The sequence below is a fragment of the Hyalella azteca genome, unplaced genomic scaffold (assembly GCF_000764305.2).
Source record: "Hyalella azteca isolate HAZT.00-mixed unplaced genomic scaffold, Hazt_2.0.2 contig15339, whole genome shotgun sequence".
NCBI classification, from domain to species: Eukaryota; Metazoa; Arthropoda; class Malacostraca; order Amphipoda; family Hyalellidae; genus Hyalella; species Hyalella azteca.
In genome coordinates, this window is record NW_025945195.1 from 50,475 (window position 1) to 122,563 (window position 72,089).

The 72,089-nt window shown below is 38.1% G+C and overlaps 5 protein-coding genes and 1 long non-coding RNA gene across 6 annotated transcripts in view; 3 read left to right on the plus strand and 3 right to left on the minus strand.

Annotated features, from left to right (window-relative positions):
* Positions 1-3,521: 3,521 nt before the first annotated feature.
* On the minus strand, positions 3,522-4,076 carry LOC108675878 (putative uncharacterized protein DDB_G0291608). Its single transcript, XM_018163928.1, has one exon. The coding sequence runs from the start codon at positions 4,074-4,076 to the stop codon at positions 3,522-3,524; it is 555 nt and encodes a 184-aa protein (XP_018019417.1).
* Positions 4,077-21,990: 17,914 nt separating this feature from the next.
* LOC108675888 (importin-4-like) lies at positions 21,991-37,228 on the plus strand. The gene is made up of 12 exons (XM_018163938.2): positions 21,991-22,110; positions 23,157-23,332; positions 25,065-25,227; positions 25,517-25,699; positions 26,394-26,510; positions 27,022-27,156; positions 28,453-28,576; positions 28,845-28,984; positions 29,428-29,541; positions 31,474-31,623; positions 32,766-33,032; positions 33,656-37,228. The coding sequence occupies exons 1-12, from the start codon at positions 22,045-22,047 to the stop codon at positions 35,192-35,194; spliced, it is 3,174 nt and encodes a 1,057-aa protein (XP_018019427.1). The 5' UTR covers positions 21,991-22,044; the 3' UTR covers positions 35,195-37,228.
* A 266-nt stretch (positions 37,229-37,494) lies between these two features.
* On the plus strand, positions 37,495-38,937 carry LOC125179138. Its single transcript, XR_007157157.1, has 2 exons — positions 37,495-38,596; positions 38,647-38,937. It is a non-coding gene; the product is annotated as an uncharacterized LOC125179138 (long non-coding RNA).
* Positions 38,938-40,150: 1,213 nt separating this feature from the next.
* Positions 40,151-45,710, minus strand: LOC108675897 (acidic fibroblast growth factor intracellular-binding protein). The gene is given in 6 exon segments (XM_018163951.2): positions 40,151-40,290; positions 41,195-41,334; positions 41,732-41,839; positions 42,114-42,233; positions 42,549-42,768; positions 45,465-45,710. Coding segments are annotated over 6 exon segments (825 nt in total). The 5' UTR covers positions 45,562-45,710.
* Positions 45,711-52,408: 6,698 nt separating this feature from the next.
* On the plus strand, positions 52,409-55,291 carry LOC108675915. Its single transcript, XM_018163972.2, has 5 exons — positions 52,409-52,451; positions 52,922-53,043; positions 53,668-53,765; positions 54,518-54,646; positions 54,862-55,291. The coding sequence occupies exons 2-5, from the start codon at positions 52,965-52,967 to the stop codon at positions 54,901-54,903; spliced, it is 348 nt and encodes a 115-aa protein (XP_018019461.1). The 5' UTR covers positions 52,409-52,451; positions 52,922-52,964; the 3' UTR covers positions 54,904-55,291.
* A 6,085-nt stretch (positions 55,292-61,376) lies between these two features.
* The window catches only part of LOC108675904, a gene marked incomplete at its 5' end in the record, with an annotated part of 22,619 nt that continues 11,906 nt past the window's right edge, over positions 61,377-72,089 (minus strand). The window contains 11 exons of the mRNA XM_047884374.1: positions 61,377-62,975; positions 63,487-63,703; positions 64,601-64,784; positions 66,688-67,258; positions 68,003-68,139; positions 69,018-69,123; positions 69,520-69,646; positions 70,068-70,205; positions 70,373-70,447; positions 71,658-71,802; positions 72,065-72,089. The exon at positions 72,065-72,089 is cut by the window's right edge and continues 56 nt beyond it. Of these exons, the coding sequence (XP_047740330.1) occupies positions 62,889-62,975; positions 63,487-63,703; positions 64,601-64,784; positions 66,688-67,258; positions 68,003-68,139; positions 69,018-69,123; positions 69,520-69,646; positions 70,068-70,205; positions 70,373-70,447; positions 71,658-71,802; positions 72,065-72,089 (1,812 nt within the window). The remainder of the gene's footprint in view (positions 62,976-63,486; positions 63,704-64,600; positions 64,785-66,687; positions 67,259-68,002; positions 68,140-69,017; positions 69,124-69,519; positions 69,647-70,067; positions 70,206-70,372; positions 70,448-71,657; positions 71,803-72,064) is intronic.

Below are 72,089 nucleotides of genomic sequence, written 5' to 3' on the forward strand. Positions count from 1 at the left end.
ATACTGCTCGAGCAAATAACAACTAAGTAATTTGAGATTAGACTAGCACAATAAATTAAATCGATTCATTTTCATTTATGAAAAATGTTAAGAATATTCTCAATGTACTTTACTTTCACCTCAAATGCCCAGTAGTAAAGCAAAAACATGTAAAATATGTGCATGCGCGAAGAAAAGATAATTTTGTATACAATCATTACGACAAATAATCTCGATCTTAATCACATCAAATGAACAATGGAAAAATATTTACATCACAAATGAAAAATAACATTAAAAACAAGGTTTTATACATAATTGATAACAAGATCTCAGACCAGATACGTCAACTGGACTGAATGCTTATAACAACCCATGCGTAGAACAACCCATGCGTAGAACAACCCATGCGTAGAACAACCCATGCGTAGAACAACCCATGCGTAGAACAACCCATGCGTAGAACAACCCATGCGTAGAACAACCCATGCGTAGAACAACCCATGCGTAGAACAACCCATGCGTAGAACAACCCATGCGTAGAACAACCCATGCGTAGAACAACCCATGCGTAGAACAACCCATGCGTAGAACAACCCATGCGTAGAACAACCCATGCGTAGAACAACCCATGCGTAGAACAACCCATGCGTAGAACAACCCATGCGTAGAACAACCCATGCGTAGAACAACCCATGCGTAGAACAACCCATGCGTAGAACAACTCATGCGTAGAACAACTCATGCGTAGAACAACCCATGCGTAGAACAACCCATGCGTAAAACAACGTAACCATGCGTAGAACAACCCATTGCACCGATGACGTCACGCATGCAAATTAGTTGTTCATTACCCGAGAATCAATGAGCGTCGAATGAACAACGAAGCGTTCCCCAAACCGCGATTAGCAATTTTAATAAAAAAAACCTGGACGTCCATCGAAATATAAGGCGTTTTAAGTGATTTTTTATTTTTACTTACACATATAATCACAGTATGTCGTATGTATACAGAATGAATTTTATAATTGTATTAAGAAACTAAGCCTAAATTGATATGCTGTCCAATGAAACGTTTAAATGTGAAGAAGATTGCGACTCCAAAATTAACAATCTCTTTGTGCCGGTGGAGCATTCCGTGAAAATGCAGCATCAATCGTTCCGTAAGTAACTGAGCAGACTAATTGTAACTAATTAATTGCCACTGGGTTGTAAACGGCCAGCCTCGAAAATAATTCGATAGTTTTCAACTTGGATGAAAAGTTTTGTGCTGAGCGGATTTCCGGAAAAAAAATCCCATTAAGAAAGATCGATCGCCCGCGATTAATTCTATTGTAAGGGTAATTAACATTCAGGCTCGACATGATCGAAGATTCGGGGTAATTTATTCATCCGGGGTAACTTCGTCATGATAAGCTGATGAGAAAACCTGAGTTGAAAACCTAGTTTTATTTTAAAGTTTTTAAAACACACCGAGGAATAGAAATGGATTACGATACGTTAAATATGAGGTACTTAATAGTGGACTGATGCTATGGAACTGAATACTGAAATTAATTAAACAAATGGAAACAGTCCCGCAATGAGCAATGAAGATCAGCATGGATAAAAGCAGAGTACCTAGAAGACGAACTAAGTCATAAAAGTCAATGGAACAAGATGATAATGATAATGACCCATAAACATTATGGCCATCATGAAAAAAAACATTTTTCAGATAAAAATGAAAAGGGAAGAAAACCGAAATACAGGAGGACAGTCAAGCGGGAAGACCTGCAGAAGACAACACTCAGGAAGGACGGTAGGAAGAAGCGTAGGAAGACGCGACGTCCTGGCGACGTCCTGTCAACACAGCAACCCGGAGCACGGGTCAGGTTGCGGCTCCCGGTGGCCATCTAGACTCTAGAGCTGCCATCTAGACTCTAGAGCTGCCATCTAGACTCTAGAGCGGCCATCTAGACTCTAGAGCTGCCATCTAGACTCTAGAGCGGCCATCTAGACTCCCGGCCAGCAATTAGGAGCTCTAGGGCGGCCATCTAGACTCTAGAGCGGCCATCTAGACCCCTCTGTAGCTGGGCGCTCTAGAGCGGCCATCTAGACTCCCCTGTAGCTGGGAGCTCTAGAGCGGCCATCTAGACTCCCCTGTAGCTGGGCGCTCTAGAGCGGCCATCTAGACTCCCCTGTAGCTGGGCGCTCTAGGGCGGCCATCTAGACTCCCCTGCAGCTGGGCGCTCTAGGGCGGCCATCTAGACTCCTCTGTAGCTGGGCGCTCTAGAGCGGCCATCTAGACCCCTCTGCAGCTGGGCGCTCTAGAGCAGCCATCTAGACTCCCCTGTAGCTGGGCGCTCTAGAGCGGCCATCTAGACTCCCCTGCAGCTGGGCGCTCTAGAGCAGCCATCTAGACTCCTCTGTAGCTGGGCGCTCTAGGGCGGCCATCTAGACTCCTCTGTAGCTGGGCGCTCTAGGGCGGCCATCTAGATTCCCCAGCATATAGGAGCTTTAGGGCGGCCATCTAGAGCTCGAGGCTCCTTCTGGAAATTGCAAGCGGGGCTTAGGCCGGCGACACAAATTGCCTTTGTGTGAAATTTATCGGTGCATAAATTGATTTTATTTGTGAAAAAACAACGTAGAAGCCATTTACTATTGGCAAAACACTAGATACAGTATATAAATTATTCTACTTTTTAGATATCATTACAATCGAAATACCGTTATGCGAGATTACATCTTTGGTCAAACATTTGACTTGCAAAGATGCCATTTCAAAGGAGTATCAGATCAAACGAAACATTTTATGAAACATTTTATTTTATTTATGTCAGTTTTCATCATACCGTTCGACCAGCAGTCCGCAGACGATGTAACTCAAGTTCAATCTTCCATCGAATCTTCGGCAAGTCTCAGACGACTGCCATCGCTGGCGAGATATTTTAGAGGTATGATAGATAAACTAGAATAATGACTTGGCTGACTAGAAGAATGACTTGGTAGACTAGAAGAATGACTTGGTAGGCTAGAAGAATGACTTGGTAGACTAGAAGAATGACTTGGTAGGCTAGAAGAATGACTTGATAGGTTAGAATAATGAATAAGCAGATTAGATGAATGACTCGACACACTAGAACAATGACTAGGCCGACTATAAGTTCATACACAATTTCAATTTTACAAAACCAAACCATGAATTGTTTGTTGCGAGATGCATTTCTCATGAGTGTGAGAAATGCATTTCATTTCTCTACGGCACGTCAACTGAACAGGTGTAGTATAACTCTGGTGTTCTATGGCACAACTGAACAGGTGTAGTCTAACTCTCGTGTTCAACAGGTGTAGTATAACTCTCGTGTTCTATGGCACAACTGAACAGGTGTAGTATAACTCTCGTGTCCTATGGCACAACTGAACAGGTGTAGTATAACTCTCGTGTTCTATGGCACAACTGAACATGTGTAGTATAACTCTCGTGTTCTATGGCACAACTGAACAGGTGTAGTATAACTCTAGTGTTCTATGGCACAACTGAACCTGTCTCTTATACACATCTAGATGTGTATAAGAGACAGGTGTGGAGGATGTGTAGGGGAGTGTGGAGGATGTGAGGGGAGTGTGGAGGATGTGAGGAGAGTGTGGAGGATGTGAGGGGAGTGTGGAGAATGTGAGGGGAGTGTGGAGGATGTGAGAGGAGTGTGGAGGATGTGAGGGGAGTGTGGAGGATGTGTAGGGGAGTGTGGAGGGTGTGAGGGGAGTGTGGAGTATGTGAGAGGAGTGTGGAGGATGTGAGGGGAGTGTGGAGTATGTGTGGGGAATGCGGAGGATGTGAGAGGAGTGTGGATGATGTGTAGGGGAGTGTGGAGGATGTGTAGGGGAGTGTGGAGGATGTGAGGGGAGTGTGGAGGATGTGAGGGGAGTGTGGAGGATGTGAGGGGAGTGTGGAGGATGTGAGGGGAAATTGAAGGATGTGAAGGAGGTCGTGTGATGGGAGTGTGGGGGATATGAGGCAAGTCGTGCGAGGGGAATGTGAGGGGACTGCGAGGGGACTGCGGGGGAAGAGCGAAATTCAAGCGGATCACCTGGTGGAGATGGACTGGAAAGATCATCTTTAGAGATCGGGTCAGAAAAAATTGAGTATTTCTCTAAATTCCAACAGAAATAACGTCTCGTTTTGGCGAACAGTTTTCTATTTAAAGACATTATACTGAGAACATGGGAGGTATAATGGCGATAGTTTTTATCAATGGGAATTCAATATCCCCGTTGTTGCGACATAAAGGACGGGTTAGCGGCCACGGCGAGTATTGAGCTCGAGCGAAGCTAAGATATAGAGAACAATAATAAAAGACGTTAAGACGGGAAGAATGAGAGTTGGAGACATTAAGACATCACGAATAAGAGAACAATAATAAAAGACGTTAAGACGGGAAGAATGAGAGTTGGAGACATTAAGACATCAAGAATAAGAGAACAATAATAAGAGACGTTAAGACGGGAAGAATGAGAGTTGAAGACATAAAGACATCAAGAATAAGAGAACAATAATAAGAGACGTTAAGACGGGAAGAATGAGAGTTGAAGACATAAAGACATCAAGAATAATAGAACGATAATAAGAGGCGTTAATTAAAACGGTATGAATGAGAGTTGGAGACATAAAGAAATCAAGAATAATAATAGAAATAAAGACGTTTAGAATAGGCGTTTTGCAGCTTATTCGAACTGCCGGCGGTATGCGCTCAATATTGTTGATGCGAATACTACGGGATGATGCGAAATTTAGCGTTTTTAGTATCGTAAAAAAGTTTAATAATAATAGATGACTTGGTGTTCCTTCGGCCGATTTTCGACCGATATAAGTAAAAGTCACTTGATTTTAACATAATATAAATATTCATACTTATATGTTGAAAATTGACATCTGCTATTCAAGTTCCCTTTTTCCCTTCAGGCGAATTACTTCAAGAGCTTGAAGACATTTTCTGCCGCAGTTACGGCGGTTTTTTTAGTCACGTATGGCGGTTATTTTAGTCACGTATGGCGGTAATTTTAGTCACGTATGGCGGTTATTTTAGTCACGTATGGCGGTTATTTTAGTCGCGTATGACGGATATTTTAGTCGCGTATGGCGGTTATTTTAGTCGCGTATGGCGGATATTTTAGTCACGTATGGCGGTAATTTTAGTCGCGTATGGCGGATATTTTAGTCGCGTATGGCGGATATTTTAGTCACGTATGGCGGTTATTTTAGTCACGTATGGCGGTAATTTTAGTCGCGTATGGCGTTTATTTACTAAGCACTAGCGGCGCAAAACAAGACTGTAGGTCAGCACGCAGTTCACGGCTGCGGTGCAATAACGGCGTTGTTTTGCTTCTCAGGGAAATAGCACAAAATAAAAGCAATGGGGCAAAATAAGGGATATGGCACAAAAAACCACTGGCACAAAATTAAAGCAATGGGACAAAATAAAAGCTTTCTCCTATTAAAACGAACTCAACGACACAGCCTCTCTTCGTAGGTCAGTTACTTGCAGCGTCGACCACTTTTGCCTTCAGTGAGCCTTCAGAACCTCATATTAAATACATTATAATATTAAATAAGCACAAGCGATAATTCAAAAAAAATTCACCGATTTTGTACACCTAATTCATTGATGGAATCTAATTTATGTATAACTTTCTGACTTTCGTAAGTACAGCGTGGCCAGACGAAGTGGTAAGTGGTACTTAATAAGTGGTGCTTAATTAATACTCCCACATAAGTGGCACTAATAAGTGTTACTTAATTAATACTCCCTCATAAGTGGCACTAATAAGTGGTACTTAATAATACTTAAAAGTGGTACTTGATAAATGCTCCCACATAAGTGGTACTCAATACTCCCACATAAGTAGTACTTATTAAGTGGTACTCACAAGTGGTACTCAATACTCCCAAATTCGTGGTACTCAATACTCCCACCAGGTGTGATATATGCAGCCACAGATTCGATATGTCATGTTCAGTACTACAGTTACTGAACATTTTCCTACGTAGAAGTAGGCAAGTCCTAGGTGGATAGAGATTAGTCCCAGTTCACGGGTTGCGACTGGTGCGACAGCACGGTGCCCGAACTGTTTTGGTAAATATCTATTGATTTATCTTGGACATTTATTACTATTACTTATTATTGCTATTATTTTAGAATATTTTTGTTGAAATATTGATGGTTTTTTTCAAGATTTTATAGCATTCTATTTTTTGTGTAGTTAACGTTTGTTCATTTGTATGTTAATTTGTTTACAAAAACCGTTTGCGGTATTTTCAATGAATGACAAAATTCGAGAAGTATTTGACATCCTGTGACGTGTTTATTCATCGTTTATGACTGAAATGAATATGAAAGACGGTGAATAAATAACTGATATTGCAGAGATCCTCTTTAAAATATAAAACTATCAATATAAGACTACCACTATAAAACACTATCAGGATAGCCCGACGTTTCCCTCGCTTGATAATTCCTGCAATTTCACAATCATGTTTTTCCTAATCTCGTCATTACTGCAATCCCAAATTCCAATACCAATAAAGAAATTTGTGGATTATAATTAAATAAAGACCTCTTCAGACCTACACCTTAAAAAGAATATATCCACTTCCATTTTATTCTGGTTTCAAAACATGCAAAAAAATGATTTCGCGTCGCACAAACCCAATTTGTGCTTCAAATTGAAAATCTAAATTTCAATTTTTGATCCAACCCTTTCCTCCCCTCCCTCCCTTTCTCGTATTGTTGTAAGAGGAGATAAATAATTTGTTATTAGCACGAGATAAAACTTGCATATACCAAAATCTGAGTAAATTTAAAAAACTTGTTTTTTTTCTAACTGAAAAAAAGATTAAAGTTAAGTAAATTCTGGTATTGAAGACCGCAGACTTTTAACACTCAAGTATAGTGATTGTCAAAATTTATTCCATTTACGTATATACATTAAATTTGAAACCACCAAATTAATCGTGTTATAATTTCTTCCGTCTTACATCCATCTTAATGAACTAATACATACAACAGTTTCATTTCATTATTCATCGATTTATTATTATTAATATTCATCATTTCATTATATTCATCGCAACACTTTCATTTCATTATTGATTTAAATTTAACTAATTTCAGCATTCAATTTAATTTAATTAACATTTCAACTAATTTCAACATTTCAAATAATATCTTTAGAAGATGATAGAGAGAGCAGTGCATCCCGCACCACACGCCATGTTCTATGTTGAACACAACAACTTATAACAGATAACATGAAAATGAGTTATTCCATAGGAATAAACTGTGGTCCAGCACACTCAAAGAAATGAGTGAGAAATTATAAATATCAACGCAGTTTTTGCGTAGCATGGATCATCCTGACCCAGTTTGTCCAGGTAAGAGAACAACGCATCGCAGTTATACGTCCGCGCATTCTACTCAAGTTGTATGTAAAAATGCGTCTCACTCATTAAACCCATTTATTTGAATGAGTATATTAGTTTATTATAAGAATTATTAATTATATATACCCACACCCCAGCCTATCATAAAAATTTACCCGAGCCTCTTCGCTTTCAAGTATAATTATTTGAATTTTTTCAAACAATTAATTACAACGTATATCTGGATTGCATGCCTAAGCAGCCGATTTGTTATGTCATCTAACTTCGACGATTAAAATTACATGCTCGGTGGCAAGGGCTAACGTATTCTGTACCGCTGCTGACGGTGGCAGGGCTAACGTATTCTGTACCGCTGCTGACATTAAATGTAATCGGTGCAATCCACTACTGCAAGAAATACCAGCTGAGGTGTCCACGCAAACCATTAATTAATGTAACACAACTAAATAAACGCAGTCTACAAGTACTAAGAATTTTTCGTCAGATATTTCTGAAACCAAAATCAGATACACAAAATTATACACAAAAAAAAATAAGATAAATATCTCTTCATTGAAAAAGACGGAGCGCGGAACAAACAAGTTGGGCAGCCGCGGCTTCGGCGTTGATGGCTGCCGCGCACGTCACGCATTCGGACGCGGGCGTCGCGTGCACAAATGTCGCCGCAAATGAAAGCTCTCCACGACTAATTTTTGGAGATGTGCTTTTAAAAGCATCTATTGGTTTTTATTTCAAATGCAGTTATTCTAATGTGATATATTATCATACGCAATCCCCTGAATCACATTACGTGCGTAATGTGGCTTCAAACGTAATAATTATATAATAATTACGTGCACTATTACGTACACTATATAATTATGATATTTACGTGCACTTATTTCGTGTGTCTGCGTACCACCAACTGGGCAGCGTGGCAGGCGATACACCCAACATTGATTGCTGCCCTGGCTACACTGTGCAGTGTAGCTAGGGCTGTGTAGCTAGGGCAGTGTAGCTAGGGCAGTGTAGCTAGGGCAGTGTAGCCTTTGTTAATGCTGTGCAGTGTAGCTATTGTTTATGCTGCGCTATACTCTCATTCACCGATGTCATCTTAAATAATCAAACTCCATCGCATTGCTGTTATCCCACAAAAATCCTCCAAACTCCACGTATTTGCTGCAGAATTTCGCCCTGCAAGTTAGCCAAGGCACAAGCTAGCGGCGCGAAGAACACAAAGAAGGAACGGACCTGTTTGCTCGGTAATGGCCGTCCGTTTTCCGCTCATCTCGGCAATTACGGAAACGCCGAGCGCAGAATGACGGTACCGGCATGCGGAGCTGTTAGAAAACCTGCATTTGAGCATGCACGCGGTGAATGTAGGTGGATGAATGTGGTGAATGCATCGGATATGGTGGATGTAGATTGATTTATGCAGCGGATGCATGTAGTGACAGACTAGACGAAGCTATGAAGGAGCATATGTTGTCTTAAAATGCCTAGCAACTTGCGGACCGGACAATAAGTCCAGCAGCTATCTCAATCAATCGTCAGCTATAGAAAGATCGGGTTCCAAAGGCCGGATCCCTTTTGAATCAAGTCACGAAAAGTTCAAGAATCGGCAACAGGCCATGGGCCTATTTCTTCAATGCCTACACTTTTATTCTATTCTATTCTAATGAAGTATGTGGATGCAAGTGGTGGATGTATGTGGTAGACGTAATAACTGTAAATGGAACTCACTTCGTTTGTTGACGCGGTCGGGCCCATATACAATGAAACGATAAAATAACTAAAACCATCAGTGGCCCAAGACATTAACGTGTGAGCGTACTGTCTAAATCTTGGTATCAATAAGGAAGGATGAATAAAGTTGCATAAATTAACAAAAATAATAATTAAAACAAACTAACTAGTGAAGCGCACCACCGAGCTTGAGAGTCTAAACAAACAGGTGCTAATTAATGTAGATTTTTTCGGCAAAAGAAAGAAATAAATTAAATTAAATTCAAGGCCGAAAAGAGAGGGAATGGTTAAATTAATTTTCGGCAGAAGCGAATTATTTATTAAACTAAATTTACGGGAAAATAAAGAGATTTCTTGAAATAATTATTGGGCACAAGAGATATCAGTTTAGAGGTCTATACTAAAGATAACTATTCATACATAGAGGTATATAATAGAGATAACTATTTATTCGGCAGAAGCCAAGCCTGCTAAGCCCATCAATTGAAGGTTTGATGAAAGCAACAAGTCAGGGCAGCGGAAGTGGTTCGGTGGAAGGAATAACTAGCGGCGCTACAGGCCGGTGTGACCTGTGACCTTCACCTGCAGTAAAACCTGTGTTGTTTGACCTTGACTCTGAGTGACCTCGCACTTATAATTTAAATCGCGATACAAGTGAATACTGCCGTATGATGGCCGTATATAGCGGCATACCGCCTGTATGATGGCCGTTATATAGCGGCATATGCTGGACGAATGGGAGCCAGTGGATGCATTGTACCTCGATTTTGCCAAAGCATTTGACAGTTTTCCGCATGAACGGCTGTTGCGTAAAGTGAAGTCTTTGGGAATTGAGGGAAACGTACTCCAATGGATCAGAGATTTTCTAGTAGGTAGACGACAACGTGTCAGTATTAACGGAACCGTGTCAGACTGGGCATCAGTGCGCAGTGGCGTGCCACAAGGAAGCGTCCTGGGGCCTATTTCTGTCTCTTATACACATCTAGNTTGCAGGCGTTCTATGTAAACAATGTTTACAGGCGTTCTTTGTAAACAATGTTTACAGGCATGCTATGTAAACAATGTTTGCGGGCGTTCTATGTAAATAATATTTACAGGCCCTTTATGTAAAAAGTGTTTGCCGGCGTTCTATGTAAACAATGTTTACAGGCATTCTATGTAAACAATGTTTACAAGGGTTCTATGTAAACAATGTTTACAGGTGCTCTATGTAAACAATTTTTACTAGCGTTCTATGTAGACAATACTCACCAGCGCAGCTCATAAACAATTAGCAGACGCTTCACATAAGCTATGTTAGCAGACGCAGTACATAAACTATGTTAGCAGACGCAGTACATAAACTATGTTAGCAGACGCAGTACATAAACAATGTTAGCAGACGCAGTACATAAACTATGTTAGCAGACGCAGTACATAAACAATGTTACCAGACGCTGTACATAAACTATGTTAGCAGACGCAGTACATAAACTATGTTAGCAGCCGCTGTACATAAACTATGTTAGCAGACGCAGTACATAATTTTAAACTATGTTATCAGACGCTGTACATAAACAATGTTACCAGACGCTGTACATAAACTATGTTAGCAGACGCAGTACATAAACTATGTTAGCAGCCGCTGTACATAAACTATGTTAGCAGACGCAGTACATAATTTTAAACTATGTTATCAGACGCTGTACATAAACGATGTTAGCAGACGCTGTACATAAACTATGTTAGCAGACGCAGTACATTATTATAAAGTATGTTAGCAGACGCTGTACATAAACGATGTTAGCAGACGCAGTGCATTATTATAAAGTATGTTAGCAGACGCTGTACATGCACTATGTCATCTGTCTCTTATACACATCTAGATGTGTATAAGAGACAAATAATGATCTTCATATAAGATATTATGATCAATTCAACAGGAAAGAGTTTAACAAAAATTCAATCACACGCTAGCGCTGTTCCGCGAAACTTCAATATTCAACTTTCGACTAAATTGTATATTTTGAACTCTTAGCATTAGAGGGACGCTGCACTGCGAGTTTGTTTAACATTTTTTGAAATTGAAATTGAATGAAAATTGAATTGAATTGAAAATTTGAATGAATGTTGCAGCCACCTTCACCATTTACATAATGCGCAGTCATATACGCAATATTCAGGATACGTAATATACAATCAACCTCGCGAAATACAGCACGCGGAGTATACAAGCACCAGCAGCATGCAGGTACACACGCAGCATGCAGAAACGCTGGCAATATTCATCACACTATACACAGCAGGCAATACACAACACACAATATACAGCAGGCAATATACAACACACAATATACAGCAGGCAATACACAACACACAATACACAGCAGGCAATACACAACACACAATATACAGCAGGCAATATACAACACACAATATACAGCAGGCAATATACAGCACACAATATACAGCAGGCAATATACAACACAATATACAGCAGGCAATACACAACACACAATATACAACAGGCAATATTCAGCACATAATATACAAAAGGCAATACACAGCACACAATATACAGCAGGCAATACACAACACACAATATACAGATAATTCCATACGAGCAGTTCCAGATATCAAGGAATGAGTGACGCGCATTCAGCGGCTTAGGGAGCGCCTGCCTCTTATCTTGCGCCCCTTATCTTGCCTGCCCTCGGGGGGGAGGGGGGATGGCTGTGATATGTATATTATATTATATTATATTATATTATATTATATTATATTATATTATATTATACCATATTATATTATATCTATGGCAATACTAAGAGTAATATGTCAGAAGTTCAGAAATGCAATGAAGACTTGCTTACGAACTCACAAAGCGACGAATTACGAATTATGCGACGAGTGCACGGAGCGATATCAAGTTTAAAGATATATTGGTATAATAAATTAAACTAACACCGGCCGTGACTATTAAATAAATGAGCTTCACTGATGAATCAGGATTATTATACTGCTGAATTAGGATTATACTGCTGAATTAGGATTATTATACTGCTGAATTAGGATTACTATACTGCTGAATTAGGATTATTGTACTGCTGAATTAGGATTATTATACTGCTGAATCAGGATTATTGTACTGCTGAATTAGGATTATACTGCTGAATTAGGATTATACTGCTGAATTAGGATTATACTGCTGGATTAGGATTATTATACTGCTGAATTGGGATTATTATACTGCTGAATTAGGATTATACTACTAGCTGCTGGATTAGGATTCTACTGCTGAATCAGGATTATTATACTACTCAATCAGGATTATTATACTGCTGAATCAGGATTATCATACTGCTAAATTAGGATTATACTGCTGAATTAGGATTATACTGCTGAATTAGGATTATACTGCTGGATTTGGATTATTATACTGCTGAATTAGGATTATACTGCTGAATTAGGATTCTACTGCTGAATCAGGATTATTATACTGCTGAATTAGGATTATTATACTGCTGAATTAGGATTATACTGCTGGATTAGGATTCTACTGCTGAATTAGGATTATACTGCTGGATTAGGATTATTCTGCTGGATTAGGATTACTATACTGCTGAATTAGGATTATTATACTGCTGAATTAGGATTATTATGCTGGATTAGGATTACTATACTGCTGAATTAGGATTATTATACTGCTGGATTAGGATTTGACTAATCCTCAATCAGTCCAGAACTCGTCTTTGCCAATATCTAAATGAAATTACATTATTACTGAATTGAGTAACAAGATAAAAGTTATAAACGGAAAAACGCACGAGTTTAGTCGTGGTTAGGAGGCAAATATTCATGTCTTTCACTCTAAATATTGATTATATTTATGCAGATGTTTATTAATAAGAAATATATAATAATATACCTAATTTTAAATTATTTATGGAACGTTCAACTTCTATTTCCCTTCAAAAATGGTATATACTAAATTCATCCTGGAAACAGAACGCATCGGATATAATGGTTAGCGATAAGGATCAAGAGGACGTTGTATCTGAATCCTATGAGAATATTCATAACTTCATAACATTTCCTCCAGTACTAACAAATTATGTCAACTTGATCAAAATTCACATTCTTACCCACGTCAAGTTCACAGTTTTAGCGCATTTTCTCATTTATGGAAAAAGGCGCTATTGTGCTCGTCATGTCCGCCTGTCCGCCAGTCTGTCCGCCTAGCTGTCTGTCCGTGACTTCACGTACGGGCGGACGAGAAAATGCGCTCTCTGTCACTCACTTCAGTGAGTACTGTTTTTGTTTTATTTTGTACGCTCTAAAAAGTTATATTTTGTACGTTTTGTTATATTTTGTACGCTTTCGAGTTTTTGGCAACGTCTAAAAGACGTTGCCAAAAACTCGAAAAAGAACCCGAAAGCCTTCTTCTTGTATGCTAGTTCGAAGTGTAAGACAAGGGACGGTATTGCTGATTTGAATGTAAATCAACGGAAGATATCTTCTGACGAGGGCAAGGCCAATGTTNAATTGTGACTCTTATTTTTTTATCGAGATATGGTTAATAAGTAATTTTTGTCCTAGCCGTCTTAACTACGATATTATGATAGCATCATCATATGTTATTGCCATCTTAACGAATGAACGATCGTTCGTTGCTTTTTTTCTCTACAAATGCGCCCGGAGAGACACCCTCTTCACACCTGTCGTCCCTCTTCACACCTGTCTCTTATACACATCTAGATGTGTATAAGAGACAGCCGTAAGGCCAGTCTAGTCAAGAAAAGTACAAGAATCGGCGACAGGCCTATCCAGGCCTATTCTTTAATGCCGAAGATACTATACTATATAATATACTATACTAACATTTTGCACACACGAATATAGTACACTTGAACATTTTGTGCACGTTTGCAAATTATATTGCATGAATAACGGTCCAAAATGAACTTGGGATAGGCGGAACAACGATCACATTAATTAGATTGTTTTTACCAAGTACATATAACCATCATTTCAACAGAGACGCAATCCTTAATTGGTGCTGCTAGCGTCAGGCGATTGCCGGCACCAACGCTGGAAGCATACGTGACAATGGAACAATCGTTAGAAATTTTAAGGTTGTTATTATGTATGGATAGTGGGCAAATTTAATTATGGTTATATGGCAGATTTTAATTATGATGAATATTAGTAATTTTTTAGTAATATTAATAATATGAGTAATATTACGAATATTAGTATTAGTATTTTTAGTATTCGTGAGCAAGTAATTAAGTAGGCAAGTCGTCGGTGGAAGAATTGCCGCGCAGAATTGAAACGTTGTTGTTCGAACGAACGTTGGAGTTACTTAAGTGAAGATTTTTTACAAGATCAAGTCCGCGACCTTGCGATGTAAACTCTGAACTTTTTTCTCTGTGGATTTTCGCAAGTTTACTATGCAACATAGCCATTCATCTTACTTAATTTATAGCTTATTTCATATTTTAATATTTTATATTTTATAGTTGTAAAGTAAAAGCATTCAATAACTGACTAGATAAAGCTATGGAGAAATATATATTTAAACTTAAAATTCCTAGCACCATATCGAACCCGATGGAAGTCTAGAAAATATTTCAAACTATCGACAGTTTGGAAAAGATCCGGTAGAAGGACCTGTTTTTACATCTCCTATGGACAAGTCACGAAAAGTAAAAGAATCAGTGGCAGGCCACATCAGACCTATTATTCAGCGTACATTTCATTATGCTATGCTATGCTAAGTGCATTTTAGCCCCGGATAATACTGGCATTGTAGTGCATGCCGGAGCAGTGGCTTCGTGCCAAGCCGTGGCCGCTGCCGACGCCACATAAACGAATTAAAAACTTCCGATCACCGCGCGGCGAGCGCACAACTCCGGACGCTAGCAAAAAAAACGTAAAAAGAACGAATTTAAATCTAAATTTACTTTGTAAGATGATTCTGACTTGGTGAGCAAACACGAGTTTTTCTGATGTGGCTTCATCAGCATTAAATATCTCGTCTAGTTATAATATTTTGTTGATCATTCACACAACCATAAGTTTGCTTACCAAAAAAAAACTGACCAGAATTTGCTTCCCTTGGCTTTAGACGTTTATTCCTGATGTGGAAAGAGTATAATTTTGCGATGGAGTTCACACACAAAGTCGGGGTTAGTCTAATTAGCACATTCGCATGTTTGGGATTGGATAGCTAAATAACATGGCTTAAAATGCATTGTGGAAATGCTTTCACTGCTCATCTACACTCCAGTCTATACGAAATATTTAAATATAAAAAAAAGAGCAATATTTCTATATCTGCCCTCATACCTCTACCCTCTGCTCTCTACCCTCATACCTCAACCCCATACAAGCCCCATCCTCGCCAAAACATTCCATTGCACAACGCAGTCCGGAATTGTAAGGAAGATGGAGGGATGGTTCCATTTCACGGGATAGTTCTATCTCAGGGGATGGTTCTATCTCACAGGATGGTTCTATCTCAAGGGATGGTTCTATCTCACGGGATGGTTCTATCTCACGGGATGGTTCCATGTAGCGGGCTGAAGCGATGGTTCTTTCAAACAGGCTCTAAATGTCAACGCAAAAGACTCGAGTTCTGGGAGGCTTTTTGGTGCCGCTGCGAGCGAGATCCGGGGATTTGGCCCTAACTCGATTCGAAAACAACAAAATTCTTTAGCGTAAATCTGACTTCAGCAACTGACTGAATAGTCAGCAAACGTTGCTCTGAAAGCTCTGATATATAGCGCACTATGCAGTGTAACTGACAGAGGCTGTGTAGTATAACACGTTACTGCCTCAGTGTAAACCTGATTTAAGCGTTTTTAGTTTTGTTATATTACCGCAAATCTGTTGGACTCATCTTGTTCAAACATGTGCCAAATCATGGAAACCACACAGGCGTAACAATGCAATTTAAAAAAATTATAGTTGGTTGTAAAAACTATTCATGTAGAGAAATTTGTTCGTCCGGAGACGCTTATTGCAAAACGTTTCGTTTCCTAGCCGTAAAGGGTAAAAATGTTAGCCGTATGTTGCTCGGATGAGCTATGCCCGAACTGGCATTTCAAATGCATTTTCAGGTCCAGGCGAGCGAGGAAAAATCGACCTCAGGTACATAACGTTTGTACGTAGTTAGCCTGTTATATATAACGTTCGTACGAGGTTAGCCTGTTTTAACATATATGTAATTTACATGGCTGAATTCCAGTCATTGTGCGATTATCGCCATTAAAATTAATTAAAAAATAATTAAAGGCCAGCTCAAGTCTCAGCAGTAATTGCGTTTGGCTAATTTTATTTTTCTAGATTTAAAGAAAATTTATGGGTTAATGAGGCAATAAAGTTGAAAGAAGCTTTGCACTGAACATTAACACTATTATTGATAGCGCGTGGTGTGCATAGAAAACAACTTGCCAATAAATTTAGATTCAGAAATAATTGCAAGTGTAGTCATATTGCACTTGCATTTGCCTCATTATAAATCAAACGTGGGAAATATAAATGTAGCATCCAAAGTAACTTCTTCTGTAAAAGAATTGATAATCTGAATCAAGAACGATGCAGATGCCACATCAATTCCTGGAGTCTCTCAACTCAGATGATTTCTACGAGCCGGAGATACTATGTCATCTCGCATCATTTAGAGATCATTACAACAGATGATATTTACGAGCTCAGATGATATTTACGAGCCGGAGATGCTATCTCGTCGCGCATCATTAGCTCAACCGAAATAAATATCGTTTCATTTAACGCAGAATTCGCTATCGATGCGTCTTCAGTTTCACGTTAACGAAGAGAGACCAACGTTAGCGTTTTTATATCAGTCCAAGTGAGGTAAATGAGGGGCGTAAAAATCATGGCGCTCGAGCAAACATAGATTAAAAGGGCGCTGGAATGGGCGTGGTGAATGGTAAAATGAAACGCAGTTCGATTATAATGGTGAAAAGATAACTAAATTAAACCTTGCTTACTACCATCATTAATACGTTTATTTCTTTTTTCTACGGATAGGATCGCTTTCAATTAAATTTAAATACAACTTCCATGTCAAATATTGTAGGATTTATTTAAGAGTTCCACATGTTTCTGAAGAGTTTGATCGCACGCACAGACAACTGGATGCATGGGAGCAATTAAGGAGGTATAGTCTTCTGTAAGCTCAGGAGTATTGCACTCACAACGCAGGCCCGTTGAATAAATATTCATTGAAGCTAATTATTTCATTTGTGATGAAGACAATCGACGATGAATACTGTTGTTATCGTGAATACATTCAATGATTCTATTGTTATCATAATTGATTCAAATTCGGGCAACAATAACTGCTATTCTCACAGTTTAATTACTAGTATTATATTTTATAAATATATTTCGATACAAGAACCCGGATGATAAATTAATGAAGAATAAATTATTCTCGAGATCACTCATTGCATCAACCATGTCTAAAATTGCATGCATTAAGCCTACGATACAGGATATCTGCATAATAATCATCGAACACACAAGTAAAGATCTTATTAGGCTAAAATTTAAACGATCAACAGCTTGTGCGTACTGACCTTATGTTCCATGAAGGATAGCGGTGATCGTTGTTGATGATCCTCTCCGATGCCCGAAAATTTGAGTCGCAGCTGTCCAGTTCAACGGGCTGGTAGTTGGTCAGGTCCAGATCTGGGATCCAGAACCAGCTGCCCAGTTCAACGAGCTGGTCGTTGGTCAGGTCCAGATCAGGGATCCAGAACCAGCTGTCCAGTTCAACTGGCTGGTCGTTGGTCAGGTTCAGATAAAGTTAGATGAACGCAGTTCGATGGATCGTTGCGGACGTTAACTTAGCAGAAATATATTTTTTCTTGGTTTCACGTCTCATATATGAACAGTATTTTTTCTATAGCGACGAAGGATGATGAGACGGGCACGAGTGATGAGACTAGCGTAAAAATGTCAACGATTTTGTTATACTTAATTTATCTTAATGCAATAATTACTCGATCCCAACACAATTATATCGTATTCAAGAGCCACCTGTCCAAAGAGCCATCTGTTCAAAGAGCCATCTGTTCAAAGAGCAACCTGTTCAAAGAGCCATCTGTTCAAAGAGCAACCTGTTCAAAGAGCCACCTGTTCAAAGAGCCACCTGTTCAAAGAGCATGCCTGTTCAAAGAGCCATCTGTTCAAAGAGCCACCTGTTCAAAGAGCCACCTGTTCAAAGAGTCACCTGTTCAAAGAGCCACCTGTTCAAAGGTTTTTTTACATGTTGCCTTGTACCATGTAAAGTGGCTGGCTATACTGTACCATGTATGCCTTGTATCATGATAGCCATGAAGGAACATGTAAATTGTACACAGAAGAACACCAACAGGATACATTTACATGCTTAAAATATTGATCAAAAGATATATATCGACAACTAAACACTATGATTCCAATCCACCGTGAATACTACAGAACGTCCACAAAGTCCAACAATATATACATTATAATGGCAATAGCAATCGAACAGTCACAAACTACATATTTCGACGATTATTTATATATTGATTTAACAATAGATTATAAGGTACCGGTAATTCTTGATATTTTTGTCGTCATTATTGAATATCACTCGTGTGAAGCATATCACTAGTCCGATATATTTATAATTGATCTATAGCCTATAGTTAAGTAATATTGTGCATTCACTGCATTGCGCATAAAGACCTACTCAATTAACTTTTGATGATTAAATATTACCCTGTTGGTGATTCATTATCGATGATTCTCCTTGCAATTCTAAAGAGATTGTAATTACTTCCTATTTATGCCCTCACCAGAAAGAAAGAATACGATTGAACTTTCTCATAATTAATGATAAATTACTTCATTCAACTCAAACACTCGCATAAAGCGATATTGTTAAAAAAACAGAGAATAACAAGACACGTATATAGATATATCGGTTTCTTCCACCGAAGTTGAAAGTTGATATGCGAAAAATTCCTTACTGCAGTTCGTAAGTGGTTTCTGGAACAAAATCGAAACTAACGAAAGGAACAAAGTTACAAGTATGAAAGTAAGTTTATGAAAATACCTTTTCAAAGTTCAAATAATTTGCGTAAAAATGACAACGTAAACACAAAAGTAAAAGTAAGGCTCTTAACGAATCATAGGGTCAACTAGGTTGCCATCACAAAATAATTAAGTTATGAATTCAAAAATCGACATAGTCACACTACCACGAACGTGGTATGGAACATACTAGACTAGCACTGAGCCACCGCGTCAAGATTGTCAACAACGAGTGTTAAAGGGCAGACCTGTTTGTCATCGCGAGATCTCAGCAGCATGTTTAACAAAAATGAACCAAGAGGACCAAGAAAACCATAATAATTACGTCGAGAAGACGATCGAAAACCATCGCATTAAAAAGAATAAATGATTATATGACAAAAAATGAGATCATGTTATTGCAATATAAGAAACTCAGTAGGAATTATCTCATTGGCAATAAGATTTTGACAGAATCGTCTTCCTCTTCGGTCTTAAACCAAGACATTGGCAAGAGGATTCTTTCAAAAATATCTTCCTCCTCTGCCATAAAACATTCAATTGAATTGAAGATTTCAATGAGATTATTCTTCTCAGTCGCAAAACATTATATTGGCATGAATACTTCCATTGGATTATCCTCCTCCACGGTCTTAACACATTAATTACATTAAAAGAGCTTTTTATAGATATATCCTATTCCTCGATCTTGAAACATTGCGATAGCATAAGCCTATTAAGACAATAATTACTTTTTCTGTTTCAATACATTAAAATCACATTATTATTATTATTTTAATAATATGGTAATAACCTTCGTCACTTGCGAAACAATAAAATTTTATTAACATCTCGTATGTTTATTATCAATTTTGGGTATACCTGGTCAAAAACCCAGATTTTAGATCACCGGGAAACAAATTAAGAACAGTGCATGATTCGGCGATATGCAAAAGTCTGTCTATTTCTCAACGCTGAATCTACTATACTAAACATTCAATACTAAAAAATTCCTATACGAAAACAGCACTTCGACCTCAATATTCGTAAGTTACAATAGCGTAACTGTTATGTAAAGGGTTTGCAATAAAGGATATGGGTTAGTGATGAGCGCCAAGCACTGCGCGCGCGGCGCAGCCTCCTGCGTTAGGCACCCGAAGGTGACGGCAAGGAAGCCAGGGTATGGCAGCGAGTCTTCCTCGTCCGTGTAGACCGAGGAACTGCCGTCGCCGTATGAACTTCCAGAGTCGTCCAGGGAGGTTCGATCGAACGCAGATTGCAAATCAACGCCTCGTCTGACAGCTAAGCTTGTTACTGTAGACGATTCCCCACTTGCTATCACACCACCAACCCCGATACCACCACCACCGGCAACACCACCTACTCCAGCCGCGGAAGCACCTGGCGGGTGGTGGCCCCGCCAGTTTTCCTTTGGCGACACTCCACTCATTGTGGTGGTAGAGAGTTAAGTTATGAGCATAATTACGTAATATATTTTCAATATGATATCACCTGAAAATGGACGTCTCATGGGACTTGGCATAAACTGCCATTGCACGAGTTCTGCATACGAATGCGAGACTCATCGAGTGCTGGCAGCACTGTTTTCATAATCGCGAATGAACTCCAAATAATGCGTTTATTAAAAAATTGTATGCGGTTTATCACTTTGATGAATATGAAAAGCACCGATCACTAAGGCATCAGATATTTCTGTGGAACACTGAAACTTTTACGGAATCAAGAGATCGCACGAAGCCGACAGTAAGTCCGCGGTAACCTGTCAAGCGGTGGCCAGAGGCTAGGTCACCACACCAACCTTCATTGCAATTCAACGCAAACTGACTCGGTCTACGCGCCTGAACCTCTCGATCCCCTCCCTCCACCTACCGCTTCTTCCCTCTCCTAAAGGCAATCACTCGCTCAGTACCCCCTCAATATTCTCTCTAGCACTCGGTCCCTTGAAGCATGGCTCTTCCTGTCAACTCACCTGACCAAGCATCGATTCGATCGCCGTACGTCCAGCCACATTGATATGCGATTGCCAGGTAAAGGATTAGCGCTAAAGGAGGCGATAACTATAAGTCGCTTAAGCCATCCCAATGCGTTGAGGTTAGACTCAATGTGTTACATAATCATTCCAATTTACGACTGTTTCATTGCAAACGACGGTAAAAATTCACTTGCCGAGGGCACGTTTTACCATAAACGATAAAATTTAGTAATCTGGCAAATTTCATGAAAAATTCAATGCAAATTACACTTTAATTCATCGATCATATAAGTTCAACTAGTATGCAAAATGCGATCAGTTTGGTTTGTGAATGGTCATCGTTTTAAACGTTATTGCTTATCCGACACACGAGTCGCAACCAAGCCTCTTGCAATATTTTAGAATTTCTATTCGTTTTTTCATCTGTTGCAATGTCTGTTTCATGCCCTAAAATAATAATTTATTTATTAACCTGATTGATCTCGTCAGGACTGATGGACTTTGTATGTCTATCGCAGAAACTTATTTTCTGCTTCTCTGAAACGGCTCCATATCAAATTCTCATGAGTGATGCACTGATGATATTCAACCCAAATTATTTCAAATAGAAAATGACATATATTGAAAACAACTGTAGCATAAAGACGCCTGGCATCACTTTATAAAAACAGAGTATGACTATTAGTATTTTGTTTCTTTGAGTTCAGCTATGTTCAAACTTCTTTATGGCATATAAATAAAATTCAATTCCTTATGTGAATAATTATTACCCTAAATTTTCCCTGAAGGGAAATACAAGTGCATTGTTTACGTTCGAGCGTTGAACCTCGTGTTTGGCCACACCTGTGGAACGGCTATCAGCGTCCTGGCAAAAATGTCTGAAGCGGTTTGCTCGCTGTTGAAGAAAATCTTGCTACCTGATACTGAAGCTGTGAAGCAAGTGAGTAATTGTAAAATTTATCGACTCCAATTGTTTCTATAAAATATAATAATCACAACCTCTATGAATTTAGCGTTCAAAATCGTGCTGTCAGTTGTCTGCAGCCGTATACGAGATTTTGTTATCAAGTCCAATAGTTTCGGCGGAAAAATTGCTACAGTCTATGACACATTCCTAGTCGCCACTTAGGTCACTCGGCACTCAGTCGGCAGATACTTCACTTGATTCAATACTTGTTAATTAACAGACGCAATGACCATGATTATAGTTTCGTAAATGTAGGCTAATGTGCTATTTTAGAAGTGTTGTCTTTAAAAAGTAATTTTTAAACGTATATTATTTTTTGACGTACCGTCAACCGGGGCTAGCTACTCGGGACGGTTTTGAGCGTATTTTGTTAACAACTTCTTACCATCATACCATGAAACATTTCATAAACAAGTTTAGGCTCATTTTATAGCTCTTTGCGAGGGCTATCGAATGGCATCTTCAAAAAAATTCTACATGCTATTCGTAAGGTGCCAGAAGCAAAAAAAGAGTGTCCCGAGTAGCCCTGTTGAACTTGGCTACTTGGGACACTTGTAACAAATTTACGTAATATCATATCAGTAAAGAAAAAGCAAGTAAAAATCACAGAAATGTCATTTATTCCACATTTGCATGATCTAAAAAGTAAGAGGAAATCAGAATACTGTTAGTAATGGCAGAGTACACTTGCTTCAAACATTTTAAAATTAAGTTTTATTTCTAGTGTCCCTTATTAGGTACCCCATTTCTAGGGGTAATTTGAACCTTTTTCTTTTGCATCTGGCACCTTATGAATAGCATATGAAATTTTATTGCAGACGTCATACAATAGCCCTCACAAAGATCTTTAAAATGAACTCAAACTTGTTTATGAAATGTTTCATGGTAAGAAGTTATAAACAAAAAATGCTCAAAACTGTTCCTTATTCCCCCTTTTGACAGTATGCCTGTTGTCAGAAAATTGGTTTATGAATTTGAATCCATTTTTTTCTGTTATTAGCACATCTTATTTGTTTCAGGGCACAAATGAACTAACAGCTCTTCTTAAACAAGACAATGGGGTGTCAGAACTATGCCAGGTCCTTGGCAACAGCAGCCTGGAGCCAGGACTACGTCAGTGTGCTGCAACCATGTTACGACGTTACCTCATGGTTAACAAAAACTGGAAGAAACTTCTTCCAGAAACTTTGCAAGAGTGAGTGACTGAGAAATTGTATTATTTTTGTTATTATTATTATTGGCAATCATTAACAATTGGTTGTGGGTACTATGGTGAAACCCCCAGGCACTTTTTTAACCCTTTCACATGCAAGCATAGAAATAAGCAGAAATTTGAATTTCTGGAGCCAATACAAGAAAGTATGGACAGTTATAAGATAAATTTACTTGTATTGGTTTTTCTAAATTTTGCTTGATATTTGAGAAAATTACAGCTGAAAATTCTATAAAAAGTAGTCCTTTTGCTAAAAGAAATGGAATTTTTTTTATTTTAAAGAAAATAATGAAAGAGCATCGATTTCATTGTCCATGTCGAAACATTCATTTGAATGCTTATATTTTAATTTTTTCATTCATATTCATAATAATACGGTGGATACTCCATAATTGAAGAAAAACCCCACCAGCGGTTGCGCGAACGCACATGAGGGCATTGGAGAATGTGTAACGTCCTAGGAAAAAAATAATAAGTACATTGGAGAAACAGGCGATAGAAAGGTTTTAGTTATGGTACGCCCTCAGCCAGCCTTGTACAGCTGACTGGAAAGCAGGTAGCGATGTAGCTGCCACAACGTCTGCACTCAGGGAGTTCCATATTCTGATGGCTGACGGAAAGAAGGAGTGAAGGTGGACGTCAGTTCTGCTGCGTGGAACCTGCAATTTGTGGGCAAGGCAGGGAGTGAAGCTATGTATGGATGGATGGGAAGACAATTGGAGATTGGCAGACGCATAATAGCGTAGCTTAAAACATAAACCAGGGGACTAGCAGGGCTTAAAAATTTTAGTGACCATATATGGTAACTTGCCCTCAAAAGGATTAAGCCTAATTTCATTCAAGACATCTCACCATTTATTTTCTGTATATGATCGTCATGAATCAGACCATAAGTGTACCAAGTTTAATCAAAAACAAACGGGCCCAAAAAAAGATAGGGGCGCTAGTCAAATGGGGTAAGACAGGATCGCAGCCTTCATGGGGTAAGAAAGGACCAGCCCATGGCGTGCATTCTAATTGCACTGAATTCAATTTGACAAAAGAATATGTTAGAGCAATCATTGCCTGTCATTTCAGTGTTTGTGGCAACCCTCTTCTGCAAATAATGAATTTCTGGCTAATTTTTAAAGAAAACCTAAGTAAAGAAGGGTCAGAAAATGGTTAACCCTGTTTGGGAAATAAGCTCTATCTAGTGACAAAAAATTTTTTGGCCAGTTTTGTGGATGTAGGCAGGTAACCTCAAGTAATAGGCAACTTTTTAGACATACTAGATAAGAATTGCCAGTTGGTCCTGTCTTACCCCATGCCTGGTCCCATCTTACCCCAGTGGGGTAAGATGGGACCAGCTCGCTTTTTTTAATCTGTACAGAAAACTGTGTTAGATGCAAAACGTCTGAGTTGTAGCTTAGAAGCCCATTGCATAACTACACATAACACTACACATAACTAGTTATTCATGGTATAGATGCTACAGGCTTGTTAGTGATTTTGGTCCTGTCTTACCCCATCTGACTATAATAGGTTTGTTCAATACATTTTAGCCATCAGACTTCTATGTGCTGAACTCTTGTCAGACTGCAGAGGTACAATTATACCTGAAATTGGTATGATGTATGATTAGAATGTAGTTAGGTATGAAGTCCAACAAGGGTCGAGATACTTGAATTACATACAATGTGTTTGTGAAATTTTAATATTATATTTTTACTGACAGATTAAAGAATGGCCTGGTAAACATCCTGGGCTCTGAGACTGATGGTAGTGTACGCACAGCAATTGCCATGCTTATGGGGCTGATCACACGTAATACAGAGTGGCCTGAACTGATGCAGCTCTTTTTCACTCTTGGTGCTTCTGAAGATCTGGCACAGAAACAGGTCAGTTTTGCTTGTCTGAGCTTTGAAGCAAATCGTTCATTATAAACCAATTACCTATGCACATGATTTTTATTTTTAACTTTGGGTGAAGAATGTTGTTGGTACATTTTGATCCTCACAAAACTTTGTTTAACATGTGCTCAGCATTTTCTAACTGTTGCTTAACTCTGTGTAAAATGTACTTGGAACATTCTCTACTTGGCAGTACTAGGTTCCAAAAGTGCTCAGCCTATTCAGTCCCCCTCAAAGCTCAGTGTATAATATACTAATAATGTCATGATGTGGGCAGTTGTGCTTGTATGTGCTGTCAGTGGTGAGTGGTGAGGGCACACTGTCACTGCTAGCCCACTGCTCACCGCTGCTGCAGCTGCTTGACAAATGCCTGCTGGACCCCACCCTGCCGTCCGTGTCGCTCGGTCACGCCATCGTCACCGTCGCTCGCCTCAGTGAGCTCATCAGCAGCCAACATGCGGTTAGTTACACGACCTACTAGCGAGGATGACTTTATTCTCCTTACAAATTTAATAATTTGGTTGTTCATCTCATAATAAATTGAATTATCACATTTTAAATATCCTTGTTCAATTTTATCAACAATCATTAGCTGTATTTATTATCTTGAAATGAAAGTGAGTTGTGATGTCCATTTCATGTATATTTTGTCTTGTAATTATCTGCATGTCATTCACTATTTGGTAATAAAGCCTGAAATTGCTAATAAGCTGGACTATGAATCTCAGGTTTACCAGTATTCAAATAAAATTTGCTTACCATTTTTCTTGTAAATAATTAATTCAAGTTTAGTGTTTTTAGCGACCAACATACATATCTTGCAGAGCCAACATCCATATCTTGCAGAGCCAACATCCATATCTTGCAGAGCCAACATCCATATCTTACAGAGCCAACATACATATCTTACAGAGCCAACATACATATCTTACAGAGCCAACATACATATCTTACAGCGCCAACATACATATCTTACAGCGCCAACATACATATCTTACAGAGCCAACATACATATCTTGCAGCACCAACATACATATCTCGCAGAGCCAACATACATATCTTACAGAGCCAACATATCTTACAGAGCCAACATATCTTACAGAGCCAACATACATATCTTACAGAGCCAACGTACATATCTAAATATCTTACAGAGTCAGTTCCAAGGCATCGTTCACAACATCATCACTGTGAGTCAGCGCCTGCTAGCTGAAGATGAGCAGCCAGTCTGGGAAACCATCGAGTTGCTGGAAGTTCTTATTGAAAATGAGGTAATTTAGCTTGTATTCATTCTCATTGTATGCTATTTGAATTAGGCCTTATGTTCCTCTTGGAATGACTTGATTTCTTTCATCCTTGCCTTCTCATGCAAATCAGGTAGCATAAAATGTTCTCAAAAAATAAGCTAGCTTACTTTCATTCATGTTTTTTAATTCAAAATGTCATGATCTCTGTTCATCATCCCTACATTAATGCGACATAAAATTGTTTACAGTATCTTCTATTAACCCTGCTATAATCCCAGAACACTTGAAAAAAGCGTTCTGAGAATTGCTATCTTTCTCTCAGCTTGTTGCTATAAATGTTACTCAAGTTTTCCTCAACGAGGCAAGATGATTTAACAGTAAGACTGTCTACAGCTGTTGCTTCTATCTTACACAATTTCATCCTATGGTGAAAAATTTTATTATCGTATAGTTTTCTGTTAAAAACAATATCAGATAGTATTACTTATCTCACAAAGTTGGTCTTAGTTGGTTAAGTACCGCCATTTACCGCCAGATCCCCGTGTTGGCGGCCGACCTGCCCAATACAGTGCAGTTCATCATCAGTCTGAGCGTGAACAAGGACCTCACCGACGGCCTCAGAATCAAAGCCATCACATTCCTGGGGCTGGTGACCAGGTGCAAGAAGAAGGTAACTTGTACGAGTCCTTGTATCTCATCACTTACTAAGCTTCCTCAGGCATCACATGAAACAGTTCTATTTGTAGCCTTTTGATTCTTGGGCAAAGCTATTGAAGCTGGTACCTGACTGAGCCGTAAAATTTCCATTTTGTAGTTAATGATATATATGCGAACTTATTCGAATAGCTCATTGAAATTACTGATGACAGAATATTTAATGTTCAAAAATTGTAATCAGGGTGTGAACGATGGTGATTGTTCTCCGTTATCAAACATTTAATACCAGCATTTTATTAATAATTTCATGTGCATTTGTTCACGTAGATACCATAGGTGTAATTATACAGCCTCATCTGGCATAGTCGCCTGAGTAACATTCGAGTCTGACCTTACCACTGTAACAGTGACGTCGTGACAGGTCAGATCTGAGCGGCTGTGAGCCGGTAGTCAGTGTTAGGTATCTTGTGGCTGTGCCGTAACATATTTATCAAACTGTTTATTGAACATGAATCTGTTGTCATGCTGGTTTCAAAATTTAAAAAATGCCTGCTTTTGAACTGTTCCTTGGCTGAAATAAAATTACGTTTTTTCCTTGTCAACTGAAGTTATAATTAACGGAATCAAAGTACAATAAAATAAAAGCAATTGAAAATTTATCCAGTTAATTATTTTTAACAAAATAGTTACCGGCATTTGGCCATATAGCTCGTTTCCATCTAACAAAACTGAAAATTTGCGGCCACGTCCGGTGACAAGGAAACCATCATCACCATCATGAATATGAAGACCAGAACGTCCTATAATGACCAAGGCTCATTCAAAAGTGACAATTAGCTCTGTGGACTTGAACTTATCTTGGAACAATTTTGCAAACTCCAAGACCTTGGATTTGCCGCTTTGGCCAAAAATTATCAAACTTCAATTTTTTCAGATCAATTTTCTGTTTGTAATTTAACTTTCACTTCGCAATTGTGTTGGATTGACAAATTACCACGATGCATTGTCTACGTATCAATCCAGTCACGAGTTGATTATGCTTCATGAAATTAAAGATCAATAACCTTCAGTGGGTTTTGCTCCTGGCTTGCTTGCACAGAATCTCATACTTTTTAGCGCATATTCTCATTTATGAAAAAAAGACGCTATTGTGCTCGTCATGTCTGTCGTCCGTCTGTCTGTCTGCGACTTCACGGACGGACGAGAAAATGCAGTTCTCTGTCAATCACTGCAGTGAGTACTGAGTTATATTTTCCTCTGTTATATCCATACTGTTTTTTCAACTCTTTTATCATGACGTTTTTTGCAGTATTTGGTGAAGCACAAGTTGACGAGCCCAATTGTGTTGTCGCTGTTCTCCATCTTGTGTGAGGAGGTGCCTGATGATCATCCCTTAGGCATCCTCATGGCTGACAATCCTGAAGTAGCTTTCAGTGAGTCAGCTATTGTGATTTTGTCAGCATCTTATTATTGTGATGTTCTCAACATCTGTTCATCATCATGTGAGCAACACGATGTATTGACTGGAGCAAGTTAGCTATTGTGATGTGAGCATTACGATGTATCGACATTGGAGCAAGCCATGCAAACTGATAGGTTTGTTTCGCCTTTTTTATTGAGTGTTAAGCAGGAATTTGGTTTAAATTGAGAGATCAGCTTGCAGCCATAGACTAAATTTTTAAAGTGCCCGGTGTCCCACAGACAGCACCGGCGAGGATGAAGTGATCCACAGTGCAGCTCAGTCCCTGGACCAGTGCGCGCGACACTTGGCTCCTGACAGACTCCTGCAGCCTCTCATACCTGCTGTTGAACAGGCACTCCAGTCTCAGGACTTTAATAAGGTAAATAACACTCCTGACAGACTCCTGCAGCCTCTCATTCCTGCTGTCGAACAGGCGCTCCAGTCTCAGNAGATGTGTATAAGAGACAGGGCTGCTACATGCTCATAGGCTGCTACGTGTTCATAGGTTGCTATGTGTTCATAGGCTGCTACGTGTTCATAGGCTGCTACGTGTTCATAGGCTGCTACTTGTACTATGGCCGTTACGTGTACCCAGGCCGTTCGTTGAAAAGGTACGCACCTGCGCCGCTAGGCTCCGTGTACTATTTAATTTAAATTAAAACTAAAGGTTTCAATTGTTCGAAGCATTGCTGGGATGCTCAATCTTGTTCTTTTTTATTCCCTTCCGAAATTATTCTCGTTTAAAACTCTGTTGAATCGTTAAATGTTTAATAATCATACTAGTGTTAATTTAAAAAGTTGATTATTGAATACCTCCACCAGCTGGTCCGTGACTGCGCTCTGCTGGCGCTGTCACAGTTTGCCGAGTTTCTGCAGCCTGACATCAGCAAGCATCACAATGAACTCCTGCCACTCACCCTCAACCATCTCGCTGAGGTCAGCAGCTAGCAGTCACTGCAATATACTTGAAAATTTTTTGCACCCCTATTGAATAAAATGTTCACTTTTTGGTAACAATATTGGGTATTTACTTATTCACTTTCCTCGTTTTAGGTAACAATTTTTAAACTGAGCTAAGTTGTTATACAATTATTCATGTCAAAGACTAAATGAGTTCACTAACATCACAAGACAGGCGTCGATGATGTTGCGTGTATTGGACCTCTGTGCGCAACCACCATTTTTTTGAAGACTTATGGAGAAAAATGAATGTATTTTCCTCATAGGAAATGAAGTTAACTTGACAATAATCTTAATGATTCCTTCTGTCGCTTTATCGACATATTTTGTGTAAATAATTTGCAGCTGATGTTACGAACATCAGCTGCCTCTTGCTCTGAACTAGACGCTAGCATTCGAAAATTTTCAAACCCTGTGTTAGGTTCAGCGTGAACGCCGCTTCACTATTTGTACCGAGCATTTCTCCCTCCTGATCAACCTATATAGTATGTAGCTCACTGTAAAAAAATGCTTCACTTATTCACTCATCTGCTAACTCTTTTTAGCGCATTTTCTCATTTATCGAAAAAATGCACTATTGTGCTCGCCATGTCCGTCTGTCTGTCTGTCCGTGACCCCAAGTTTTTGTCGACGAGAAAATCTGCTCTCTGTCACTCACTGCAGTGAGTATTGAGTTATATTTTTTTCACCTATATAGTTGGTGCTGCACTATTTCCGCCATTGTATTAGGCCGTTGCTTAGTTCAGTCTTACTGTTTTCGCGGCTTTGGGGGTTTAGTAATTTTTTGTTATTAGGAGAAGTTCAGATTTTTGACTTGCCACACTGGACAGCAGAATTCGAGACATGGGTGCATTTCCTATTAGTTATGAATTTTTTGTGTGTTTTCATAGTAACCCAAATAGTTTATTTTAAAGCTCAAAATACACCAGAAGTGCTTTAAGCCCAAAGGTGAATAATTGTGCATAATTGAAGGTTTCCCTTGCGTTATTCATGGATAATTTTGGTCGTCTTATCGATTTGTAATTTTTTTACTTTAGCATTCCTTTTATAAGTAATATTTTAGCCTTGTTTATTTTAAACTTATCAGTTCCTAATCTTTCATCGCAATTAATCTGTTCAAACTTTTTTTTAAGTGAAGCTTACTGTAGGATCTCTTTTATAAGTAATCTTTTGAATTTTCTCACTTGGCAACTCCTGAAGCTTCACTATTTGTACCGAGCATTTCTCCCTCCTGATCAACCTATGTAGTATGTAGCGTACTGTAAAAAAAACTCTTCACATATTCACAGCAGACTTAAAAACATGGTGCATTTTCCTATTAAAGTACTAATGGATATTTTCGTGTGTTTTCATAGTAACCCCAATATAGTTTATTTTAAAGCTCAACGTACACCAGAAGTGCTTTAAGTCTGAAGGTGAGCAATTGTGCATAATTGAAGGTTTCCTTTATGTTGTTGATAGATATTTTTGGTCATCTTATTTTGCAATTTTCGATTTGTAATTTTCTTGATGTTCCTTACTTAAGCATTTCTTTTATTAGTAATATTTTACCCTTGATTATTTTAAACTTATCTGTTCCTAATCTTTCATCGCAATTAATCTTTTCAAATTTTTTCGTGGGATCGATTTTATTGCAATTAATCTTTTTGAACTTTTTTACGTGAAGCTTATTGTAGGATCATTTTTATCGCAATTAATATTTTCAAACTTTTTTAAGAGAAGCTTATTGTAGGATCACTTTTATCGCAATTAATCTTTTCGAACTTTTTTAAGCGAATCTTATATTAGAATTGCTTTTATGAGTAATCTTTTGAATTCTCTCACTTGGCAACTCCTGATGCAGATTTATCCTAAGTCACATTTCAGAATAAGAGGTGAAAATGAATATACTTTCTTTGTTATGTTCAGGTATGCAACCGGAGTCAGAACGGCTGCCCTGATCCCCCTGGTGCCACTCGCCTCTTCTATGCCGTCGAAGTTTTTTGTGAGAACATGGAGCAGCAAGACCTCCTGCCCCATGTTGAGCCTTTACTCCAGCACGTCATGGCCATCCTGCAAGTAATGTGAGAACATGGAGCAACAAGATCTTCTGCCCCATGTCGAGCCCTTACTCCAGCACGTCATGCCCATCCTGCAGGTAATGTGAGAGCATGGAGCAGCAAGATCTCCTGCCCCATGTCGAGCCTTTACTCCAGCACGTCATGGCCATCCTGCAAGTAATGTGAGAACATGGAGCAACAAGACTTGCATGTAATTGCCAAAGGCACATTAAGTCTAATTTGTGCGTTGTATTCTCCTTAGCTCTCGACTTCGTCTGTCGTAGTTTATGTGAACAAACAAACTCGTTCAATGACGAGACAACATTGCTGTTACGTCACAAGTAGGTTTCTATATGAGCGCAATAAGTCATAAAAACATTGCCACATTATAGTTGCAGTTTCCTCCGTATGATGAAATACTCATGAAATATACGAAGCTACACGGTCTATAAGGTTACAATACGGGAAGCTGTTGACACCGCTACAGATACATATCCTTGCCAGTTATATTTATCACTTCCTTCCATGCGGTACATTTAGGGTCACTATTTCAATCCTTTCTGAAATCCTTTCTTAAGTGACAAACATCCACGTTTGCCAACATATGATAACTTTGGGTTCTACTAAGCATTAAATTAATTAGAGTCCGGATATCTGGTAGCCAAGGTGACGTTAGGTGCGCAATCACTTAACCCAAGGCAAGACTAAGAAAGCCAACAGTTCTAGGGTCATACCTGGATTCATTGATAATTAGACCTTCAGCTTTGCTTGTCCTGAGAAACTTGTTCAGTCGAGGCGAAGATTGGCCCGAGAAGTTGCTTCGGTAGAAACGAAGCTTATTCATTTATGGTACTAGTAAACACAAATAGATCTAGATCTTGAATTCGCTCAGTGGTAGACAGGCGTGTTCAAATTACAATGTCCGCGTTTGAGAATTATTTCTCTAATCCTAACATTCTGATAAGTTAAATCCGCCCTTTTAGAATGTCTGCAACAATGGTACCGTACTAACGTCTCTCTCAGTACTTAATAATACAGGTTCACTAGTCAACCTGTTAAAGGCATCATATAGCTACCTATCTAAAGTCGCAGTAACGTCGCCTGACATATTTATTTATCTCGTGGTAAAAATCGTCCACCCTGCACATTTCCCTGTGGCAGGTTGAGCGAACGTCTCCCTACATGAAGAAGAACGCCATCAGCGTCCTGGGGTCGATGGCGTTGAGCGTGAAGGAGCACATGGCCGTACACTTTGAAAAAGTCGTGGCGCTCCTCAAGATTTACTTGCTGGGCGAGAGTCAGGGCGACTCTACGCCCCTGCAACTGCAGAGCCTCGAGACCTTGGCACAGCTCACGCGCAGCCTCGGCACGCAGCACATACAGCCTTACGCCAACGACATCATCGAACTCGCCATGGTCTTGCTGCAGGTCAGTGTGACAATTGACATTTTCTTCAGTGATATACCTACATGGTAATAATGTTGAATTAATTTAAACAGGTTACGATACTGTAGCAAATGGCTATCATGATGCGACGTATTCTCTCAATGATGTAAGTTGTACCTACATGACATTAAGGGCTGAATTAATTTGAATTTGTCTCACTCGATTTGCAGGTCACTGTCATTATCTGAAATATTTTCCAGTGATCTATATGGCATTAGTGCTGAGTTAGCTGTAATACATAACGCTTTTGTGACAACTAACTTGTTCACTGTTGTGGCTCTTGCTTTGAAAATGATCAAAATTGTTGCAGCGATCAGTGCCTTTTGGATACAGGAAATTGTACGATTTTTACGTGCCACTTGATGCTAGGATGTTGTAAATGTCTAAATTAGCCATATATATACTAGTACATGACTAGTCATGTTTCTTACAGGCGATTTAATGGGTACAATGTTATTATTGGCAAGTTCAATGCAGTGTAAACTTGTGTTTGTTTCTTTAATCAGCGACAAGAGACTTTTGTGCTCGTTGGTCATTATATCTTTTTCTAGCTCGCAACTAATGTAGCCAAGGCATGACAACTCACACAATTCTCTTGTTCTCAGAGGTCCAAAGCTAAGGACGACCCTGAGCTGCGCAAGACTTGCTACCGCCTCTTCTCTGCCCTCGCTTCAGTCCTCCATGAGAAGCTGACGCCTCACTTGCCTCCGTTGGTGGAGAGCATCCAAGCTTCCCTGCAGTCCAAGCAAGGTGTTGTACCTGTACTCAAGAACGACTCCAATGAGGCTGTCCTCCAAAGACTAGGAGAACTCGAGTACTCTGAAGGCGAAGAAGAGGAAGACCTTGACGTTGCCGGCTACTCTGTAGAGAATATCTTCCTGGAGGAAAAGGAGGACACTTGCGTAGCTCTCAGGGAACTTGCTGAGTCGTGCGGAGAAGGATTCGTTCCTTTCATCCCTAGAATCGCACAGGACGTCTTTGACTTGGTGGCATACCCCAATGAAGACGTGAGACAAGCCGCCCTTGTGACCATGACGCACTTTGTCATTGCGCTCTCAAAACGCACGTCGGACGAAGGCGTCAAATGTTTTGATGATTGGACGGCTCGCGTTATGAGCAAACTGAGCGAGGTGATCCTGAACGATGAATACAGCGTTGTGACGTCAGCGTTGGAAGGTTATTCGGAATTATTGGGTGGCGTAGGCGAACGCCTCTTACAGCAGCCACAGCACCTGCCCTCCATCCTCGCATCTGTCACTAACGTCTTCACCTGCAAGACGAAGTGCCAGCGGGCGGGCGATGACGATGATGACGACGATGCGTCCATGGACGAAGCTGAGATGGACGAGATGCTAGTAGAATATGCAGGGGATGTGCTTGATCCGCTAGGTAAAGTACTAGGACCCGCTCGCTTCTCACAGCACTTCCCAGCCATTGTGCAGCTCTTCGCCAAGCGCCTGAGACCGAGCAGCAGTGAATGTGTGCGCTCATACGTGGTGGGGAAGCTGGCCGAGTGTGTGGAGATACTAGGGCCCCACTGCGCCCCCTTCATCCATGTCCTCATGCCCATCTTTGTGGCAGGAGCCCGTGACCTCAGCAGTGGGGAGGTGCGCGGTAACGGCATTTATGGTCTAGGGCTTCTCGGCCTTCACGGCGGGGAAATGGTTTTGCCGCATCTGCCAGGGGTGCTCATGTGTCTGTCTGAGGTCATGGCTGTAGAGAAGGAAGCTCAAGCCAGCGACAATATTTGTGGCGCCCTCGCGCGCATCATCGCCGCTCACGGTAGAAGTGTACCGATTCCTACCGTCCTCCCGGCGGTTCTCAACTGCCTGCCGTTGCGCGAAGACTTTGAGGAGAACACGACTGTGTTCAGCACGTTCTCTGCGCTGTATCAACAACGCGAGCCCACCGTGCTGCTTCATCTGCCTATGGTGCTGCGTGCTGCTGCTATTGTCTATACGACACCTCAAGCTGACGCTGCATGTCAGTCTGTCATAGAGGACTTGGTACGCCGTGTCAAGGCTGATTCTCCTGATCAGCTGACAGCAATGATCGCTGCCGTGCCAGAACCTGAGCTGCGGCAGCGACTTGAGGCCGCCGCTAATTCTGCGCCTCCTCCTGACGGTGGTGCTCCCCAACAGTAGTTAACAAATGACGATGTTTTACTTTTTCTTAAATTAAATGTTTTACTTGTTTAAATCATTGCATAGTAATCTTCTAAAATCCCAATCATGCGTCCGCCTTCATTCCTGTTACTTCGATATTCTTATGAATATTTTAGCCAGAAATTATTTCACTTAAATTTTCGGTTCTCAGGTCAGTCTTGTGAATTCGAGCTTAATTTCAATCAGCTATTGTTTGAAGCTTCCTAATGCCATCGTTGTATTTTTTTCAAACATTGAAAAAAAAATTCTTTTATACTGTCCATTTTGATTGAAAGCACCAACTGAATTTCACGTCTTGAAGCTAGTGATGGATTACTATTCTTATAGCTATAACTAGTGTCTTCATTCTTGTTTTTGACACAATAGTACTTAGTTTGGGAGCGTGACAGAGCAAGAAGGAAATCTTGCACGCTAATATAAATCTTATGTCATGGCTACTCAATGAAGGAATATTTCATAATGGACGCATGAGGATCCATCGCACGACATAAGAGTAGGTAATTGGTTCCTTGGTTGTAGTTAGATGTTCGTTTTTTGTGAGGGCATTGACGTGCACATTTATTAATTCCGGCCTTGGTGAATCGCTATAATTCACGCGTATCATTATGGTGATGGTGAGAAAATAGCGATAATCTATGCGCTTGTTGATAATGATCACATAGATATTTTGCTTGGTCTACCCTGGATCATGTTTCCTACAAAATAAAATTTCGGCCATGCTCTCTATGGGGGAATTCCTTGCTCTATTTTAACTGTGTAGGTATGTGGTCACCCAATCCATATGATGAGTTGTCAACATCTGTGAGCATCTAGCATTGAAAGGGAACCTTAATTTTATCACATCATAACTTGATATGGAACAAGATTCAAGTCATGTGAGCATCAACGTAGTTTCCAGGTCTCGCTGTGATTTACTGCACGGAATGTAGGCGAGTGGCCGACCTCCTTTCATTTGTTAAGTGATGAATCGTTGACATGCCTACGTGCTTTTCACATGTCCTGTACATCAACTGCTTGGTAAATAGAAATCGCTCTATCTATCGGTAACTTACTCACTTTTTATATGTAACTTACTACTACTTACTCGCTGAAAATTGCCTGCGGTGACAATTTCTCGGCTGGTTGCGCGGGTCGGGCGCTCGCTTGTGGCAGCTCTCACTGAATAAATCCGTGTCCTTTACTACGAAGCTTCAGATGGTATGGGACACGTTTGGCTGTTATTATTTACCTATTAAGTTTTCACTGAGCTTATCTTGAAGGATGCTAGTGTTTTTTACGAATATTGTATGCAAGCTGCTTTTTGTGATATCCATATGTTAGTTGCTGTTGCTCAGCTTCAATTGTGCTGACGTGATTTAAATTAGCATGTAATCTCATCATTATTATTCTTATACGACATAATTATTAAGATGATCATGCTTGACATTTATAATTAGAGCTATCGAAGATTGTGTGTGGTTATCACTGAGAGGAAGCTTGACTTAGATTATGATGTGTTCTGCATACTATCAGACTAGCATTATCATAACTCAACGATGTCTACCGATCAATGGAATAGAATGGTAATAACTAAAATTTCCCTTGCCAGACATGACCATTGACGGAAATTTATTTTTATTCAATCTTTAAGGAATTTGGTTGAATCGTCTTTCATTATTTACTTTTCTGATCATCTTTTCACTATCGAAATGTGAAGTGAGGAACTCGCTCTGCTTTCATAAGTGGATTTGATTAAAAGAACTTCTTTCCACGCTAAGTCTCGCGCATTTACCCTCTCTAAACAATTATTTGCCTTGAATACGAGCGATGGCGGTGGATAAAATTATATCTAAAATAATTTGAATGAAGGAAATGTACCAAGTTGTTCATATGACGTAGATTGCTAGTAGCTATTTTAGCATGGGTTCCGGGCTGCATGTTCGTCCTTGCACCGATCCATGTGACGGTTATTAATGTGTAGTCGAGTATGGGACGTAGGTTTAGTCATGGTTTTCTGTCTTTGCGTTTCTTCTCGGTGCTAAAAATCGGCCAAATCCGAGAACAAAAAAGGCCGATAATTCAATGTATACCTTTTTATTTGTAGGTTTCGCTATAAAAATTCCATTTATTTTCTTTTTGCAGTATTTAAAATTTAATTAGGAAGTACCATTATCATAAATTTTAGCCGGCCAACGCAATTGAGAAAAACTAAATCACGGAATTTATCCGGAAAAAATGAACGTCTAGCAACCAAACAAAAAACAAAACAAAAAATGAAATAATTGTACAAGATGAAGCAATCGTAGTCAACGTGTTAATTGAGAGCATACTGCGCTTTATTCAAAATTTCCTGTAGGGCATAAAAATGCAAGGACATCCTTCAATGGCACTTCTGTTGCTGTCAATCTTACACATCTATTTTACAGAGACCTGTAAGAGGATTCATGAACTGCTGGATAGCAAATTTGTCTTCATTCACGGCTAACTAGGGCAATTGCAGTCCCTGCTTTTGTTTGTGTTTTTTTATCATATGACATTATTGGAAAATTTTACGTTTTAGATTACAGCCAGGTAAGCTATCAGCGCCATGGCAAGATTTAATTAAAAATTTAGTTTGTCAACGCTGTTCAGTAAGAAGCCAATTTGTTCTGAACGAAGTATCACATAATGGCAAATTACAGTCTGCAGGTTTACGTAGCGCTAATGCTACAATATCTTTTTGTCTCCCATTAGCTGGATTTAAGGTTACATTCATTCTTTCATAAAATTTAAATGGCACTTATGTTGTTGCCTTATTTGCCGTTTTGACTTGGTTCAGTATTTGTTAATGATTATGGTTAAAATTATGAAAAAAAAAATTTCAAAACTTGAGTAAACTAAGTTCACAAAACCGACTACCGCTGTAGGTAGCAAGTGGCTTTCTGATCTACCTGCGGCTGACGTGATAACTCGTGTATGTACGCTTCTAGCTATAATTTCCCTTGTGGCTGGGTACACTTCATCTTTCAGGTAGAAATCCTGAAAGCTTAAGAAAACCTCAGACAATTAACAGCTTGAACCGCTTCGTGCCTTTCCTGCCTACTAACCTTTGAATTGTTTTCGCGTCGAACCCATCCTTTAATTAGAGAGGCAATGAGGGTAAATAAACTTTAGTTCTAATGAAAATAAAAAATGCGTAGACATTGTTGGCAATATAATTATTAACATTTACAAATGCTCAACGTTTCATTCTTGCCTATATTTTACATTTCCCCATCCACACTAGTAAATTGGTGCTTCGATGCCGCGGTTTAACAATCAACGCCGTAATTAGATCATTAATAACAAGTGATCGTTTTTAATCTTTCGATATTTTAATAACAATTTTTTTCATCAGCTATGACAGTATAATGGTTTTGTGAAGTCATGATCTCGTACACAGGTCGTCGGTACGGATAGCATGCAGGATGCAGGGTGATCTCACTTATGCTCCCTCATCCATCGCACGGAACGAATTAAATCACTTGAGTTGGCCAGAAAATCCTAAAAAACTAAGAACTCGAGGACAATGGGTATTTTTATTTCAGGCGTTCTAGCAAACAATGAACATACTTAGTTGCTTCCGCTGGCGCGTGGTAGCTATTACTGTTGCTATACTCTTATTATTAGTTGTTTGTAGCGAGATAAACTGCGTTAGTAATGGTTGAATTGCACATCACAAATGAGTGAATTGTTCGAGCTTATTTGCAAGAAAGTGAAAACTGTCTTGCGTTTTATTATCACAGCAGGAAGGTTCCTATATGTACATAAATGCCTTAAAAATAAAATTGATAAGTAAAATAATAGCAAAATTATGTTTCATCATCACATCAGGAGTGATGCCTCATTAATGGTGAAGCAGCTGCTCCACGCATAAGCTCATCACACGCATGTATTGCTCCCACACGCTGCGTTGGACGGGGTTTCTGCTCACAAAACACATACTCAGCTGAATACAAAATGAAGCGTTAATAACTCAATACATTTCTTAAATGCAATGATCACATTTGAAATAATGCTATAAAATTTCTTCATATGATCATCTCTATGCAGAGCGGAGTGAGAGCGACTCGTTTAAGAAGGAAACTAACACGATGAATAAGTTAGGGAGACTCTGCTGTAGTGAGGGTGAACAAGTTAGGGAGACTCTGCTGTAGTGAGGGTGAACAAGTTGGGGAGACTCTGCTGTAGTGAGGGTGAACAAGTTAGGGAGACTGCTGTAGTGAGGGTGAACAAGCTAGGGAGACTGCTGTAGTGAGGGTGAACAAGCTATGGAGACTCTGCTGTAGTGAGGGTGAACAAGTTAGGGAGACTGCTGTAGTGAGGGTGAACAAATTAGGGGAGACTGGTGTAGTGAGGGTGAAGAAGTTAGGGAGACTGCTGTAGTGAGGGTGAACAAGTTAGGGAGACTGCTGTAGTGAGGGTGAACAAGTTAGGAACTACGAGACGCTCCACGACGTCCACGAACAGATCACGCAGCTCCATGCATGATAAAGAAATGATAATAACAATGCATGATACTAACTTAAAATGTGCACGAGTTATGCTTTACTTCTGCAGACTTCAATTCTTAGAACGATGCACATATATCTGAACATTGCATTGAGCGTTGTTATGTAAATCAGAAATGAAGAGCAAATTTTCATAAAATACAAAATATTGAAAGTAATACATACACTAGTAAAAGTTTATATTATATAATGTATTGATATACATAATATATCATATATATTGATTTATTATAAATAATATATTGTTTATATTATATCAATGGAACCTGGAGACGAACTTGGGAGTGTGGAGCTGCGTGGCGATGCCGTACAGCGGCCGCGCCAGAAGTTTGAAGTTCGCTTCTGCCTCCGCCACTGGGCAACCGCCGGCCTTACATAAGACTAGTATCACATCCGTTTCAGGTCACATACTCGCCTGCTCGAACCTTCATTTCAATGATCATTTTATTCACCTCTTGTGCTCCTTCTCGCGGTCCAGCAGGCATCTGAGGTCGCGCAGCAGCACCAGAAACTCTCTGTCTATGCCGGAGTCTTCGCTAGTTGGCTTATTAGATGCCACCGATTGACCTGAAGAACAAATAACAGCTTAAAGTCATCGCCCGTTTTACTGTCAGAGGAATGATATAAATTATGTGCCAGAACGAGCAATTAGAGGAGAATTAAATTTGAAGAGAACAATATTGCAAATATTGCAATATTGCAGTACTGGGCCAAAGCTGCCCAGCACTGGGCCGAAGCTGCCCAGCACTGGGCCAAAGCTGCCCAGCACTGGGCCAAAGCTGCCCAGCACTGGGCTCACGCTGCCCAGCACTGGGCCCACGCTATCAACAAGCATTGATGTCTACTTCCCATAGTTTGGTGTGTCATATATTACCCAGTAGAGGCAACACAACATTGGGTCAGTATGGCTTCCAATAGCCTCGGGCTACATATATGTACAACAAATGCTGTATTTGTAGCTGATATATACGTACAACCCATGCTGCATATGTAGCAGATATATACGTACAACCCATGCTGTATATGTAGCAGATATATACCTACAACTCATGCTGTATATGTAGCAGATATATATACGTCATAACACTTGCTATATGTAGCTGATATATACGTCATAATACTTGCTATATGTAGCTGATATATACGTCATAATATTTGCTATATGTAGCTGATATACATACATCACGCCACAAAAGCAGTGACAGGATATGTAGCTAATATATAAAATAAAACATAATGTTTATATATGTCGTTGCTATAAGCATCATAACGCTCGACATGTGTAGTTGCTCTAAGCATCAAATGCTTGCCATATGTAGTTGCTATAAGCATCATAATGCTCGCCATGTGTAGTTGCTATAAGCATCATAATGCTCGACATGTGTAGTTGCTATAAGCATCATAATGCTCGCCATGTGTAGTTGCTACCTATCAGCATCATAATGCTCGCCATGTTTAGCTCATTCCACACCTGGCATGGCAGGGTTGCTGCTCCAGTGCTGCATCATAGCAAAGCCACACGTGTAGAAGTCCTCAGCTGTCATGTAGTTCAGCTTCCGCTTGTTTGTCTCAAAGCGGTTCAGGAGCAGGAAGACAATTACGGCATATTTCCTGCAATAGTAAACATATTATTACCACAATTATGGCTAGTTGGTGTTATTTTGTGGTATTAGTACCACAAATAACACTAACTAATCTACTACTATTAATAACATTAACTATCGTCAACTGGGGTGACTTCGGCCGCGTTTTTTATTTTGTTTTGCAAACAAAAACGGGGTCATAAACGCCGGAGTGACTTTGGCCATCGTTTGTGACTCCGCTTTTGTTTGCAAAACAAAATAAAAAACGCGGCCGAAGTCACCCTGGCGGCCAAAGTCACCCCAGATGACGGTATGTAATATCACATACCGGAAATAACTCTGATTAGTTTTATTTGTGTTAAGATCGGTAGTTATTATCTCATCATATCTTCAACATCAATCATTTTATTACACAACAACCTCACCTGCTGAGGCCATCTGACAAAAGGAAAAAGTTTTCAATGGTGGAGATAAGAGGAGCGGAAGCTTCTTCGATGAGCTTGAACACTCGCTTGATGTTGTCGAATTGACGTCTTGGAAAAAACAGAAATATAACTTGTCATGATGTGTGCAAATGGCAACAAGTGGCAGAAAAGTTTTGGTGCAATGAAAGATAAGAAAGAATTCAAATGAAAAACTGATTCAGTCAATTGAATTCCATTCCATATATAGATATATAAAATCAAATTTTTACTCTAAAAATATCAAACATATATGCTCAAAAACATGGCAATATGTACTTGGAAGCACTCATTTTGTTTCTGGAGCCCTAAAAGTCACAAAACAATAGTGAAGCCAAACACTGACCGACATGATCTAAGCATCATCCCAGTTTTCTCAGCCACATCATCAAGATCTTTTCGGTTGCGGCCTGAGAGCTTCTTGCCAATGATCTCTCGAACCACACAGTCATCCAGAGTGTAAAATCTGTATATAAAATCTGTCTGGTGTAAATCAATTTTACACCAGACTGCTCATTGACCAAAATTTTGTGAAATGTTAATACACAATTGTTTGAATATTTTTAATGAAATCTTGTTACTGGACACAAAATTCAAATTTAATAAATAATTTGCATAAAGTAACACTACTGATAATTCATTTATCTTTATAAGATTTCACAACTTACTTGGCAAATATTGTGGTTTTCCTTCAAAATTTTGTGCACCTGAATATAAATGGCACAAATGTTCAAGGTAGAAAATAGAATGGATCACAATCCATTAACAAACCTAAGCTTACTTTTCTATGAGTAGTTTTTGATGTCTGGTGCTGATCTGATGTGTGCAGTCTTCAGCAAGTTTGTAAGGAGCCACAAGGATTTTCTCAAACTCGGCAAATCTCCTGTAGTGGTCACTGGTGTCCATGGCAACTATTTTTTTCAGGCTCGTGTGTGGAGACAGCCCTGTTCCCCATTCTTGTACCTCTGCAGTCTTCAGAAGTTCAGCAGTAGCTTCACCAACTGCAAGTATACAAATGATAAAAAATCATCAACTCTCATCATAATTATTATGTGTTCTCATTATCTGCAATTAAATTATTGAGAATACATTTAATAAGATGTATGTACAAAAAGTGGTAATGCTGATCTGGGGACCATTGCCATGCCATTGGACTCTTTATACAGGGTGTCCCAAAAAAAACGATACTCAACTTTGAATGGCTGTAACTCGTAAAGTAATAGAGTTAAAAAATTTTGGACAGTCAGGATTTGTTCCCTATGTTTTTCTCCATCTCTCCACCAAAAATCAGACAGATCGATGTAGCCATAAGGGTTTGATAGAACTTTCAGTGACATGCGCTAAAATAGAATTTCAAAACCAAAGATTGCCTCTCACCAAAGATTGCCATGATTGTGCCTCACCAAAGATTGTTGTGATTGCCTCTCACCAAAAATTGTCATGATTGTGTCTCACCAAATATTGCCATGATTGTGTCTCACCAAAGATTGTCATGATTGTCTCTCACCAAAGATTGTCTCTCACCAAAGATTGCCATGTTTTTGTCTCACCAAAGATACAAAAAAAAAACAGCAAAAAGAAAGCATGTCAAGACAACGTAATGATTATGCAAAATGATCTTACTAAAACTTAGCGCAAGCACGATTTTAGCGCATGTCACTGAAAGTTCTATCAAATGCTTATGGCTACATCGATCTGTCTGATTTTTGGTGGAGAGATGGAGAAAAACATAGGGAACAAATCCTGACTATCCAAATTTTTTTAACTCTATTACTTTTTGAGTTACAGCCATTCAAAGTTGGGCATCGTTTTTTGGGGGGATACCCTGTACATACAATATTCAACTGTGATGATCAGTCTGGAGCTGAACTCCATAACAGGTGGGGAGCAGGATCAGGTGAACTGTAAAACAGTTCACAAATGATTTTTTCATCCTAATACAGCTTTAATAGCCCTTTCATTGCTCATTTTAATTACTGTAAGCAGCATTACTCCTCTGATATTAGGCATAATTATTATTAATTCACAAGTATTTAATTATTCATTAGCACATTAATACCTTAAAACCATTTCATTCATTCGTTAATGATAACTGAAAGAAATAAGCAATAATAAACTTCTTCTGTAGATGAGAGTACCATTAAAACATGTTTATTAGCCACATTGCCCATTATCCGTTATTTGCTTTCATTGAATTAGTAGTCAGAATTAATGTGATTATTATGTCCCTGACAATCAAAACTGGGCCAGACCATCACATTTACCTGAACAATTATCTCTACACATTTGTAAATGCTAGACAATATTTCTTTGTCATGTACTATCACAAGTATCTCAATCTCTTGTAAATGTTGGAGCAATAAAAAAATTCATAACATACGTAGGTACTACATAATAGAACTAAAATTGCTAAATCAATTTCATAGCAATAGCCAAAAGGCCAGCAATCATTTTAAAATTTAAGGAATTTAAAATTGATAACAAATTAATGAGAAATTATGATAAAATCTTTTCTCTGAAAGTAACCCAAGATGATTCATTTTGTTGAGTGTTGTCACAAAGACAACAGGGTTTATAGAGGTAATACTGACTATGTCCCCATAAATCAAAGACCAGGAACAATAGATTATTTTGTCCACTATATGAATATCAGGACACAAATGTGCGGAACATTTACGTACATAAATAAAGTAAAATTGCACGTACACTAAATAAATAGCAACACAACTGTGTGGAACATTTATATAAATAAATAAATGTGTACACTATATGAATATCAGGACACAACTGTGAGGAACATTTATGTACCATAAATAAAATAAATTTGTACACTATATAAATATCAGGAAAAAAATGTGTGGAATATTGATGTAAATAAAAATCAATACTTACCGTACCTAATTCATTTTTCCAGGCCTAAGAAAAATATTAAAACATATATTTTTTAATTTACTAATCTTAAAAGATTAAAAAATTTCTAATGGAATGCTATTTAATAAATTAAAGTTGAAATGAATTGCCTCATCATAATTCATCATTAGTTTAAAAATTATTCATGCTTACTAATATACTATTCAGTTATATACAGTCAACAAGCAAATTATCCCTTGGATTGATATGCAATTGTCAGTGCCCACAAGATCTGAGGACACTGCAATTATTATGTGCAATAGGTCAGTGCATAACAAAACAATGAATTAGATTGCAATTAGAATCGCAAGTCCGCAAATCCTGAGTTATGGTCCACAAGAATTAATTGGAATTGAGAGCCATATGAATTGTTAACCATAATCCATATAGATTGATTTTGCTTGTTTTGCTCAACAACTGTCAACCAGATAATTTATACATTATTGTCTGAGAAAAAATGCAATCAGAAGCTTTGTGCTGAATTCTGAGAGATGCTGATGAACAGCCGTAAAGATGCTCATATATTTAATGACCTAATTAGTCTTTCACAACATCCATGGCAAATGAATAGGGAGGATCTCTGAGTGTAGGTACATAAAGTATTATACTGATCAATTGAAAATGACAAGTTAAAATTTGAGAACCTCTAAATATCTAAAAGTTAGCTGCATTTTTTATATTGCCTGAAAATGCACACATTTACAGACAACACAAATGTTATTATTAGAACAAAACTTGTACATATACAATTTGAAGTTGAAGAACATATGACAAATTTTTATCTTACCTGACAGTCCTTTGAGCCATAAATCATAAACAGTCTCATCAATGCCAGTATAATTTTCTATCATGGCATCAACTTCTGGCATATACATGGTGATCATTGTGACTAAATAAACTATTTAAATTATTAGATCCTTGGGAGGCTGAGAGAGCTTACATATTAGGAAATTTTCCACATCCTGACATAACTGGGAACCCCAAATGTAATTGACCACAGTGGACAGTATCAGAATTTCCAAATATCTTAACCCTTTAGCGGGCAAGCATTGAAATATCCAGAAATTAAAATTCCAGAAACCATTTCAAGAAAGTATGAAGTATTATACAATATATTTATTTCTATGAATTTTTGTTAATTTTGCCTATTGAAGGTTTAAATTGCACTTGAAGAATTCAATAAATGCAATCAGTACACAAAATTTTTCTTATAATTAAAATTCAGTTTATGCAAATGAAAAATTAGAAACATAAAAATTTAATTTAATTAAATTTAATCAAGTTGCCAAAATAAATAAATATATACATTGATACTTCCACCTTTTGAAGAAAATGCAGAAAGAGCGTCAGTTCCATTGTCCGAGTCAAAACCTTCATTTAAATGCTCATATTTCAATTTGTGGACTTTGCAGCTGGTGGTGCTATAGATAGAAGGATGGTCAGATATAGGGATTGACTGAGGCATTATAAGGATGCCTCAAAAACAAACAGGAAGCCGTGGTGAGGCTTTTTGTGACACAATTTCAAGTGATCATATATGGTAACTTACCCATGAAAGGGTTAATAGCGACTGAATACTCTCAGTATTCATTAGGACATTAGACCTTTCTTTGATTCTTAACAGTGCAGACTGCAGAACATTCACAGCTTGATGTGGTCTTTAACTGCACCACACTGGTGACTGGTCCTATTCAAGCTATTGTGCTGAGCGCAACTGCCCTGCCTCCTTGCTGATTCTGACCAGAACTGTTGCAGGTAGCTAGGATCAAACCTGCATCTTGCTGCTCTAATCCTGGTACTGTAACTGTAACTACTGCAACAAACTAGCATCAAATTTTATTTACATTATTCATTACATATATTGAAATTCTCCCTTGGCCATGAAAATTCAGTTTACTGCTTTTCCAAAGTAATGCCATACAAAATGAATGAGCTTACCAAGTTACCCATCACAGCATTGCAGTGAGCACACAATTCATTTTCTGAGTTTTAATTTACTACTATGTGCCTAGTCTATGTTTGCAGTATAATTTAGTTGTGGAACTCACCAATAAAGGCAGTGCTTGTCAGCTATGCTAAAGTCAATAAGATGCGCTACAGCAAGTTGAAAATCCGTTACATTGGTTGCCAACTGTAAAACACTACTGGCTTCTAACTGACATGTTGAGGTCGATCCCTATTGTTGTCGCCTCCCATTCAGTGCCTTCTAGAACTTATTCTACATTCCTTATTGTACATCCTTACATAAAGCCAAAACAAGGAAATAACAATTCTAGCCAATAATATTTCATCAATCAATTACTGGTACCCAACTCAGAAAGCAGACACCATTCCAACTTGGATCGGAAAATCACAAGAATTCAAAAAATATATATCTGGATTTATCACAACTTTCAAATAACAAAGTCAAGGTTTTCTTGATGCTTCTTGTTATGACACAGCATTATAGCTATTCTCTCAAGTTCTTTGCAGAACCAACTTCACCTTGAGAACAGCCACCACAGTCCACACTATTATGATTTATGATCTTGATCATAATATATTCAAACAAACTTCATTGCAAAACAGAGCAGCTCCCTCTCCCTAATGATCATTCTTCAAATGACCTTGTTAAATCCCGACTCTTTAAAGTAGTCATTCATCAAACCTAAAGATTGATGGACTTCTGTCATTTGTTAGCTTTCTACACTTGTACCAAGACACCTGAGGCTCATAAAATGAACATCGCTCTGCTGAGACGCAGCTAAGCACACGTCTTTTAGGCTTTTAGATTCTTTGCAGAACCAACTTCACCTTGAAAACAGCCACCACATTATTATATTTTCTAACAAACATCATTACAAAACAAAGCTGAAAGCAGCTCTCCCTAATGATCATACTTCAAGTCATCGTATAAAATCCTGGCATCATTAAAGTCATTCATCAAACCTCAAGATTGATTGACTTTTTTATTTGTTAGCTTTCTGCACTTGTACCAACACGCCTGAGGCTCGTAAAATGAACGTTGCTCTGCTGAGACACAGCTGAGCACACGTCTTTTAGTTCCCCCCTGATCAAAGACATATATCATACCTCAAGATTGGTCGACTGCAGTGATTGGTCGATTGGTGTTGACTAAGGCAAGCTTTCTGCACTTGTATCAACATGCACTTGTACCAACATGCACTTGTACCAACAGGGACGGAGCTGAACACGTCATACCTTTTGCTTTATTCTAATCAGCAATTCTACAATGGAAAAAATAAAGACCCAAAAATTAATTGTACATCATACTTTTGACCCCACTTATGCCTCGGCTGAGGGCTGAAGCCCCTATACGTTAGGATAAGAATGAAATATTTGGTGAGAGTTTAGAGTTAAAATTTTGTGGACTTTCATGGAAAAATCCTTGTTCTATTTCATTGTGATCCTTATATCAGATGATTCTCTCCGGAACAACACTTCATACACATTATTTTTTCATTACATTAAATTTAGTCAATGTTTCTTAATTATTGTCGGACAAATGTTTTAGGCGAGTTCTTGCATCATACGAGTGTAAGATGTAATTATGCGCTACTCGATTGGGGGAGCCCTGATTTATCTATCGGTAGTCCTACCTAGTACTGAGCGTGCAATTAGTGTGTGTAAAATGAAATGACTGAAATAGTGCGTGTCGGGTGCCAAATTAATTTCTTTCAAGAAATGGCTCATGGAATCATCAAAAAATCTTAAAATTTGAAGAAAAAGTAATCCAGATTTCTGTAATCTTGAACCTGTAGATTCAGGTTGTGGTGAGATTTCATTTTTAATTTCAAAATTTTATACAGCATCCATGCCATGGTCAGGAAGATGTGCCAGGTGTGCTGGAATATATATTGTCACTTAATTAACCTGCGCAGTGTGCCATATTATGCCGGTAAAAAAAATTTGCCGTGCACAGCACTCCTAAAAGGCTAAAATAATGTAAATAATGATGCACCACAGCGCTATCACACACCGTACATGCGAACGTATTATCCACATTGTGTTCTGGTTGGATATGAGTTGACTAGATTGCTAACAAGTCAACCCTGGTAGGAAGATTCTTTCATAGATCACAATTCGAGCGGACATGAATAACAGAACTAAAAAACGCAACATCGCGTGAGATGTGCCATCAGTGCCTTCTAGTGATTGACTGGTTGCGGCAATTAGGGTACGAACCTGTATGTCAACATCAGGACTACTTTCCTGACATCCTCCCGGCCGGCAAAATAGACTCGATCAATACCTAATAACAACGCGTGCAAATGGACTATATAAATTAAGTCAATAAGACATAATTACAGAGTGTAATTAGACTATGTGATACAAAATATTCAAGAAAAAATTGATCTCCGCAAAATTCTCTTTCAGAGTCTGTAACTAATTCTACAGAACGAATAAGGTTTTCGTTACCAACAATCAAAGGAATTACTTTTCCTAATTTCCCCAGTACACAAAGGTGATTGCTATGAATTTGTACAATATATCTCCTATCTCAACAGTATTACTAGAAGTTACCTTGATGGAATATATCTCCTATCTCAACAGTATTACTAGAAGTTACCTTGATGGACTGAGATCTTTCACGAAGTGAAGTCGGATAGTCCAACTGATTGAAAGTTAAACATTTGAGAAGGATGGTCTTTTCATTCAGGGATGGGTCGTGAATATCTTCAATGTCGATGGGTCTGGAATTTCCGATTTGATGACCATTAATCAATAGTGACGGTGTTATTGGTTGTAAAACATTGATATCTTCTGTAAGATAAGTCAATGGTCTGTCGTTAATTTTTGCCTCATTTGAGCAATTATGGTTTCCAAATCTGGTTGCGTTATGATACGTCATGTATACTTTGAATGTGAAAAAATTATATCTATAATATGAAATTTGTTACATATGTTATCATAGCACGAATCGCAGTAGAGTATCAAGATTGCAGTTCTGCCACCACCCTTCATTGAATTATCCCACATTTTTTCTATAATTCAACATTCTCTTTTCTAGCAAAGTTTGTGAAATTCATTAGCTACATAAAATACTCTGCAGCGGTGGTCTAGTTCCGGTTGAGAACACATCTGTTTGCTTGTTTGACGATAATTTTGTAAAGGTTGCTTCAGATAAACTAATCATTGCCATTCCCATGTTTCACCCTCAATGTAATGTAGCAAACGATATTGAATGGCATTATTCATACAAACTTGTATCTATTAAACTTTTACATTTTAAGATCTGATGGAAGTGGTGAGCGTCCCTAACAATGCGAGGATGTATATAAAAACATTAATGATCTAGAAGCAGGCTTTGCCCAAAAAAAAAAAACATTTCAACAGGGCTAGAATGGAAAAAGATCATTCCTTGTAGTTTAATAAACATGAAATCTCTCTATTAAAAAGTTAGATTTTGTTGGTCAATAAAGTTTATAAAAACTATGCAAGTCGAACCAACAATAATAAAATACAAGACATGTCCGGGTTACTTTTGACTATCTGCTTACCGGATACAAAACGTACAGTAATCTTAAACTGCGGCTATTAAAGACACTGAATGTTAACAGGCAGTGTTGCCATATAAATCTGTACAGAAAACTGTGTTGTATGCAAAAAGTCTGAGTTGTAGCTTTGAAGCCCATTGCATAACCACACCTTATGATAAGTTTAGGATTTTTTAGTTCTTCATGGTATAGATGCTCCATTCCTGTTAGTGATTTCGGTCCTGTCTTACCCCATCTGACTATATGCTTGGAGAAAATTTCTCCTAAAATAAAGTTCTAGATTTCTCATTCACCAAATTTCCATGTCAAGAAAAATTATATAGTATTGAAGGCTAATTAAAGGCATACTGTAATGAGTATTTTGTCTGTTCCTCAACAAACTGCTCTTGCACAGCATAGAATTGATGGCTGGGATTGCGCAAACATCTGCGCAAAGAGAAAATATTTAAATAATTTTGCGCAAACTGCGCAGACCTATGACTTCCAAAAACTCATTATGCGCGGGAAAATCCCCCAAAAACATACATCATCCTGAGTGTGGCATTCATGAACACTTTCTTAAAAAAGAATCAATTTGGCACTGGCCATGCACTATTTTCTCCTAGCTCGGTGGACTAGATGAATTCCTTGTGCAACGCAAATTCTCTATTTTTCATGTACTTTGTACTTCAAGTTCAACAAGATACTGTAGACCAAATGTCACCGGCACCTGCCGCATAGAATTATGGGCTGATGACGCGTATGATGACCACCAAGTAGCACCAACTTGCAAGCACGCCAGCACGGACAAATTTTTTCAATAAAATGCAGCTGATTTTATGATTAACTTCAGTATATATAGGAGTTAGCTATTAGGTTACCTTGTCATAGCAGGAGCAGCTTCTGTTTATGAATGAGGAAGGCTTGCTCAGGAGCAGCTTGCTCCTTTGAAGTAAATTATTACTGATGCATAACTTAATGGGGGTATTAAATAATTTGTTACTTGTTGTAGAAGCAAAATATGTGGCAGCACCAACACCAAGCACCGGTACCCATGTTGTAATACCAAAAAATAATTTTATTCATATCATTAAATTGATTTATTCTAAAATTCTTGGACATCGTACATATCATTTGTATTTTGTGATTCACTGTAAGTGAATCATTCACTTACAGTGGTTCAATTAATATTAACCCTTTCATGGGTAAGTTACCATATATGATCACTTGAAATTGCGTCACAAAAAGCCTCACCACGGCTTCCTGTTTGTTTTTTAGGCATCCTTAATTATATATATAATACCTCAGTCAATCACTAATTATCTGACCATCGTTCTATCTATAGCATCACCAACTGTAAAGTCCACAAATTGAAATATGAGCATTTAAATGAAGGATTTGACTTGGACCATTGAATTGACGCTCTTTCCGGCTTCCGCATTTCCTTCAAAATTTGGAAGTATCAATATATATACAGTATTTATTTATTTTGGCAACTTGATTAAATTTAATTAAATTAAATTTTATGTGTCTAATTTTTCATTTGCATAAACTGAATTTTAATTATAAAGAAAAATTTCGTGTAGGGTAAACGCGGTATATTCCGACACATTAAGGACGCATCGAGAAATGAAAAACTATAAAAAAATAACCGTATGCATTACTCAAGTTTTGTTTGCTTTATGTGACCCGCAAAACACCGTACTACGCACCAGCAATGATGAAACGTCACAAAAGAATGCCATATTTATTTAAAAGCCTTTAGAATGCAAACCTACCAATCCCTATATTCCGACACTGTGTGTGGCAATATTTGGCACGTGGTGAGGCGTATTCCGTCCGCACTTCAAATTCTACTGATACGTGATGCCGTCATGCACGTGTTCGAATTCCGTTCGCTGTGTGAGCTGTATTGGAATACAACATGGCTTTGAATTAGAACACTAATGAATATTGAACACTACTTAATTACGCTTTTAATTAAGCAAATTTTAATTTTTGTACATAGCTTGGAACGATCTGTGTGTGTCCAATTCAAGTTATGACGGAATTAGTTTTTATGTGTCTAAATCCATTTCTCAACTTAATCATCTATTAATTTATTTACCACTTGAAATCAGTGAATACAAGTATACTTAAAGGATTCCTAATATATTAACAGATGTAGGGTAAACGCGGTATATTCCGACATCGTAGGTAATTCCGTCACCTCTCCAGCTTTTCCTTTATATTAAGCTTTGTTTTAGTACTCTGATGCTTCTGATCGCCGCCGCCGCTGTCTCGTCCGCGGCGACGGCGTAAGTGCTTTTATTTCAAGCCAATCGACCATATAATATTGACAAGATTTGAGAACGCGATTGTTATTCTTTATATTGTCGTGATTTGCATAGCATTTAATTTGATTCAAATTAATGATTCGAATGAATTACTATGATTGTATGGTGATTTTTTAGAAAAATGAAATCTGTGTTATCCACGATGATAAACGGTAATGTAATCCTTCTAAATTATTATTTAATCTAATTATATTATTTAACAACTCGTGAATATCATAACATTTAACATGACAACATTGAAGTTAGATTCGTCATTTCCCAAAATCCTAGTGATAAAATTTCGGAGTCAACAGCTGTTTTCAGGGCGTTGTTTTGAAGCATCATATCATGTTGTTTTTCGATTATTTATATTTCAAATGTCTGCCGCATTACTTTATTTGTGAATATGAATGCACTTTTCAATTTTTACGCAAACATTGTAATTTTTACAGAGAATCTTCTTGTCACATTCAATTGGGGTACAGACTCTCAGTAATGTACGTCGACGGTCATATTAATATGGAAGATGAAAAATGCTCTTTGCAGTATAAAACGGATACGGACAAATTTTCAAGTAAGTGTGAAGAGAGTCATTGTGCATTAGTTTGCTCTCAATCAGTTTGTTCTCAACATTCATTTTCACGCAATAAGCATGTGAACGAACCATCTCGGCTGGTAGTTTGTTGAAAATTTATTGAATTTCAAATCTTTATATGTCCATTTAATTTTCTTAACGAAAATCTTATACTACTATAATTCTCAATCAGTAGATTTTATTTTAGTTTCTTATGAATCGTTCGAGATTCTATCTAATTTGGATTTTTTTCGCCATGAGATTTTATCACTAAACAATTATTTTCATTGTCCATGGGCGCTTCTTGCCAGTTAAAGAGAATTAATTTAGAATTGGTTATCTCGATATAAAATTTTAGTTTCCTCGACGATTAGGTTAACTTAATTCCATTTTATGAATATTTCTAAATGTGTGCTGATGGAGATATTTAAATTACTGGTAGGCAGCTTCGAATGATGAATCGATTGGCATCAGCTAAGCTCATGATTTCTTGCCCTCAATACTACACTAACTTTGATCTATGTTTGTCAGTTTTGTCTTAATTGAGATTCAGCCTAAGACATTTTCATCACTGGATATATGATGCGAACACTAAAGATTCCCGTCTTCTTTCCTCTCCAACAGAGTTACGTTGCTACGTCTTTTCAACTCAGTACGATGCTGCAAATTGTGATCCACTGTTGTTCAATGGCTGGCTGTGCGCGTTGAAAAAAAAAGGGTTGGTAAGTATTTGAGTTTACAGGTAAACTGAGCACACCGTGCAGTAAATTGAGCAATATCCCTGAGATTAATGATATCTCACTTAGGCTCGTTTTAAAATATATCTAACGTTCTTCTCAAGGTAGCATAAGGTTCAATCCCGGATTTTCATCATTGAATAAACAGCTAAAGTATTTTCATTAGCATTTTTCCAACGTACATTTCTTATAGGCATCAGCGAAATGAAAAGGAATATGATACATGCTTGTTACAGTGCCTATCAAAAGTTATTTAGGCGGGTCAAACGTCGGCCGTTTCGCTATTTTCACAGAGCCTATGATCATGTAAATATTTAGAGCAGCAACTGCATGAAAAATAATCAGGATATTAAATACAATTACATTTGTAATGAAATCAACTCGACTTTTCTCGTTTCTTTGAAGTTTGATCCGGTTTCGTGATCTGAGGAGTAATAGCCTTTTTAAGTTAAACCTCCTCAAGTTTGTTCGCAAGAATTATTTATCTTTGTTTTTTTTCTTGAAAATACCCAGAAAAATTACATCATTGAGTGATGTCTACTTACATGAGTGTGGGTGATAACCACTTACATGAGTGATGCGAGTGATGTCCACTTCCGATGAACAACCAGGCATTCTATGCAGCATTCCTTTTTTGAAGGCATTGTATGATTCAAGGCATGCATAAGTAACATAAGAAAGAAATCTTTACTGCTCACTTTATTCTCGCTCTAGAAGTGTTTTCCTTTCCTCAACAGCTGAAATCCGACAACACCTTGAACGATGTGGCTTTCCAGAATATTTCACTGAGGAACAAATGCAGCACTGATACCAACTTCTCACAGGCTTACCCGAACTGCAAAAGCTCCACCATGAAATATTTGAACGTAAGTCATAAAAATGTGTGCTTATTCAGGTAGCAAAGGTACTTAAACATGTTTATTTCGATGAATTTTACTAAACTTTATTAGAGATTACAGAAATTATAAATAACTAGAGCTGATTCTAGCATGGCAGTGTAATATATCATTAGTCATATAAATGTAGCCAGCTTGAACCATGTATGACAGTAAAAGCTCACGATTTATATTTTACGTGACAGATTTTAAGGCTTCTTTTCTGTCTCTTTCGTGCCGTGCCCTAATCCGCTCACTCAATGGAGGAAAACCCACTGACTCGGAACAAGACTAACTGAACTCGCCTTCACTCCTCGTGCTAAGAGTTTTTATCTTCCTTCAATAAATATTATGATGTTTTTCAACTGATATAATTACTTGCCAGTGAATGAATAGCTGTGCAAGCATCTGCTCCCATTCACAATTTCTCATCAAATGAAAATTCAACTCTTTCAAAATTACCAAAAATATTCAACATTTGCAGCGCGTTATTTAGTTGCATTAGGTTTAGGAATATAATATACAATTTAAAATCGGATAAAAATTACTACGGTTAGGACTCTTTCAATGAATTAGAAATGTTCCAGGACTGAAATGGAATATCATTTATTGAATTAAATATTCTTGCAGAACATATCGCACAATTTAAATATCCTGGGTGTTTGAAAATGGGTCGCACAATATGCCAAAAATGTCGCGCTATTGTCTAAACTCTAAAGTATGCTTAATGTTTAGAACAAAAATACCGCGACACGGTTTTCGAAAACTTTTAACAAACGTGTCGCACAATAACCCAAATTGAGGCTTAGATATGGGTGAATATAGTGACACTATTTTTCCAATTCATTACAACACAATAAAAAATCGAAACGTTATAATGAACAATCGTGAACATTCGCTTTAACACAACTGATTTGCTGGCAATATGTCAACGCCCACTATCGAGAATGTCTAAATAATTTAGGGTCGCCTGCCGAAGACCACCACTGCCCTGGATGTAATGGACCATCATGATTCCTGCCTTCCGTAACGTAGCCTTCAACACTTCAAGCCGTCCGTATCTAGGCAGTGCGTCGAACCAGCCCTCGGTCGAACGGCCACTTGTCGAAGGACGATAAATTTTGGAACAGAACTATGCTATCTGAAACCTAACCTTAGATGCGGTGAACGTAAAATTACGTAATTCAACGATGCCCGGAAGTCATATTCGATCCGCGGCCTGGTGGTGCACGGCAGCTTCTATGCAAGGCCGGAGGCGGACAAAGCCGAGTGATTCACGGCTGATTGGTGGATGTCCGGAGAGATCCAAGGAGTTTGATTCAGGGCTTATTGGTGCACAAAATTGGTGGTGCACAGCTGCGCTCCCGTCTAAATACGTTCCCACTGAAAAAAGATTCTTTTCATTTGCTCACACGGAGGGAAATGGGCAAATACCAACTCAAATATAATAGACGTGGGCGAGTCTGAACTACCGCTGGAGGGTTGAAATACCATCGCCTGTGAAATCTTTCTCTAAATAGAATTGAAATGCTAGAGTTCAAAGGCAAATGATGAAAATATTTATTAGCTTATGATATTTCTACAACACGTACTCGGAAGTAATCAGCTTTAACAAAACTAGAGGAAGGTCTAGGGTTCTTGTTGGAGACAGCGTGGAACACACGACCTATTATATGTTTCTATGGCCGCAACATGACCTATAAAGTTTAAATTGTAACCCTTGCCACGACTACAATAATCCAACGCTATTTGTAAAACGCTTCCCTATTGGCTAAAAAGCGAAGCTTTAGGGTGGACCGGATTCCAAACCTAAGGCACATACGAAATTAATTATATTTAGAGAGATAACATGCATACGAAAAGAAGTTACAAATTGGATGTATACAGAGCTAGAAAACCGGAGCTGGGAGGGCGAATTAATTAGGGAGTAAGTGTGTGATCCTAAACAGACACCATACAACCCTATAAAAAGGACAAAACGGTTCATTTGTTTGTAAATTTCACGATATTAAAGAATTTGTTGTCCTAACACTAATGCATGCCACTACTTACCCTGGCGTCATGGCGTTTAGTAAAAAAACAACTAAACATGGGAACCAGTGCTCGTGTCGAGATCAAGCAGCTGATCTGAAAAACTGATGCCTACCAAAAATTTGTTCCCAAATCCAAGCTAGTCAAACTTAATCTTCGTCGCTAAATGCAAGTAGGAAATTTGCAGCATAATAAAACTCGGCTTTATAGAGTCCAGTGTCCTCTTGGCCGCCAAATATTGAGAAGCGATTAGTAAGAAATTTATTTCTGATTTTCATAGACAATTAAATCTGTCGATCGAAATAAAACCCACCCGCTGGACTGTCCACTATTAGCAAACTACCTGAATAAAAAGATGAAACTTTCAACCAATTGTTTCAGGTCAACCGAGTTTTGAATAGCTAAGGCCTAAGCGATAGTTTCCATAAGGTATTGAATTATTTGATGCAACAGATATTTTGATTAAACAGAAATACATTCCATTATTATGAGACGCAATAAAACGGTGCACGACGGTTGCTTGGGATATCCCTATTCAAAATTTAACAAAGTGCAATTACTTATTTAGGGCAAAGATGTATATGAAGGTGTATATAACAATAATTTAAAAGGCGCTTCCAATCAAAAATTGATCAATTTAAATGTTCCATGGAAAGTGAAGATTTCTAATCTAATGTTTTAAAATTTTGTAAATTGAATTGTTTGAAAGCTTTGCAAACAGGGACTTGGAGATATAGTATGAACATATAAATTAACTAAGAGTAGACTTTTAAACTTATGAGTAAACTTTAAACGGAATATTCCATGCTCAACAAATAATCTGGACCTTGTTGCTGGCCAATTACCTTCCCTCGTTCATCACTCTGAGTCATCTCATTACTGTCAAGTTTATTTTGATAAGTAAGTAAATAAGTATTTTTTTAAAATTATTTTTGGGTAAAGATATGTCGCGTATTTGCATGGTAGTTGTTATTGTTGTTAGATAGCACATTTGATTCATATCTAGTTCTTATTAAGTAATTTTTCAACAATAAGTATCTGAAAATTTAGAAGAAGCCAAAATTCTTTGTAGGTTGGTAAACTTCATTTCTTCCACTATATTAGGAAATAAATGTTTTTTATATAATACAACTTCAGACCCTGGCTATTGTATATCATGAGCTCCGTTTGGTTTATGTCTTAATGACATTTCTTTTCATTATTTGTCGTCTAAAATGAGCTTGTCATCCTGTAGCGGGGAACCACTAACATGTACTGACTGCGATCGAAAGTCTACTGTACATTGCGTTGCAGTTAAGCTTGTAATGTAAGGTGCACAATGAAAGAACTTGAAGGTAATATTTTAATGGAAAAAGAACTTGGCAAAAAACACATTCTAATTTGCACGGATCATTTTCCGTAAAGATAAATAAACCGGCTAACCTGAATTGTACTTTTGAACCCTAATACAAGATCATTATACTCCTAAAAACACTTTCGGCGAATAACGTACCGACGTTCAATGACGTACATGTTACGTCTTCACGCCGTCTCCGGCCGGTTAAAGTCCAGGGAATGCCAGGGAATCCCTTCCTAACTTGTCTGATGGAAAACTGTTCACTGGTACTATTGATAACTGTAGTATTTTCAATTCTAGCACTACTGATTCTTTGGCCGACTGGGTTCAGGATTTTCTTGCTGACGGGTTGCAGATAACAAACAAATTTAGAGATATAATAGAACGATGTTATGCGCAATGCAACATTATTACTGCACCAACCAGTTGGCATGAGGTGGACGTGGATGTTGACGATTATCATTTTTAAATATTCAGGACGTCAATCGGATAGTATCCATAAATGAACGGGCTTCACAATTCGAGATGGGAAAAATTGGCACAACTTCCCTTCCAACCTCTCACGTCTGATGATCTCTTCTGCCTTTCTCGATGCTATCTGACTTCTCCCGCTGACTCGCTCGTATCTCTCCTTTTTTTGAAAAACTATAAACGACGCGAGGACTATCGCACACAGGTGCAGAACCCCACAAAACGCAAAGTTCACATTCTACAAAAATATGAGCGTGATAATCCTGAATTAAACAATTTGCTATGAGTGAAAATAATCTGAATAACTGAGTATTAAAAAAATCCTAATAAGTTATTACTCTAATGATTTCGAATAATAAATATTCTCTATAACTGGAGTCTATCCCATTACAATCCTTCAGTAATACACTTGACCCTCTTCAGTAATGGTTAATTGTCATTCTTCATTCAGCTTGATTGATACTTATTGACTTATAATATAAGCTTCGAATTTTTGCAGTCCCACAAAATTCATATATGCAGTAAAAAAATTAACTCCGGTCGTTTGTGTCTCAATTTGTTGTTAGCCGTAGTCATATAGGAAAAAATGAGGGATTTCATGAATCACTCGAATTGTTGGCTGGATAATTCGGAGGTTTCGAATTTGGTCAGATTATTTGAAGGTTTAAGTGTGGTCAGAGCGTTGAAGCTTAATGATCTGATGTAAAAAATAATAAATAATAATAATAATAATAGCGGTTTCAGCGTTTAGTAGGCCGTAGGCCTGTCGCCGATTCTTAATATCGCAGAACATTCACAGAATTTTGAGGTCTCGAACTCGCAACTCACTGCTACGATTCCGCTATGCTTAACCGCCCGGCCTCCTTGCCGATTCTGACCAGAAACTGGCGCACAGAGCTGGGATCGAACCCGCGCCTCTCTAGTGCGTCAATCTTGGTACTCTGAACTTTAACCACTGGGCCACCCTGTGGTTAAATGCACTGAAGTTGAATGCACCGGGGTCAGTGGCATTGTAGTTTACTCGTCTTTCTAGATAAATTCCACTTCTTTTTCTAATAGAATGTCCAGAAAATTATTCACAAGGTAAAAATCGTGGAAATTATTGCAAAGCCTACCTAGGTAAATAGTTTTGGCAATGAAACCGATGCATTTGGTTTTATCATACAATATTTTCCTGGGTGACTTTTCCAGATCATTGAAAATTGTCTATGTATATAAGAAATGAATCTTGGGAGTTTGCATGCTGTAGGCCATCGGGAATATACAACTGCTCTTTCACTTTCATCAAAACAATTTTTCACAGCTTTGCAGCTTATATTCGTGCAATGTGTGTTATCTTCTATACGCACAGAAAATCTCTCAAGGGTGATAAGTCGTATTTGAGTGTGTAATATTGAGTAGGTATTTAAATTATTAGCATGAATGGTTCAAAATCTATTTGTTAAGTTCCATATAATTTTCTATTATATCGCAGTAAGCAGACTGATGACTATTTGATGAATTCTATTAAGACAAATTTTCTTTGCATAAGATGAAAATCTCATAGTTCATTCAAAATTATGAGAATTTTGCAAAATTACAAAAAAAAATTATTTTTCAAATTTGTTTTTTAATATCAAAATCTTGTAAATTTTCAAAATTATTTATTCTGTCAACTGATTCATGCATTGTCTCTGACTTTATGCAATTGTGAAAAATTTCAGATCGATTGAACAGGTCAAATTGTGTCATATATGGATAATAAGATCTGTAGCAGACGAAATTATTGTTAATTTTTTTTAATGAATTTTTTTTTAATTTATACATTACTTATTCTGTCAACTGATTCATGCATTGTCTCTGACTTTATGCAATTGTGAAAAATTTCAGATCGATCGGACAGGTCAAATTGTATCATATATGGATTATAAGATCTGTAGCAGACGAAATTATTGTTAAATTTTTTTTAATGAATTTTTTTAATTTATACATTATTTATTCTGTCAACTGATTCATGCATCGTCTCCAACTTTACGCAAGTGTGCAAAATTTCAAATCGATTGGACAGGTAGAAGTGTGTCAAAAATTGATAAGAAGATTTGTAGCTGACAAAATTATTTTTAATTTTTTTAATATTGAAAAAAAAAATCAATTTTTGAAATCATTTATTTCGTCAATTGATTCATGCATTGTCTTCAACTTTATGCAAGTGTGAAAATTTTCAGATCGATTGGACAGGTAGAAGTGTGTTAAATATCGATTATAAGATTTGTAACAGACAGACAGACAGACAAACAACAAGAAGTGAAGTTAAAGAGAAGTGTTGTGAAAAAGAGAATTAAGAAAGAAGGATTGGAGGAATGGGAGGAAATGACTGGAGGAAAGGGAGTAGAAAAGGTTTAAATTAAAAATTGAAATTGTATTTTGTAATTGGGTAATGTACATTTCTTTTTAAAAACGCAAGATATTTTTTCTATACTTTGAACCGAGAGTAAAATGGAAGTCATATCTTCCATATGTAAAATCTTGGTCTTGATGGGTTTTATTAAGGCAGAATATATAAGCTTTATAATTAGTAACGAATATTCAAGGCTGGCAATAACAAAGCCCGAGTAACGTCTAGCAAACCCGCTATTATTTAACATAATGATTAAAGGCTGTACCTGAAAAATTATAATGATAGCGGGGATTTTACCAATTCAGATGATTAGCGAGCGAGCATGAATAAAAACTGAAATATTTGTACGTTGCCTGTAATAAATTATAATCACTGGTATGCGAACATGAAACATTATAATTATCGAAAGGTGCCCTGGAAACCTTTATGACTTGTAAGCAGTTGTAATAAAGTATGATAGTTTTGTGCCTATGGGAACGAGACTTGTATAAAATTAAACAACAAAATCTGTAACAAATATAAGCATTGTGTAATAAATATAAAGCGGGTAACATACAATTCATTTTAGTATCTAACTGAGAAGTTTTCCCGCGGCTACAGCATTGCAGATCATGTAATGAACAGATATTCCCTAATAAGAAATAAGACTTCACTTAAGTCTATCATATATTATAATAAATAAATTAGAAGTCTTACTAATCACAACTCTAAATTTACGGACTCAAAATCTCGTAGGAATAACATTACAGACCATGGAATCCTCTTGATATCATCGCCTCTAAGCGCAGGCACCAATAAGTCGCCTATATATGTAATCTTATTAATGTTTGGTCGCTACAAATGGCTGACAAAATAGCCGGGCTTCAAACGACTCTGATTGAAAAATAATCAATCTAAATATCAAAAATCATGACAAGGACTAAATATCATGACAAGGATGAACTCCTTAACAAGATAGCTCAGATAACTCGCCGAGAAACAGACTGTGTAGGCATAAAGAATAAATAACTACAAGAAAAATGAATTGGTTATTGTCTGAATAATCATACACATTCTTACCCGCAGGGCGAGCAGGGAGTGGACGTGGCACGGTACGCTTTTTGCTTGGCTTTACTGGGTCAGGATGACCCACATGAAAATTCATAGCTTTTTGGACAAAGTCTCACTCATTACTACGAGTGAAGGATGAAGATGAGGCAAATGAGTATAAGAAAAAGTATTAGTAAAAGTAAGATGTGCAGGCTTTGATAATCAAATAATACTGATTACTCAATACTCATGCCTTAAATTAAACAAAGATCGTATGATGTAAAGTACTCACAAGATCCAACTTTATAATACACCAAATAACAACAATGGGGGAGCCAAAACAACACAATAACATCACCGTAACGAGTCTGAATACCTGACTTTATTCCTGAAGAGACCTGAACGTCGCAACACAGACGACGCTTGATAAATAGTTATGGTGAAAATTAGTTCAAATAACCTGTCCGTTAACTGATCGTATCTTCCATGTCGTATTACGCGACAAATGTTGAACAAGCGGTTTACATTAGCACTCATGACTGCAAATTAATGTTTCGGTACTGACCAATCAGAAACATTATAGAGTGACAGAAATGAATGACGATGAATGGCTGCATAAATTTTGTGTAATATTTTCTGTTTATGACCAAGCGTACATCAGGACGGGATGCTACGGAATCAAGGCATACGTTTAATTGTGCCGGAAATAACCTATTATTTTCAAACAACATTTATATGCCATAGTTCATGCTTTCCCTGTGAAAGAATCACCAAGGTTGTGTGGTGATGTGATGGTCTGCATAACAAACAAAGATCTATTTGTTCATAATTGGTTTTCACATCTTATAAATGAATTAAAAAAAGATTATGGTCATAGGAACTAATTTCTTAGAGCGAAATGAATTTGCCAGGGGCAAACAGTTCCGGCCGACTTCCGACGCGTTCACTCATTCCATATTCACTAATTTTTCAAGCATCCATTCGTCACGTCATTCGTCGCAGACTCTGTAGAAGAACAAATTGATCTCGACGAAAGAGAGACCGACGTGTGAAGGAGGCATGTTGCAGAGGTTCACCTGTCAGAAGAACTCAAAATAAGGAACACGAGATTCAAAAAAAATTATTTACTTTTCAATTATTAGGATACTTTTATCGCACGAAAAAAATTCTTTGAATCAAATACCGTGCGATGGCGAAAAATATTTAAAAAGGTAAAATTATCTCTCAGAGAGCGGCAAATGGATCTTAGTATAAGAACTCATGCCTGAATGTCAATCACAACCTAATTTCGCATATAAATCATTTCGGAAAATACCATAAAGGAACTTAGGTTAGTTTACTCTTTTTGAAGAACTCGCACCCGACATCTACTTCGGCATAGTTGAACTATCGCTAATGAATAAAAATAATAAATTAATAAACTAATAACTAAAACTAATACTATAGTTCAACCATGTACTTCTGTATCTCAGAGCTATCAGACAGTTTAATCTATAGTGTAATTAATAGTTTTAGTCGCAAATAAGAAACAAATTTATTGTTTAATAAGCGAGCAACGATTCTACGATAAATGATGTGTGTACTTACGTCCATTACCGGAGCACTTGGTAGCGGCAACCTGATTGGATAAGACACGCGCTGCCACAGACCAACATCAGCCAATAGGAGCTCGAGAGGCGACCTTACGGTAACCGTAGGATACGGTAGCGGAACCCACGGAAAAGTGCACAACTCGGGGACAAAGCCAGTGTCGTTGTAGGACGGGCAATAGGAGGGTGTCGCCTCGCACTCCGGGCTGGAAAACCTGAAAATAGTAGGATACAAATATATATTAATACATATGTTTTTATTTTCGGCTAAATACAAAACAAGTTGGTTATTGTCAATCGATCTTTAGTATTGAATCACTAATTGCATGATTCCATGAGTATGAATTCAAGTTTGCTGGTAAGAGAAGCGGAATTCAGGTGAAGTTGGTTTAAATTATTAAGGAGGAATGTGGGGTTTAGGAGCCATCGAATTTCATTAATGACATTTTTTCCGTTCAGCATCCACAACCACGAGTAAACCAAGGTAAGCGGTTGAAGTGTAAGCTTTTTAGAAGTTTTCCTACTCGTGTGACCGTGAATTTATAACATTTTGTGGGTTCCAAGTTTTATTGATGGTTGTTGATATTTTAATTCTTATAAATCAAACAACAAAGGACCAAATAGTTTTTACCAGTCTTTATCATTCCATAAGATAAATCATACGATATTCGTGCCCAGCTGAAATATACAAGGTCTATCTTCTGCGATGGTGCCAAACAGTAATATGATGGAGGTATGCCGCGTTCAGTACCTTCAGAGTACATGTATATACATATGCTGATTTACAAATTAAAGGTAAACTGCTTCCAGGGCTAATTTTAAATTAACTATCGCGAGTAAATTTCTGTACCAAACTTGTTCTGTCTATCTTTTTTTGCTCTAATCTGCCTCTCCGAATTCAAAGTGAGAAGCTTCATTCAAAAAATGTATAAATCAATTTTGATAGGTTGCAACGTAGTAACTCAGGTGAATTCAGACGGTGACAGCTGATAAATGATTACATTAATGCTTTGGTTACCACAGGTATTTTGTGAATGTAAAGCAGAAGCTAATAAAAGATAGAACACGTTAATGAAACAGGTCTCTGAAAGGATATGTTGTGAATAACTCACGTGAATGATAAGGTGAGGTTGACGTTACTCATGAACTTTGAGAGAGGAATGGCGTAGGTTCTGTTAACAGAGGAGCTGTTGAGGCACTCGTCAAGGCTGACGTCGCTTGTGTTCATGCAGTAGAGGTGGTTAATGGTCGCGTCGAATTCCACTATGGTGATCACGGGATGGCATGGCTCTGAAACTTAACTTAGCATAATTTAACTGAGTAGAACTTAAATGAGTGGAGCTTTACTGAGTAGAACTTGATAAAATATTAATCAATAAAACTTTGCTTGGAATAACTTAACTTAAGGGAAGCATATCGGTCAAAATCGAGAATTTTGACTTTTCCGGTTTCTAGTCTCATCTTAAAGCTGGCATTTTGACCTATCCAACGGTACGAAAACCATCTCGGTACGTCGATTTGTGCGTTCACGGCAGATCCCGAAGGGTGGGGGGTGGATGGAGCCCCTTAACAAAACCCTATGTGAATAATTCCGTCCGGGATCTATTAATGTGCAGTCTGTGGTCTCGCACCTCAGTCAGCCACGAGCTGTCATGCTGGAAGGTGTGCATGTAGTCGTTCTCTGCATCGCTGAGTGACTTCAGAGTGAAATAACGCTTACCTTTGGTATCCAAGTTACGTTATATGCCTTTACATAGCGCGCGCGCCGCCAGTCGGCGGTTTTTCGGCTCTCCCGCAAACCTCCTACTGCTCTCACGGGAAACCTATCTCCTCCTAGAGTTTTGAAGCTACAGCAATGAAAGATATACCGTTCGATTTGTCATGAAAAGATCTAGCGATTGCCAAGCCATTTTTTTCGTTTTAGTTTGGATTATATATTGCAAAATGGGGGGGGGGAATTTCGAAAATTCGAAATTTTTCAGAAAAATCATTACAGCAATAATAGAATCAGGAAAAAAATTGAAAAAGTGACTCGACAATCGCTAGATATTGTCTTTGCCAATCGAATGATATGTCAGTCAATGTTGTGGCACGTAAATTTTATGATGCATTAAATTTTCTAAAGTACCCCCTTTTTGGCCGGTTTCTATGAATTTCACGTTTTCTTTCATTTTTTCGAAAAATTCACATGAACAAAATAGTCGTCATTTTCGATTTTACATATGTGTACCAGGTTTGGAGATGATCCTTCCCTGAATATAGAAAATAGATTTGACCGATATGCTCCCCATAAAAAAAACTTGATTCAGCAAAACATAACTTAGTAAAACTTGGCTTAACAATAGTCATTGAATTATAGTACTTATCCTCTAGTGCGATGTACACAATATAAACTGCAAGGTATGTATATTGTATGTACAATATACATACAATATAAACTGCAAGGAAACTTAATTAACAGGATTGGATACATGCAATAACTGACATATGTGTCACAGTTTATTAAATGCTAGAGGCGCCGGCGTTCAGAATCACAGCGTTGCCTTCATTATAATATAATAATAATAATAGCGGTTTCAGCTTTTATTGGGCCGTAGGCCTGTCGCCGATTCTTAACATCGCAGAACATTCACAGCATTTGAGGTCTCGAACTCGCAACGCACTGCTACAATTCTGCTGTGCTTAACCGCCCGGCTTCCTTGCCGATTGAATTTGTTTGATTGCCCATTGATTGAATTGTTAACAAAAACCTTGCGTATTGTTGGTTTACTAGATCATTGTAGTGATAGAGGGCGTTACCAAGTTTTGAAGACATTGGAGGGGCGAAGCTTCTTAAATTTATGACTATATTTAAGTTAATATTGATTGTATGATTATTTATTTCAACTTATTTTCAGACCATATTATGATGAATTTGTTGGCATTTTTTTGCAAAGAAAAATAAGTTTTATGAATGAACATAAAATTATATTGATTGTCTTAAGAATTTTTTAGTGGGCTGAAAACCACTAAAATGAGTCTAATGACGCTACTGTAGAGGCAACAAAAACATGGTTCCATTGTCCAAACTTCTTAATTTCATCTAAAAACATTTCCTGTTATGTCGCCGCCTGCATTTACTCGAAGTTATGATGCATATAGCGAATAAATGCGATGTAACATATTGTCTCTATAAATGTGACGCATGAGATATACTCACGTTGCTGGCTGTTCTCGCTGCCATCGTCAGAAAGCGATAGTGATACCATGCCAATAGATCTCCTTGACCTGGACGTATCTTGCACTTCATCTTCATGGTCACTATTGTGGCGAGAAGCGGAACGTGTTGCCGACAAATCCGCCACGTGTAGACCAGGAGTTGAGTTGTAATTTACAAATTGATGATCCGTAAATTGAAAAGCCGATCTGATATTAGGAATTCTAGAAGCTCGTTTGCCGTAGTCACGAATTGGAATTACTATGCTATTGTTAAATATATTTTTTGATGATCCACTCCTCCGAAACCCTAGAATCGAATGGTCGCAATTCGGAGCTATCACATGTGAAGCTAAATGCCTCCTATAACGCCTCTTCCATTTGGTACTTTCATATCTCAAGAGACGATTCTTATAAAGTTTTTGTTTAGGGTGTACATGCTTGCCGCTGGACACATCGCGCTTACTAATCGTCTGCTTGATCTTCCGCGTGCGGGAAGGTTGGTACTCTCCCTGCCGTGCGCGGTGGCGGGAAAATATCCCATAGTGGGCATTTGCTTTCTTGCTCGGCAGCGGCTGCAAGAACAGTATATTGTTCATGGTGAGATGAGCTCTGAACTGAGATTAGTAATATTTCCATTGTTATAAACACCTATGAACACCGTTCATAGTAAGAATGTGCGGAATATAGTGGTTGAATATTCTAAATTAGGGCAATTGATCCGTGCAGAATAATAATCAGAAAACATACACATTCACCAGTGTAGGCTATGAAGAAATATGCTAATGTTCTAAGCAGTCATTAAATATAAATAATGTACGTTTAAAAATTACTTTTTAAAGAAAACACTTCTAAAGAATCCAGTGTCTCCAATGTTAAAGACGTAAAATGAATTTCTCATTCTATTTTTTAATATTAAAAAAATAATATTTCAATTTTTTCAATATATAAAATATTTTTTAAAAATTATTTATTCTGTCAACTGATTCATGCATTGCCTCCGACTTCACACAAGTGTGCAAATTTTCAGATAAATTGGACAGGTAAAAGTGTGTCAAATATCAGTTATAATATTTGTAGCTGACAAAATAATTATTTCAATTTTTTTAATATAAAAAAATTAATTTTTAAAATAATTTATTTTGTCATATGATTCTTGCATTGTCTCCATCTTTACGCAAGTGTGCAAAATTTCAGATCAATAGGATAAGTAGAAGTGTGTTAAATTTTGATTATAAGATTTGTAGCAGACACACAGACAGGCAGACAAACAAACAAGAAGTGAAGTTAAAGAGAAGTGTTGTAAAAATCGTGATTACCTTGAACCTGATGGACTCATATTCATCAGCGGCCTCTCGGGAAAAGTTATCTGGGTCGCTGGTTGACAGCTTGTTCGTTATCAATGCTGAGTCCAAATTGCTGCTGCTGATGGGCTCCAGAGATAACACGGAAGTTCCTGAAAAAATATTGTTTGGGTAGATAAAATGATTCCATGAAAACTGAAAAACATTATCTCTTTTCCAACTGATGATATTGATCTCACTTTATGAACTCCTACTGTCAATGACTCACACTTCACGTCACTTGCATCATCACTTTACTCGGTTGCCTAAGGTATAAACGATGTAATACATATGTAATAGAAATAATTTTATTGTGTTTTTGATTTAAGCAAATTAAATGTGTTATTTATTTAATGTAATTATAAAATTGGTGTCAATTCTTTTGATAAGATATGTTTTCTGACTGATGATGGCGACTTAAATTACGATGGTGACTCAAGTATCATTGACGTAAGGTTTAGGTTGTATTCGCGTTAGATCAGGACTGCGTTTTCTTACGACGTCCCCTCAACGTAATTTTTTTACTGAATTCTTGCTTTAACGCCTATTTTTTAAAGCCTATTCTGTCATAGGCGTCAGCCACACAAGTCTGCATGGATGTTCCCTCTTCAATTCCCCGGAGAAACTGAGGATTAAACTTCGCTTGTTTCGCGCCACATTGAACTAACAATGCCGAAAGTGTATGAAACAGCAGATATGATGATTTAGCATAAATACAGAACCTTGCAAGGCATAAAGTTGGCGAGCGATACAAAATTGGTGCGCGCCAAAATGCATAGTATTTGAATAATGCACAGTCATGTTCATCAACGCTGACACTTGTGAGAGACTCAAGAGATTTCTTGAGGCATATTAATTTCGGCTTGAAGGAGCTTAATGCGCTACTAGGCTATGTATACTCGTACCCTGAAGGAGCATACTGCGCCACTAGGCTACGTATACTCGTACCCTGAAGGAGCATACTGCGCCACTAGGCTACGTATATACGTACCCTGAACACGGTGGCTGCGCGTCACGAGCACGTAAGGTATGGTGGCGGTGGTGCGCAGCGGTTGCCGCATCCAACTTCCAGCACTGTCGCCAACGCAACATCGTATCTGCTCGTGTACAAATATTACATTATTCACCTTCAATTTCAAATTATGAATCGATATGAATGATGCTGAAGAAAGTGTCAAAAACACTTCATAGGTTAAGTTAACTAGGAACTATTTGATTGACCAAGTTTACCTATCTGATTTCGAAATATTTGCTTGATCGCAAGGAATATATACATGGCGACTAGGCATATGGTCCATCGCCGGAACTACTCCAAATACCACTTCAGTTTATTGTTAATATGTACGTAAAGTGAAAATAAATTCAAACGTATAAAGATCCAGTAGGGAAAGATCCGATCAGAAATGCAACCCGGGGAATACATTGGAGACGCATTCCATTATCATGCACTAGAAACACATGACACATGCAATGGATGGGTTAACACTGCGCACCGGGCAGTTGGTGTCGTCGATGATGGCAGCGTCGCAGTCTGGAGGCTTGCCCAGCACTGGGGGGCGCACGGGCTGGTAGGGACTCACGGTGCTGCTGGGGCCCTCTGACGGTGCCCCAGTCGACCTCCTGCTGGGCCACATGCAATTTAAATTATGTAAATTGCTTTTAGACACGTTTTGTGCAATATCTATTATTTTGGCCTTATGTACGTAAATTACTTTCACGTTTGTTATGCAATATAAAATATAGATGTTCGAAATGTCTAAATTGCTCTTTAATATCGTCAGACTGCATAGTTTTACAACGTTCTAATCTAACCGAATCAAGATAAAAATGTACTACTGAAATTTAACACGGGTAATTATGTTATAAAATATTCAACATAAGTTCTAAGTACCTGAATTGCCTTCAATTATGTTCGGAGATACTAAATAAAATATAGAACGATCTCCATTTTATCATATTATATAATATTAAATAACATTGTATTGTCAATATTAACAACTTTATATTCAACAACATTAGTGCGTTTGCCATCGATACCCACGTAGTGAATTGGGAAATGGTTGAAGTCGTGTCAGGTTGAGTAGAAATCGGAGCGGTGGTGCTGGGGTTGAAGTATGGGGAGGAGAGGTTGAGCGGTATGGAGGTTGTGTAGCTTAGCGAGGTTGTAACCTCAAAAATCCTTGAAAAAGTTGAAACGTTAGCAGCGAAGCCTCTTATGTTACTTCTTCAATTTAAGTCATGAGAACTACAATAATATCAACATTTATTGACAGTGAATAGCAATAGATACTTAATAATAATAATAATAATAACTTATCACAACAATATGAAGTGGAGATCACTCACTCAGTGGTAACGTCATCGTTCTGACTTCTGCGGTCGATGTAATCCATGATGTAAATGGCGGCCATCGCCAGCAGGCTGCGCCATCATTTAAACATTCATTAATCCACGTCATTCAATATAACCAAAAAATTACAGCAAATTATTGATTGAATTATTGATTGAATTACAGCAAATTATTGAATTAACAATTGATTATTCAGAAGACAATTATTCAATGCATCCTTCAAATGTTTGATTTTGTACCGAAGAGTGAGACGGTGTAGGAGTAGTGAGTACATGAATAGTTTTGAACACCACACTGACCTCTCAAGCCTCCTGCAAACCTCCATACCATAATATTTTACAACACAGAAGCGTCAATGAACTTTCGCACCATAACCCGGTGAAACTACTAATTAGCAAGGTTACCACGTACCATAACACAATGAAACTCATACCCGGCCTGGTTACCACGTAATAATACTATGCGGCAAGGGTACCACGGTAAGGTTCTCGCGTTCCAACCGCTCATCAAGTCAGATTCACGCACCGCGGGATCAATGGTGTCAAATAATTTAGTCCGAACTGACGCAAGAAATATAGACTAAAACGAGCTCGATAACAAGAATAATGAACAGCAAGATTACAGTATGAGAATACACGGTTGCAACGACAGAGTGATGATGTCGAAATCGACAATGAAAATACATTTAGAGTTAATATCGACAATGAGTTGAAATTTTCCAAACATATTGAAGGTCAAATTAATAAAGACCTCATTGGTCTTTACCCGCGGGGACCTCATTGAAGCATACAAGTATACGCATGGCTTATACAAGGTCCCAGAAGGATTACTAGAATTTGAAACAAGAACCAACACCAGGGGCCACGGCTATAAACTAAAAAAACTGCGTTATAACACATCCATGCGACAAAATTTCTTCTCGCTTCGAGTCACCGACATGTGGAACATGCAGCCTCCCTAGCTGATTGCGGCGTTGGCGCTCCGAGTATGAACGCCTTCAAGAATATACTAGACGAAGCTATGCAGGAGCATATGTTCAGTCTTGAAATGCCTGGCAAATTACGGACCAGGCAATAAGTCCAGCAGCTATCTCAATCAATCGTCAGTTATGGAAAGATCGGGTTTCAAAGGCCGGATCCCTTGTGAATCAAGTAACGAAAAATTCAAGAATCGGCAACAGGCCATGGGCTTATTTTCTTCAATGCCGACACTTCTATTCTATTCTATCCTAACAGCAATATGGTGCAGTACGTCCACCTCAACACACATCACTTCACTCACCACAGAGCCATGATGCACACCAGCACCACGGTGGTCATCTGCAGGGTCTTGTTGGTGCAGTGCTCGGCAGACGCTGGGTCGTTGTGTGGTGCTGGCCGCCGCTTGTTGGCCGTGTTGGGGCAGCTGCTGCTGCTCTTCGTGCAGCCTGGGAGGGGGGCGGTGAGAGTATTGCATTCAATAGAGTATTACTATTAAGGGGTATTAACTCTTATACCCAATATATATGTACGGGTCGCATCAGCCTATATATAACTTTTATACCGAATACTCCAGGAGGGCTAATGCTACCGTGATAATTCTTACACTTAATGGAGAAGATATAACAAAGAAATTTGTTTTTAGGTTTATATAATAATTAGGTTTTGCAAGTCAAGGTTCAAAAATGTGAACATTGAACTCGTGGTCACCGGTTATTGAAGACACTTTCTCGGG

Bases quoted from the DNA above. Each gene is read 5' to 3' on its own strand.
- LOC108675878 (XM_018163928.1), bottom strand. From the start codon at position 4,076: ATGATCTTTCCAGTCCATCTCCACCAGGTGATCCGCTTGAATTTCGCT.
- LOC108675888 (XM_018163938.2), top strand. From the start codon at position 22,045: ATGTCTGAAGCGGTTTGCTCGCTGTTGAAGAAAATCTTGCTACCTGAT. The intron at 27,157-28,452 runs GTAACTTGTACG...CGTTTTTTGCAG, and splicing joins TGACCAGGTGCAAGAAGAAG to TATTTGGTGAAGCACAAGTT. The intron at 28,577-28,844 runs GTGAGTCAGCTA...GGTGTCCCACAG, and splicing joins CAATCCTGAAGTAGCTTTCA to ACAGCACCGGCGAGGATGAA.
- LOC108675915 (XM_018163972.2), top strand. From the start codon at position 52,965: ATGTACGTCGACGGTCATATTAATATGGAAGATGAAAAATGCTCTTTG. The intron at 53,044-53,667 runs GTAAGTGTGAAG...CCTCTCCAACAG, and splicing joins GGATACGGACAAATTTTCAA to AGTTACGTTGCTACGTCTTT. The intron at 54,647-54,861 runs GTAAGTCATAAA...TTTACGTGACAG, and splicing joins CCACCATGAAATATTTGAAC to ATTTTAAGGCTTCTTTTCTG.